The following is a 71258-nucleotide window of genomic DNA, read 5'->3' as shown; positions in this document are numbered from 1 at the left end:
AAGCAACAAGTAAGCCAACAAAATAATCATATTAGCTAACAAAATGAAACATATAAGTCAACAATTAAAATATACATATCAGCTAACAAAATAAATATATCAGCCAACTAAAGAAATAAATAAGCCAAATTATGTCTGATATTAGCCAACAAAAAAAATATATAAGCCAACTCAAAAACCATATCAGCCAAGAAATGAAACATATCAACCAACACATGAAACATATAAGCCAACGAGTAAAATATATCAGCCAAGCCTCCCGCACCAAACAGTTCATGCGTCCGTATGCACGCAATACCTTCTCTTAGAAGAATATCACAGTCCCCTCCTTAGACTTATATACAAAGTAAGAGAGACGAAGTCTTCCATCACGAGCATCAACGAAGATTCAAACATGAAACTATTCGATTCAGACTCGATTTTTAGAAGGTGAAAATAATTGCTTAAGCTTGTTTATTATGTAGTATGAAACAACTCATTTGCACCCCTAGCAATATTCCTCCAATGATCTAGGCAAGTTATTTCATGTAACTGAAAATTTCAAGTGACAACTAACAAACAAAATTGCACAATTAATTAGGGTTCTTTAACGAGTCCATAGAATATTTAAAGTGTAAAAATCTTTTCATGATGTACTGGAAAAGAAATGAGAATATACAAGTGCTAAAGTGTGGTTTAAGATGTATGAGTAAAGGACTTTTCTTAGAAATGTTTAAAGCTCTTAAAGATAATGAAAGAATAGAATAATATATGAAAGTTGCCCATCATATAATTCATATATGCCTCGAAATCTCGAATGCCTCATTTCACTGTGAACCTTGAGAGTAGTTACAGTGTATACAACTTAATATACTTACATGGTTTAATAGATGTGACATGAATGCCTCTATTGTTCCGGGTGTTACCCGATACAGATAATCTTCGTGGGTTGGTAAAGGTTTACCGTCCAATTACGCACCTGCACAGTCAACACAGGTAAGCTAACCCGGGGGTTATCCGGGAATAACCTCTCCGATGCTAAAGTTAGCAATCCGATAAGAAGAAAGAGTGAAGAGAGAGAGAGAAAGTGTTTTAGATGTGTAGAGAGAGAGAAAAAGATTGTACCTTTGGGTGAACATTTGCTTGGATATATATAAGGAAATAACCAAGCTGGTGCCACCTATAACGATAGGTGGCAAACCGACCTTGTAGGCAACAGGTGCCTACGTGGTCTCAAGCAGCTCTCCACGTGGCCGTTTAGAAAGGCTGTTATGGATATTTGAGCTTTCTTACTAATCAGTTGTTTTATTAGTATTAGAAGACATTACCGGCTAATTAGATGTTACTACCGGTATTATCCCGTACAACTAGCCCCCCAAGTGAGGATGGTGGTAAAACCGGCATTCTCACTTGTAATTATGAGAGGAAGTTAAGGAAGGAAAGCTCGTTCTGGAATTTGAAAATCTCTCATTTGCCCCCCAAGTGAGCAATGTACCGCTAGCGATTTGGTCACTTAAAAATTAACTGAGATTTAAAAATCTCCGATTTGCCCCCCAAGTGAGCAAAGTACCGATAGTGCTTTGATCACTTAAAAATTAACTGATATTTAAAAATCTCCGATTTGCCCCCCAAGTGAGCAAAGTACCGATAGTGCTTTGATCACTTAAAAATTAACTGAGATTTAAAAATCTCCGATTTGCCCCCCAAGTGAGCAAAGTACCGATAGTGCTTTGATCACTTAAAAATTAACTGAGATTTAAAAATCTCCGATTTGCCCCCCAAGTGAGCAAAGTACCGATAGTGCTTTTAGGCATTATTATTTTTGATGAAAAAATTTAAAATTTTCAAAATTGGCCTGGGCGGGAAAACTTAAAAATTGAGTGGGGCACGTGTCGTTCATCCTGCGTCTCAGTTCATGAAAAGGCGTTTTTCCCCAGCCGTTGGATTGCATGCACAAACTGTCACTTCAACTACCACTGTTCATGGGGGTATTTAAGCCTCGAAAAAGAGGGATTTTCCTCATTTGCTCTTGATTTCCAAAAAATTTCTTCGAAGTATTTTTCTGTGAACACACTTAGGGTTTCGTCGATCAATTCGCATCATCAAGGGGAGAATAATTCCAGTTGCTTAGCTGAAGATATAACTTTCTCGACTTTCTCACTTCAGTGTTATTGTTAGTTCTGTTCTGCGAAGTTCAATCGATTCAACGAGGTAAAAAGCCCTAACTTTTCATTTATTTTGGTAATTTAGAGTGTCAATTGCCTGTTTCGCCTTAGTGTCGTGTCTGTGGTTGTGTTTGTTAAGTTTATGTCTGAATTTGTTCACAACTCGACTTCGGGTAAGGCCGGCGAGGCTGACCCGTTTTCACCCTTGTCCCCAGCTCCAGTGAAAGAAGTTAAAAACTCTTATCAGCCTACCTGGTCTAATATTTTAGAAGACGTTGAGATCACCTCAGTCTCCCCAATAAGCATTTGTCCTCAGTTGGAGTCTACTTTCGAGATTATTCAATACGGGTCAAACTTAGGCAAGATAGGTCGTAAAACAAGGGCGATGCCGAGAACCAAAAGAATTAGTTACCAACCCGGGGAGGGTGAAACCTCTGAACGCCGTGCCGGTAAAGAACCTATGATTGAGGAAACCTCTGATGTCGGTGAAGAGCATGTACAGTCTGTAGAGAGATCCTTGGAGGACATGGGTGAGGAGAGTGTGGGCAACAGCCAAGATGAGGGCGTAGATGGGAGTGGTGGTGAGGAATCTGGTGAAGCCGATAGTGAAGGTGGCATTCGGGATACCGAGGTGAGTGAGCAGGCGGTAAGAGTGAGGGAGGGTGAGGCTGCCGAGAGAAGTGATGCCGTTTTGAAAGAAGAAAGTGTTGATGAAGGGTATGATTCTGAGAATGACGACCCAAAGTACCGAGAACCCCTTGTATTAAAGCCCGAGTACAAAGTTGTGTCAACAAAAGTTGACCCTGAATGGCTCTAGAAAGCTATCGATAAAGAGTACTGCCGCATTGGTGCTCACTTTTACAACCTTCCTGACGGCTATGATCTCAAATTGCCTAAAGAGGATCAGACTGCTCTTGATTTCCCTGACGGCCATATTGTAGTTTATGCGAAGCATCGTGAGTATGGTTTACGGTTTTCGCTGCACCCTTTTATCGATAAAATTTTCAGAGCATGGAATGTTTGCGTGGCGCAGTTAACACCCATAGCTATTCGGAACCTTATCTCATTGGTGTGGGTCATGATATTCATGGATTTCCCTCTTACACTGAACCTGTTTCGCACTCTTAACTGGTTAAAGAGAGACAGTCAGTCACCGGGGTACTGGTCGTTGTTCACGGCCCCGGGTAAATGTACAGTATGGCCGAAATTGACCAGTTGCAAAGGCTGGATGGAGAATTTCTACTTTCTTAGCGTTCCTGAGGACTACAAAGTTCGCAGATGTTTCTATCCCCCCCATAGTATGTTTGATACCATTAGGCGTAGAAGATTAGGTGATATAGAGAAGTATGCTTGTAAGTTTTTTGACTATACATATGTAAAGGCTGGTAGTAAGAACAAAGCTGTACCGGGGGTGTGGCTACCCAACTGTAATTATATCTTGGGTAACGCCCCTTTGTCTCATGTCGGTCTCTGCTGGACTGACGAATTTGGTATGGTTCTACTCCAATTAACAGCTTTGTTTCATTCTTCACTCTTTCTCTTTTCTCTCTCTTTTTTTTTTTTTTTTTTTTTTTTGAACTATGGATTTAAAGATTTGGCATGCCCAGAATCAGTCACTTTAAAACCATGGACTACCGGCATTTTTACATTCAGAGTACTTAACATTCCTCATTCTCGTTATTTGTATTTATTCCTTGCACGTTTGTTGCCTTGCAGGTATTAACAAGTTAGATTTTGCCAATTTGGGTTTACATCCTGACGGTAGGGTGAAATTTCAGTGCCCTCCAAACCCAAAGCACGGTTACGATACATTACCCGTCTACTGCACACGTGCTCTTAAGGGGAAGAAAAGAAGACGACAAGATATGACTTCCAACGAGCAACGCAAGACCAGAATTCCACGCACTCTTCCGGTCAGAAGAGGTGGAGCAAATTCCCAGAAAAGATCCAGCGACCTTTCAAGCCGTGAGCAGAACAAAAAGCATAAACAAGACGAGGCCGCTAAAAATCAGCAGAAGCCTATTGAGAATGTGAACGTCGTGAATTTGGAGGACGACGCTCCACAAGAATCTATTCTGAGGGACCGACAAAATCGGTTGTCGGGCAAGTCTGCTAGCAGCAAGAACGCCTTTATACCTGTGATGACAGGGGACTATATCGAGGTTCCCCATGTGAAGGTTCCTACCGAGGTTGCTGAGGAGTTCTTGGTTCCTAGCGGCAGTGCTGGCGAGCCGTGGCATCCGCGCATCAACGTGAATCGGGGAGAGTCTATTATCTGTGACGATCCCAACACCGGAGGCAGCATGGGATGGAGAATGCTGAAAGATTTAGCCACGCCAGCAGACCGACCCGTCGACAAGCTGATAGCTCCTTGTGGTCAGATGATGAATGATATGCTCCCGGTAAGACAAAACTGCTGTCATGACCCTTGTCTATTATTATCATTTTTTTTTTGTTATGTGTATTTGATGCTTACCTGTTCTTCTTTTCTGTTCTCTTTGTTTTATATGTAGACTGTTAATTCGGCGGTCGAGGTGGTACATATGTACCGTTATTACCAGCCCTGTCATGATCAGGCCGAAACGAAATTCAAAAAATGTGATGACGCCCGACAAGCTGCTGTTAACGAGAAGGAGAAACACAAGGCCACTATCAAGACCATGGAGAACAACATGGTTGTTCTAAACACAAAGCTGGCCAATCAGGAATCTATGCAGAGAAGGATCACCAGCCTTGAGCAGGAGCTGAAAAGAGAGAAGGAGGCTAAGGCAAAGTTGGAGGGAGCTTTGAAAAAAGCTGAGGAGGAGAAGCCCGGTATCAGGCGCCGAGCAGTCAACCGGTTCCTGCAGTCCGACCACTACCGGAATTTGCTGGTGGACCGATATACTGGTGGGTGGGTAGCTGCTCACCATTGTGTCTGCAAAGCCGAGAACTGGGATGCGGAGAAATGGCAGGCAGCTGAGGCTGCTTACAGTGAAGACATGCATCTCTCTCCTACCAGCTACGAAGGAGATTACTTTGACAACCCCCCTCCAATCGAAGTGCTGAAGAATCTGGATCCGCGCGATTTGCCGGAAGAGGAGTTTGCTGATGACCTAATTGCTAGTCCTGTCAAAGTGGACAATGTTGTCGGCACCTCTGAACCTGCCCCCCAAAAGGAGCCTGAATCAAAGAAAGATTAATGGGGCGGGCAGTCATCACCGGAATCATGCGGGTCCTCCTTGTCTGTAATTTCTAAGGCTCACTGTTGAGCAACATATGTTTGTTTTTGTTGAAGAATTTTTTTTTTTTTAAAGCTTGTATTTTGGCCGATCTGACCCTTGTCTTTTTTGGGTGATGGCTGTCGATTTCACATGTGTATGCTATAACAATTTTTATTTTCTGTTGACTTAACCACGTATCTGCAATATTTGAACTTGGGAACCTGTATATTTGAACTGCACTGAACTAAACGGTTTCTCCGTTGTACTTGAATTTCGAATGATTTTGCCGTTGATTTTGTTTCAAAGAAACTTACACGTTTTCTTTACTGTGTTCATTCTAATGCCGTAAATACTACTATGCTTGTCTGCGATTTTTATAACCGTATTATAAGTGGGTTGTAATTGTATTATAATTGCATATTCGTTTGTTTATTTGCGCGCAAAATTTTATAGCGTTCTGCTACTTAAACTAATTCTAGTTCCAACAAATTATCCATAGAAATTGATTCCAACACATTAGCACCTTAGGCATATGCCCCCGAGTTCTGCAATTAATTTCCGTAGAAATTGATTTCGGAATTCCTTATCATTCTGTTATTGCCGGTATTTTCCCGTGTATGCAGCCTTTAGCAGGCCAAGTATTTGACAGTGGATCAGACCGTCAATTTCAACTTGCCTTGAGGCGCAATAGTTATCCAACCTTCCTCCTTACTTGAATGAAAGAGACAGCTAGCTAGGCTGTTTGTCAGATCATATCGAAAGTAGGGGATGGCTCCATATGTTATAGTACATACTTTTCTTATTCACGGCCTAGGCCTAAATCGTCAAAACAAACTACAGGCATGGAGCTTGCCTACAAAATAAGAACTTAACAAGAAAAAGCTAAACCATGACCACATGTCATGCCGGTACTACACATGAGAAATTAAAACACATTCTAAACGTAGTATTTCTTGAGGACACTCGTATTCCAAACATTTTTTAATGGTACTCCTTCTAGAGTCATCAACCGATACGATCCCTGGCGAACCGTTTCATACACTTGATAGGGGCCTTCCCAATTAGCGGTGAGCTTTCCATCTGCGTTCCCTCTACTAGTTGCGGCTGTTCGACGAAGGACCAAGTCTCCATCTTCCATAAGCCGATAATTGACTCTCTTGTTATATGCTTGACTCATACGACTTTTATATGCTGCTGACCTAATGGCAGCCGTAAGCCGAGTTCCAGGTAAGAAGTCTAATTGTTGTCTTAGGAGCAAGTCATTCTGATCCTCACAGAAATGTTGAACACGAAATGTAGGGAGTCCTACTTCAGCCGGAATAACGGCTTCTGAGCCGAAAGAAAGGTTGAATGGTGATTCCCCAGTAGTTTCCCTTGTTGTTTTTCTATTCGCCCATAGAATTTCCGGGATTAGATCTGCCCACAAACCCTTCGCATCTTCTACCTTCTTTTTCAGTGCCGTCAGTATCTGCTTATTTGCGGCCTCCACCTGGCCGTTTGACTGGGGATGACAGACTGCCGCATACGCGAATTTTACTTTGTATATGCTGAGGAAGTTCTTAACTGGGTGGCAATCAAATTGGGAGCCGTGATCAAACACCATTGCAACCGGTAGGCCAAATCGGGTGAATATACTCTTCCAGATGAACTTCTTAACCTCACTCGCTGTTATTTTTGCTACCGGTTCAGCCTCTATCCACTTGGTGAAGTAGTCAATCCCTACTATCAGGAATTTTCTGCTCCCTGTTGCTGATGTAAAAGGTTCAATAATGTCCATTCCCCATTGTGCGAATGGTATCGGATTTAAAATTGGTGTCAGATCGTTTGGCGGCTGGTTGATTGCCGGCCCAAATTTTTGACATTTATCGCACTTTTTCGCGTACGCTAAAGTATCAGCATTCATTGTCGGCCAGTAATACCCTCTTTTCATTGCTTCCAAGGACATTGACCGGCCTCCGGCATGATTTCCGCAATCCCCCTCATGGATTTCCTCTATCAGCCTAGCTGACTCATAGGCCGATATACACTTTCGCAACGGTAGCGAGAATCCCCTTTTATACAGCATTCCCTTGAACATGACAAACCAGATGCTATCCTTCTTTATCTTCTGTGCTTCTGTTTTGTTTGTCGGTAAGACGTTATGCACCTTGTAGGCTAGCACGCCATCATACCATTCTTGGCCATCAATCACGCAATTCACTTCTTTTGGAGTGTTGTCGGGGTCAATACTTTTGCGTTCCAGAAGTTCCACCATTACAGTACGTTCCAGATCATTGAAGCTTGAACTTGCCAATTTTGCCAAGGCGTCTGCCTGTGTGTTTTTTGCTCTCGGCACTAATTGTATTTCAAACGTTTCCAAGTTAGCGGTTATTGCTTTCAACTTGGCCAGGTAGGCCATCATCGTCTGTTCTTTTGCCTCATAAGTGCCGTCAAACTGACTTGCTACCAATTATGAGTCAATCGTGAGTTCTATCCGCTTTGCCTCAGCCGCAATGCATAACTGCACTCCTGCAAGTGCTGCCTCATACTCAGCTTCGTTGTTTGAGGCTTTGAACTTGAATTTGATAGCATACTCGAATATGTCCCCTTGCGGTGACATTATGACAATGCTGGCTCCGGAGCCTGTTGATGCTGAGGAGCCGTCAACAGAAACCTTCCACACCCCATTGACCTCTTCTTCCTCGGTGTAGGACGTTTCCACAATGAAATCAGATAATGCCTGAGCCTTTATCGACACTCGTGGCTTGTAAATTATAACATACTCCGACAACTCTACCGCCCATTTGAGCAATCTACCTGACGTCTCCATTTTCTGCAGAGACTTCTCTAACGGCTGATTTGTCAACACTTCAATGGTATGTGCATCAAAATATGGCCGAAGTTTTCTTGCCGCTATAACCACTGCATATGCCATCTTCTCTATCAGAGGGTATCTTCTTTCTGCCGCGTTCAGGACATGGCTCACAAAATAAATTGGCATCTGTGCTTTCTTTCGTTCTATCAGCACCGCCGCAACCGTCTTTGGAGATGCCGAGATGTATAATTGCAGGCTCTCTCCCTGTTCCGGTCGTGCTGTGGTCGGAAGGGACCTTAGATGGTTTTTGACCACCTCTAATGCCTTTGCTTGCTCTTCCCCCCAAACGAATGTTTTATTCTGCCGGAGGACTACAAAGAATGGCAAGGCCTTATCAGCCGATTTGCTAATAAACCTCGTCAGCGCTGCCATGCGTCCAGTAAGCTTCTGTATGTCTTTTATTGACTTGGGCTGCGGCAGGCTAAGTATAGCTTCTATTTTGTCGGGATTTGCATCTATCCCCCTTTCACTAACCATAAACCACAAGAATTTCCCCGAACGAACTCCAAAGACGCATTTTTCCAGATTGAGCTTCATTTGGTACTGACGCAAAGTTTCAAATGTCTCCCTTAAATCTGCAACGTGGTCAGTGGCTAACCGGCTTTTTACGATGGAGTCGTCAACATATACTTCTACGTTTCTTCCTTTCTGATTTGCAAAGACTTTGTCTACCAGTTTCTGATATGTTGCCCCGGCGTTTCGTAACCCAAATGGCATTGCCTTGTAACAAAATACTCCGGCATCAGTAGTAAACGCCGCTTTCGTTCTATCTGGTGCATACAGGCTGACCTGATGATATCCCGAGAAAGCATCCATAAAACTGAGCAGAGCGTGGCCGGAAGTGGAGTCTACCAACCTATCTATTCGGGGCAGTGGATAGCAGTCCTTTGGGCAGGCTTTATTCAGGTTTGTAAAGTCCACGCACATCCTCCATTTTCCTGACGGTTTCCTTACCATGACCACATTTTCTAACCATTCAGGGTACGTGCAAGGCTCAATAAACCCCGCAGCTAGAAACTTGTTTACTTCTGCTTGTATTGCTTCTATCTTTTCTGTCGAGAAGTTTCGTTTTTTCTGCCTAACCGGCATGGCATTTCTATCCACATTCAGCTTATGTACTATAACATCTGGGTGAATCCCTGGCATTTCATCTGCCGAGAAAGCAAACACGTCAGCGTTCTCCCGTAAAAGTTCCACCAAATGACAACGGGTATCCATATCCATGTCGGACCCAACTCGTACGGTTCTTCCCGATACCCCAGGTTGCAACTCAATTTCTACCGTCTCCCCTCCCGGCGAAGGGCGGGGAACTGCTGCCGGGCGTGTATCGAAATTCTCCATTGCTAAGTCATGGGAGGATGCGGCTCGCCCCCTTTTCTGCGCTTCCTGATTAGCCTGGGGTTGTCGGTTAGGCTGTTTTAGAGCTGTCACATAGCACTCCCTGGCCGTTGTCTGGCCTCCTCTGACACGTTCTGTCTTCCCCAAATTTGAAACATATACCATCGTCAGATGATATGTCGAAACTACCCCCTGCACATCATGGATTAGGGGTCTACCGACAATAGCGTTTTACGCTGAGGGCACATCAATTATTAAAAATTCCGTCATAACATCTCTGGTCGCCATGCCTTTGCCAATTCTAACTTGCAAGGCTATGCTTCCTTCCGGCCTAACTGTGGATCCGTTGAAACCAATAACAGGATACGATACCGGAGTTAGGTACTTCCGGCCTATTCTCATTGCATCAAATGCATCTGCAAACAGGATGTTAGCGGAGCTCCCTCCATCGACCAACACTCGCTTGATGTTGGCTCCATTGACCGTCAGAATTAAAACCAATGGATCATCGTGAGGAAATACCAAACCCTTGGTGTTTGCCTCCGAGAAGGATACTGACGGCATAGACGCAGGCCTTGGTCGTTCATCCACACCCAGTGCATTCACTGTGTGCCGGTGCTCAGACAAACTCTTTTTCGCCCCACTAACTGATCCCCCATGCACCGGACCACCGGTAATAACCTCTATTGTAATCTTGTGACCTGCCGCACTGTTCCCTTGACGGTATTCTCCGCTGAAATTGCGCCGGTAGGTGTCGTCTTGCATGGACGAGTCACCCTGCCTTCGATATTCACTTTGCCTGGGTTGCGGGGCTTGCTGCCGGCTTGGCCCGTAGGCACCTGCTTGAGCTCGGTACTGGGACAGGTGGCCCTTTCTAATGAGGTCTTCAATATTCTCTTTAAGCTGAGTACATTCTTCTGTATAATGGCCAATATCCCTGTGAAACATGCAATATTTTTTCGTGTCTCGACCTTTGGTTATCATTGGTGCCGGTCGTGTCCATTCCTCTCTATGCTGATTTATTGAATATATTGCGGCCCTAGGTGTGTTCAGTTGCGTGTAACTGCTGTACCGGCCAAGACCTCTGGGTGGCCTACCGGTTCTTGGCTGGCTTGGTTGTTGTTGTTGTCTGTTCATTCCACCGGCATAAGTATTAGGCGCAATGCCATCATTCTGTCTTCGAGAGGGCTCTGATGCCGCTATCTGATTACTAGTTTTCAACAACTCCTCACTTTTTATGTATTCATAGGCCTTGCCAAAGGCCACGCCTAAATTTGGGAACGACTTCCTTGCCATGTATTTTTTGAAATCATTATCCCCCAGACCATTCATTAAAGCCATTACAGCTATTTCTTGCTGTAATTTTGGTATCGTATTAGCCTCACTGTTAAATCTTCTTATGAAATCCCTAAGGAACTAATCCCTTCTTTGTCTGACCGACATAAGCTCTCCAGAAGTTCTCTGCCTTGCTCTATTGCTAATATACTGACCGGTAAACAGTTCGACCAAGGTATCGAAGCAATCAATCGATCCATTCTCCAAATTAGAAAACCAATCCGAGGCTAGCCCCGTAAGCGTTGTCGGAAACACCTTGCACCACACCGCGTCGGTGTCGGTATAAAGCAACATATGGCTTTCAAACGCCGTTACGTATCGCTTGGGATCTCCTTTGCCATCAAAGGTACATGCTGGCATTTTTATCCTTTCCATTTGCTGATCCAGTACCTCCTGGGTGAAAGGTGATACTCTCGGCCTGACTATGGCTCTGGCTGTACGTCTTAGCGGCCCGTTATTGATCTCTTGCTGCCGGGACCCTGAATCCTCTATCTGCGTTCCATGAGTTGGCTGACACTCACTTGGAACAATTATTCCCCGATTTTGGGGCTGTGGCGGCGGTTGCTCGTCTGCCTGGTTGAACTGGCTCGCCAGATTCACAATCACGGGAATGGCCGGTGTATCAACTTGTCCCCTATTGGCTGCAGCTTCAGCCTCCTTTCTTTTCCGGGACATCGCTTTCATTACCCTTGCCGTTACCTCTAACTCCTCAGGGGTAAATTCCTCCAGGAGGTCCGGTATCCGTGCGGGACTTCGTTCAGGTGTTACCGGTGTGTTCACGGTATTCTTGTGGAGAAGATGAGTTTCATCCTCCACTTCAATCTCGGGTACTGCATTGACAGTTTTGTTCGCATTGACATTCAGAGTGTTACTATCATACTGACGGTTTTCAGCTTCTACTATCGGTGTTACGTGTTCCTGGTTTTCTTCCATGACTAGCGAAGGTTATTTGGACGATAGAAGTTATTACTATCCCCTCCTTCTAGCGCCAACTATTCCGGGTGTTACCCGATACAGATAATCTTCGTGGGTTGGTAAAGGTTTACCGTCCAATTACGCACCTGCACAGTCAACACAGGTAAGCTAACCCGGGGGTTATCCGGGAATAACCTCTCCGATGCTAAAGTTAGCAATCCGATAAGAAGAAAGAGTGAAGAGAGAGAGAAAGTGTTTTAGATGTGTAGAGAGAGAGAGAAAAAGATTGTACCTTTGGGTGAACATTTGCTTGGATATATATAAGGAAATAACCAAGCTGGTGCCACCTATAACGATAGGTGGCAAACCGACCTCGTAGGCAACAGGTGCCTACGTGGTCTCAAGCAGCTCTCCACGTGGCCGTTTAGAAAGGCCGTTATGGATATTTGAGCTTTCTTACTAATCAGTTGTTTTATTAGTATTAGAAGACATTACCGGCTAATTAGATGTTACTACCGGTATTATCCCGTACATCTATTTAAATTATTATATATAAAACCATTACGGATGACCCAAAATTGATCTTATTCTTAAATTGATCTAACTTATTGAAATCAAATATAGCAAATATTGATTTATCACAAAATAATCTTATCATCAATATAAGTTCGAGTATGACGTACTTCACTCAAATGACCACTTTATTAAATATGCATGCATGACTCTTACTCAAATGGACATGTATCCTAGTCGTCGTACCTGACCCGAAGGTATCCTCACTCCCCAGTCCTCAATCTCCTCACCCATGCATATATTCAAAAAAATGAAGTCATTCACGCCATACTTTGTATGAATGATCAGTTTACTACATCTACTATGCATGCTGGGAAACAATAATAGAAAATTTTTCTACTTTCAATTTTTTTTGAAGATAAGAAAAAGAGAAGGTATTGTGTCATTCCAATGCAGATTTTGATATCCTCAATTAGCTTGATGATATCCCCTATAGGCTCTATTGGCTGGATGATATCATATAACCAATATAGGATAACATCCAGCCATGATATCATATAGTTAATAGAGAATATCATCCAACCAATGAAAGATATCATAGACACAACCATAAATGATATCATATAGCCAATAGAGAATATCATCTAGCCAATAAAGGATATTATCCAGCTAGTAGAAATATCATCCAACTAATTGAGGATATTATATAGCCAATAAAGGATATTATCTAGCCAGTAGAGGATATCATTCAACCAATAGAGGATATCATATAGCCAATAGAGGATATATATGATGGATATCAAAATCCGCATTTCGTCAGTCCGAACTGACGCAATAGTTTGTGTAAGATAAAGAACTCTATTGAATCGGCACCTTTCATAGGTTAAGTCGGTAACGCAGGTCAGCGCTTGAAACTTGAAAGTAAAGAAATCCCCTACTTCCAAACAAATGTGCTTAGTGAGTATTAAATTAATGACCACAAAATCACAAGGTGAATCAAGCCCTGTATTTGCAATTGGAACAATAAATATTTTGAACTTACATCACATACACGAGTTGGTTTCTAATGTGTGATAGGCTAATAAGTTTCCAACTAGGTCTTTTTTTAAAAACTTTGCTCTTGGAACATATTTTTAGTTTTAGTATAATACGAAGTGTATTTTCTTATTCATGGTTGTTGGTATTGTGCTTAAAAAACACCTTTAAAAAAGGATAATAGACGAATGATATGGAAGCAAATAAATTTTCTCAACTGCTATTTGTCGCTCCCATTTTACCAGGTAACGCTCCCTTTTTGACTTGAATGGACCACTATGCCCTTTATGCAATTTGGGTTATAAAAAGGACCTTGTTCCCCATTTGGACACAATACATGAAACGGTCCCCTTACTTCACGACATTGTTGTCCCGAGCTTCCCAAAATCGGTCCCCACGACCATGCAACCAAATCGGTCCCCACGACCACCTAAATTTTCTATTTTCAAAAATCGTTAAATTTGCCGACGGGTCTTGGGTCATGGACGGCGAGTGGAACATACGTACGCCGGAGAATGCGTCGGATCATTCTGTAAGTTTTTTTTTTTTTTTTATTTTCGGTAATTAGGACATCCGCCTAAAATTTCCGGATGTCCTAGGTACATCCGCCTAAAATTTCCGGATGTACCAAGGAACATCCGGAAATTTCAAGCGGATGTACCTAGGGACATTCGGAAATTTTAGGCGGATGTCCCTATAATTTTTTTTTTTTTTTTATTAAGTTTTTTTTTATGTATTTTTTTTCGTGGTCTTGTGATTATTGTTGTGATTTAGTATTTGATAATTAATGTAATTTTGTTGTATTAATATGATTATTAGTAATATGTTTATTTTTTGTTTCATTATTATTATTATTATTATTATTATTATTATTATTATTATTATTATTATTATTATTATTAGTAATATGTTGATATTATTGTTGTTGTTGTAGTTGATATTATTATTGTTGTTGTTGCTGTTATTTTTATTGTTGTTGTTGTTGTTGATATTGTTATTATTAATTAGTAGAAATATAATTTTAATATTAATATTATTAATATTGTTATTATTAATTAGTAGAAATATAATTTTAATATTAATATTATTATTATTATTTTTATTATTATTATTGTTATTGTTATTATTATTATTATTTATTTATTAATTAACGTTATGGTCTTATAAATTGTTTTGTAGTTGTTGTTATAATTTTTTATTATCATTAATATTTTTATTGTTTTGTATTTGTTGTTATTATTATTAGTATTGTTATTAGTATTGTTATTATTATTATTATTATTATTATTATTATTATTATTATTATTATTAGTATTGTTTTTATTATTTTATTATTTTAATTATAATTATTATTATTATTATTATTGTTTTTATTATTATTATTTTGACATAAAGCATGTTTTGTTTAATTTGTATAGGATATGGAATCTGAGGAAGGCGGTGACGGTGTGAATTATAGTGGGAATTTTGTCACCGATACGTTTTTTCCTACATTTGACGATGCTGTTACATGGGTTGATGGTGTTTCCATAAAATTGGGATTTATATTGGTGAAATCGTCTTATAACAAAACCAGATATGGTCGGCCGTATCGGTATTTGCGATGTGATCGGTCACGAAGGAGCAAGCCGAGAGATTTGGAGAACGCGATACGGAAGGACACCAAAACCAAAGCTAATGGTTGTCCATTCTACATCAAGATATATTATGATGTCAGCACCGAATGTTGGAAGATCATTGCGAAAAATGATCACACCGGGACACATAACCACCCAATGATTGTGTACCCAGAGGGTCACCGTAAAGTGAGCGGATTGAGTCCGGGTGAAAAACAGGTTGTGCGGGACATGACAAAGTCCAAGGTTGCTCCCCGTAACATCATGTCCACTATTGCCGAGCAATTTCCTGATGATCATCCAAACATCCGACACATTTACAATTACCGAAATGACTTCAGGATGGAGATGTCCGAAGGAAGAGGAGTTGTTCAGCAATTTCTTCATCTGGCGAGAGAGAGTAAATACATTTACTGGTTCACGAATGATGATCACAACGTTTTGCAACATGCATTTATGGTGCACCCGATCATGGTCAACATACTCCGCACATACCCACATGTCATAGATATGGATTCTACTTACAAGACCAATCGATATAACATGCCTTTCTTTGAGATAGTAGGCGTGACACCGACAAACCAGAATTTTCTAGTTGGATATGTTTTCATGCGCGACGAGTGCACGGCTAGCTATCGGTGGGTGTTGCAGAATTAAGGGAGTTGATTGGGTTTGATAAAGAGCCATCTGTATTTATTTCAGACCGTGATCTTGGGCTATGTGCGGCTTTGAGAGAAGTCTTTCCAGGGACGTCACATTTACTCTGTCTATGGCACATCAACAGAGATGTGGAGGCTAAGGTGACGAAGATGTTTGGAAACAAGACGGTTGGTGTCAGTTTTAGAGCTGGGAGATGGTTCAAAATCGTGAATGCAACAACACAGGCGGAGTATGATCGTGCTCTAACTGCCATGCAAGTGAGGTGGGGAAAATATCCGGAAGTGATTCAGTATGTTCAGAGAACTTGGCTTTGTCATAAGGAGAAATTTGTGAAATTTTGGACGAACCAGGTTCTTCATTTTGGTAACACCACCAACTCCAGAGTTGAGAGCCAACATTCAGCAGTGAAAACTTGGTTAGAATCATCCACAGGTTAGTTGTATTATTTTATTAGTTGTTCTCATTGTTACGTAATTGTAATTGTATTAATTGTAATTGTATTTGAATTTACTAATTAGAATCATTGGCAGGTGCTTTGGATACCGTATGGGCCCGAGGCCATTGTCATATCGGTAATCGCATCATACAAATTCGTAATGACTTGGAGGTATCAAGGTCTAAAATGGGATCAAGCATATCAATTGAGAAGGGACATGTGGGATGCATTAGTTAGGTAGTTTGTAATGTACATTCACTAACTTTGAACATTTGTAAGAAAAATAGATTTATGAAATTAATTTTATATGTATTTGGTTTTAATCTAACATGATATGCAACAAAACATCAAATATAAAATAAAATAAGTGTCCAGTTTATACATTACATTTTTAAAAATAAAATACAAATAAGTTCATAACATAATAAAAATAAAACCATCACTAACAGAACATCTAATTAAAATAATCTAAAGTCCCATTTTTGACTTCCAATCAAATACAAGTTGCTCAGTCATTGTTCGAGTCTCACTCGACATTTCAGGATACTCAGCTAGTGCTCTTTGGTGAATCTCCATAGACCGACCCATCCACTGCAAATAAAACAATAACATATTATAACACAAAAATTAATAGAAGTCATTGTTAATATAATAATAAGCATTAATACTTACGTAATCAGTGTTAGTCCGCTCAGGCAGGTTGCTTGTAACTCCTGGACCTGGAGATACCCGCGGGTGAGAAAACCTGTACAGCCACTGCATGTAACCGGGCGCAACCGAAGGAGCTGCAGCACTAAGCCTGGGTAGGGCACCTAAAACAACACTCTGAGATACCCAAGGGACAAACCTGTTCCACATCACAGCTGTCATCTCAGTCGGGAAGTCTACCCGATACATCTTCAAGTTAGTCGGCCTCTTGGCCTTCTCTGGCCTGATGATCTCGCGGGGAATGCCTTGCACGAAACCAAGCTGGCGGACCACTCTATCAGGCATGTACGGCTCAATGATGTTACGGTACTGGATGCAGCCAATGAATAAAGTGGGGGGCACTCGTAATGCAGGATCAGCTCCGTACGGTAGCCAGTTCACCTCACGGTCAGTAAGCACATCAATCCTAGTACGAAAAGCTAACAGGCGCTCCAGGTTCTTGCTAGGACATCCCGCTCCTACATCCCAAGCAGACGCACGAGGCATTTGAAGGTCCCGGGTCAAGGTACCCTGTTGTGGCCGAAAGCACGGAAAGTACTCGTAAATCCACGCTTGCAGAAGCGTGAGACAACCAGCAATCGAATCAGCACCTTTCCGTGATGCCGTGCCCAGTTGCCGATACAAGTAGGCCAGTGCAGCTGTTCCCCAAGCATACTCGTTAATAGGGACATCCGTGTGACATAACTCGTGGAGGAAGGAAGGATGCGTACGGTTACCACTCTTGTCTACAAACAGTGTACCTCCAAGCACTAACCACAAGTATGCATCAAGCTGCTCACTAAAATCGCGGTCGACCGCCAATGTCGACTCAAAAATCTTATCAGTCAACACCCCACTACCCTGCCAAATGGTCTTTGTGCCGCAAACCTCAGACAGATCATCTGGAGTCATATCCATGGTAACCGAGCACTCGTCCCGTAACACGTCCGTCCTAGGAGTAGTGGACACCATATTGCCTGCAACCCGTAACCCAAGTATGTTGTACACGTCGTGCAGCAAGATCGTAATCTCCCCAAATGGCATGTGAAAGGTGTTCGTATCTGGCTGCCACCTCTCAACAAAAGCAGAAATCAACGGCCAATCAAGTCTCTTAAACATCAGGCCGGGCAAGTGAGACAACCAACTAGCATCAATCTCCGCAATGTCCTCCACAGATTGACGGCCTCGCCAAGTACACAAGTCAGAACATAACTTTGTCCTACTCAAACAGCGTAAAACACTACGCTCCTGCTCCATCCAGATATACCGTGCCACGTGACCGCCAAAACTAGGGATAACTGACCCATCCTCAGGCCCACCCGGCATCGGTTCCTGCACTAACCATGCCTCTGCAGAGCTGGAAGTAGGCTGACTCGACCCACTACCAACAAATCTCCCAAACTGACCCCTATATACCATATGGAAATCCTGAGGGTCCTGTTCTTCATCCCGGTCACCAGCATGACTAGCCGAACATTCGTCTTCCTCGTCAGATATGGGTGCTCCACTTGCAGAGTACAAGGGCCGACTACTACCAGACTGTTGGTCTCTCGACCAACCACTAGTAGACCCGTATTGCTGCTGCTCGGGCTGAACCGGTGAAGATCGAGATGTCTGTCTCCTAACAGACGCATTCAGACGTCGTGATATTGCATGTCGAGCACCAGAACCCTCGATCTACATAAAATTAAAAAATAATCCGATTTTAGTAATAACAATAACCATAATAACAATAACAACAATAATAATAACAACAACAAAAACAACAACAAATACAAATTAACAACAACAAATATAACCTTAACAACAACAATAACTAACAACAACAACAACAACAACAACAACAAATACAAATTAACAACAACAATAACCATAATAACAATAATAATAACACTAATATCAACAACTATAATACTAATCATGATTAAAAATATTAATAATAGTACTACTAATAACACTAATAATAATATTATTATAACAACAACAACAACAACAACAACAACAACAACAACAAAAATAAACAACAACAATAACCATAAAAACCCTAATATCAAATTAGTTTAATAATAATACTAATCGTATTTTTAAAAATAATAACACTAATAATAATTATAATAATAATAATAATAACAATAATAACAATAATAATAATAATAATAATAATAATAATAATAATAATAATAATAATAATAATATCAACAATAATAATAACAACAATAATAATAATACTAACCATAACACTTCAAAATAACAACAAAAATAACAAAATCCAAAAAAAAAAAAAAAAAAAAAATTAACAACAACAACAATAACCTTAACATTAATAATAAAAACCTAATATCAACAAAATAATAAAAATTATCATATTTTTTAAAATATAATAAGCACAATAATAACAACAACAATAATAATAATACCAACAATAATCACCATAACACTTCAAAATAACAAAAAAAAAAAAAACAAAATCCGAAAAAAAATAAAATAAAATTAACAATTTTATTAACGGGCCAAAAAAAAAAAATTGGAACTTCCGCCCAAAATTTCCGGAAGTTCCTTGGAGGATCCGCCTGGTATTTCCGGATCCTCCATGGAACATCCGGAAATTCTGGGCGGCTGTCACACTTCCGCCCAGAATTTCCGGATGTTCCATGGAGGATCCGGAAATTCCAGGCGGATCCTCCATGGAACTTCCGGAAATTTTGGGCGGAAGTTCCTGGGATCCGAAAATAAAAAAAAAAAATTACCTCGTCTCCACCATCGCCGCCGCCGCCTACGCCCCTGCCACCAGCGCTGCCGAAGGTCCTCCCTCCGAATCTCAGCCTAATCCGCCTCGAATCACCCATTTTCTTTTGTGTTTATGATGATTGTTGTTTTTTAAAAAATGAAGAACAATTTTGGAATTTTTTTAAAAAAAAAAAAAAATTGTTTTAGAGAGTTAGAGAGTAAGAGAGTTTGAGAGTAAGAGAGTTAGAGAGAGAAGTAAAGAAGTGAGAAATGTTGGTCGGGAAGGAAAAAACCGTATTTATATATTAGGGGTAAAATTGGAATTTCAAGAAAAAAGGGAGCGTTACCCGGTAAAATGGGAGCGACAAATAACAACACCCTAAATTTTCTTTGATGGTGTGTGGATGCGTGTAAAAGCAACATGTACATACAAAATGGAGATGTCATTCGTAAGAGCGATGATTACACAAGGTAGGGGATAAACATGGGCACGGGCCGTGCCGGCACACGGGCGGCACGGGCCTGGCACGACTCCAGCACGGCACGGGTGGCGGCACGGCACGGCGGCCCACCTGTGGGCCTTGCCGTGAACAATTTTCTGGATTTTGGCACGAGCACGGCACGTGGCACGGCGGGCGGCACGGTGGCCGGCACGTGGGCCGGCACGCTGGCACGACCCGCCGGCACGGCACGGCCCGTCATATAATAAAATAAGTTATTCTTCAATTTTTTGTGTTTTCGGATTATCGCACTCGTATTTTTTTTTTTTTTTTTATGCATTGTTGTTTTTTTGCTAAATTAATAAAATTGTTTTTATTTGTTTAAATAAACTTAAACATAATTATTAATTAGATAAATAATTTATATAACCTAAATTAAAATAAAGTTGTTCAAAAAATGAAAACAAAATATATTAACATTAACATAAACATAAATTAATCACATATATTAAGTTGTACTAAAAAAAATATATATCGTTTAATTCGTTTTTTTTTCATTTATTAAAAAAAAAAGGGTGGCACGGTTTGGCCCGCGGCCCGGCCCGGCACGGCCCGCAAGGCACGTGGGCCGTGCCGTGCCGTGGGCTGCGGTGTGCCAATTTCAGGCACGGCACGGCCCGCTGCGGAGCCGGCACGGCCCGGCCCGGGCCCGTGCCCATGTTTAGTAGGGGAGACGCTAACTAATTTAGTAGAGTTCTTGGGGTGCAATTATTAGAATCAAAATTTTTAATCATAATTCTTTCATTTTTTTTTAATTTGCAACACAATCTCATGACACGTATTTTATTGAAGAGATTAGATGATGGAAACGACAAATTTATCAATATAGTTTTTTCAACTACGTAGTACATTACCTTTCTCATTCCTTGAATTGTGTTGAATTTTTTTTGATAAAGTCATTGTTTACCAATCAGCCTTTAAAAGTCTATATATATCTTGAATTTATATGTATTATAGGCAAAAGAAAATAGAGAAAGTATGTTTCACTTCTAATATTCTTTTTTTGGTCTACTGATTTTTCATTTCTATATTTACATTTTTTTTAATTTTTTTTTTTTTTGAAAAAAAAAAAATTCTTATTGAATCAGCACCTCTCGATTATAGGGTTAGCCAGCTAAAAACTCAGCAACAATGGACATATTTGGCATTTCATATAATTTTTAAACTATTGGTATTAGTTGTATATTATTCTCAATTTCATATCCCAACACCTTAATAAATTTTGAAAATTCTATTGTGTTCGTTTGAAATATGACTACTATAATGAATGTTTTAATGATTATATAGTTCATACTTCACGTATTTTTCCCAAGTAATTAATTACATTACTTTATTTTTGCTATAAAATATTATTATCAACATTTTTTTAATTTATCAAATATTTAGTTTCAATTATGTAATTTTTATTCTTATTTATAGTGTCTCGAAATGTTTATTTTAGGTTGGATTAAAATTTTCAAAAATTATATTTGCATTGTAGGTATTAGAGTATTAATTGTGTCCAATTTATAGTGTGAAAAAATGGATTGCTCATATTGTTTATCATTAAAATAATATAATAGTCATATTTCAAACAACCGATGTAGAGCAATCAAACCATTGTATTCACTACTCCACGCCATTTAATTAATTAGTTATATTGATAAATCGATAGTTTCCCGTTGTATTTACTACTTCACCCCAATTATTATTTAGCTATTTATTCTTTACTAGGTTAAACTCTGTGCAATGCACGGATATTGAATATATATATATATATATAAAATAATGAATCAATTGACCAATAATCAAGTATTAAAACACCGCAAACATATCACATATGATAAAAAAATATTTAAATATGTAATAGTTATACCATGCAAGTTGATATTTTAGGAAGTTTTCGTTAGAATTATATAAAATAAAGGTCATAATCTAGATGTAACAATGATTTTTTCTTAGAAAGTAATTTTGGCGGGAATTTTTATTATAATATATTGTCAAGTGTTTCTTTAGATTCACTTTCAGTAATATGTAATTGATTTGTGCCAATCCCTAATCCCTATATACATACCCATGGTGGAAGGGAGGTTCAGCTCCAATCATTCCTCAACTCTACCGCCTCAAGTCATTTATGAAAAAAGAAACCGGATAAGGTGCAATTTATGAATCATGAGACCCTTGTTTCTTTATTTTTTAAGGAAAATGTTAATGTTGGTACCTTAGATAAAGAAATTGTATTTAAATAATGGCTGAATGGGCTAATGACATGAATCTCTTCTCACTTTGTAGAATTAAGAAAGTTGTAAGTGAGACAAACTTACAATAATTAATTATCATACAAAATTAATGGTTATTTCATTGGTTGTTCAAAGAAATTATACTCGTTTTAGATAAGTAATAATTTTACATACGAGCATATGAATTGAGACGATTTTCCTTATGGAGGGAAGTCAGGGAGCTTGTTAATTCGTTCATAAAACCACACATTTGTAATTGTACTTCGTAAAATCAAATTGAGGGAAAAAGATTGTCATATCTAAGGGATGAAAATAAAATAAAAGGTGTTTTTATGAAGAAAAAAAAAATAGAAATAAAAAGGTAATTTGGTTGCCCAATGTTGACTCAAGGCAAGTCTACGTTTTGTTGAATTTGATAGGAAGTTGTTCATATCTAGTCTAGGTCGAATAAAATAGGAGAAGCAAGTTGGCAATGAAAGCTACCCAATAATAATGAAAATGAAAATCATCTTTAAACAAAAAAATTAATAATAATAAATAAGATTCTTGCGTACCCAATAAAAAAGGCAACAATAATTAAAAAAAAAAACGTAATACGGAGTAATAATAGATTCCTACTTTTGATTTAATAATATGACACATTGACATTCTAAATTATTAGAGAGAGAAATGGAGGGTATTTTGGTCATTTATTCACTAAAAAACAGGCTAATTTCAGATAGCAGTACAACACCGGCACCTAAAACCCCACCAAAAGTCATTTTCATCTCAAAAAATTAAAATCAATAAAAAAAAATAGTTACAAAAGAAAGTGGGCCCAGAAATGAAGTGGCTGAGGCCCACAGTGGTTTCCAGTCATAATCAAGTAATTGAGCTCATCCGTCGAAAGAATGACACGTACAAAAAAGGGCCCACTTTCCAAAAATGCCCTTGAAGAGTATCCCTTTTGGTGTCAGATTCCGGGGGCAATTGTGGGCCAAGATTCTTTTTTTTTAAGTGGGTCCCTCTTTTTGAAGGTGGACAATTTTTTAATTTTTGTCCTTTGACAGGTGACATTTTATGAATCATTTGATCTCGATATTCGTGATTAACCTTTTAGGCTATGTTTCATTTATTTTTTACTTTAAATTAAATAAAATTTACTTTTTTTTAAGAAAAATTAAATAAATTTACTTCAAATAAAATAAACCATTATCATAACTTTTTTCCCCGCATTATTTTCATTCATGATGTTTATTTTTTGTTCATGCAATATTTTGACTCAGGGTGAGTTCATCCTCAATCTTTAAGGGTCTTGAGGAAAGTCTTTGACAAAAGTACAAAACTAATGCAATAAAGTGGGAGAAACTTGGACAATGTTTTAGGAGTTTGTTATTTTGTTTTTAACAAAAAAATAATTTATTGATAAAAAATCATCCGACATCTATAAATAAAATCTAAATAAACATATATATAAAATAGAATCGAATAATTTTTTTTTTATTTCATCAAAACTACGATCGTTGAAAACATCTTGCATTGTGGTACATCTCTCACGCACATCGCTGGTAAATACAACTTTTTTGGAGAGATGATCTAACGATTTGATATAGTTGTAAGGATGATTATTATATGATTCGCTTAAACGTATTAGAGAATTCGATAACCGTTGCGATCCCAAACAAATTTTTACCAACGAACTGATAATAGAGTAAAAGATGATTACTTTTTTTTATAAGTTTTGACACACATAAATCTATTAACAAAAACCAAACAACTAAATTAATAAAAACTAATGACTCCGCTATAGGGAAATGGACGATTATCTACATACTTGTGTAGATTTATTGGAATCTAAATTGTAACACTATAGAAAACAAGAAAAAGGGGTCGGCAATAGTCTAATATCCGTCCGGCCTATAAAATTATAAACCCTAGAAGAGAAGAGGAGAGAGGGGAGAAGAGGGGACACTATTTTTTATATTTATTTATTCATTTGAGGTTATGTTTTAAGTGTTTGTTTGTTCCATCTTAATTTAAGTTATTTAATCTTATTTCAAAAATAATAATTTTAGATATTATAAAATATGTTTGGACAAAATAAGTTTGTAAATTTAAATAAAATAAGTTCACACAAGAAAAGTTTATACCCGTAAAAAAAAATAACAATTTGTAAAATTTAACTAAAATAAGTCCATACAAAACAAAATAAAGAATTTTAGATATAGTAAAATAATGCAGTTAAAATAAAATTATTTTAGACAAAATCATACGAGTTAAATAAGGCCTAAGTTGGGTTTTGGAAATATAAACTGTGCTCAAAACTCTTAAGTGAGGAAAGTTAAAAGGGGTTCAGTTCCTTTTAAATGAAGAGAGTTTTGTGTGAGCCTGAATAAAAAAATAAAAAAATAAAAATAGTAAATGACTAAAAGTTACTACTTCAGTTTCTTTTTCATTTTTAAGGCTTTGAATTTTATTGTCTCTAATGTACGAGTTTGACCATGTATATACTCAACATGATAGGGTTTTGATGTTTATATAAGTGAATTTTTATGGTCAAAGATTTAAATAACCATAAAAATCATAATATAAAGAATAAAAAGAAATGAAGAAAGTAGCAAAAACCTGATTTGACAAAGTCTGAGGTAAAGAGTTAAGTCTGTGAGATGAAATTACCTTTAAATACAATCCACGTAATAATTTGACTAATTTGATTGAATTAATGAAATAGAAAGCGTGAACTGAAATGTATAGCAAGTGCAAAGAAACAACGGAAGTGAAACATTTATACTACTATTTTGAAACTATAAATCAAAATTAATCAAACAAGATCCTAAGTGATTTTTTTTTTCCTCCTTTGTATTTATCTAAGATTTTTCATAATTGAAAATCTCTTATGATTAAATTGAAGGTTTCACATGCGACAAACAAAAAGAAAAGAAGAGCATATAAGATCTGATATGATATGATCAGATTTTTTGTTCTAACCTCTATCTTCTATTTTAATTGAACTTTTATATGATATCTGCCCTTAATACAATAAATACATTATCATGTAGGATTTTGTTATTTGTAATATTCATCTAAATCTATATGATCTAGATTCATTCAATATCTAGAACCACATTTAATTGCATTCAAAAGTGTAATAAGCCTAAAAACAAAACATAGGGTGTAATAATTAGAAACATAATTTTATTAAGGATCTGTTCATTTGAAGTCCTTAAAATAGGATTGGAGATTAAATCTACTAGAAAATTGCCATGGTTAAATTGATAGAAGTAGTTTAAAATAGCACAAGTATAATATACCCAACATATATAATCAACAACTAAACAAAGTTTGGTGGAGTTGGTGGGTAACTTACCTGGTAACTTTGAGGTCACAAGTTTGAGCCCCGTCAATTACAAAATGTCTGGGAGTAGGGGGATTCCCTTACCTCCTCTCTCTACTCTCAAGCGATGACCAGCGGAGCCGAATTAGCTAAACTTGTGAGAGGTGCCGGCTCAATAGGGTTCTTCTTCTTAATTTATAATTAAAGTTCTAAAAAATTTCGGTGTTTCTTTCGGTATTGTAAAGAAAGACAACATATTCTCATTTCATTGGCTATTATAATTAGGTTCATTTTGTACATTTTATTTATCATCTTAATTTATATCTAGTCACTCCTTTTTCTTGATACTATTGGCTTAGATTTAATCAACTTATACATAAAACTTATAAAGCACTTGATTTTTGTATGTTAATTTACATTTAAAATAGTTTTATATGTAGATTACTAGATGTATGCTCCATTTCAATGACGAATGAAGTTAAAAAAAGTAAAAACAAAGTAAATAAAACAAGATCTTAATTTACATACATATAAAAACCCGAATAAAATAATTAGAATAGCGATGAAGTCGGTACTTTTTATTTAGCAAACAAATCATGAATATAGTAATAATGTAGTGGGACCCACAATTAAAAAAAAAACTTATACAAAAAAAATAATATAAAAAAGGGGAGTGGGCTAAGTCTAACCACTCAATCATACATAAATTGACAACCCTCTTCAAGTGCTTATTCGAGAGACCCATCTAAGAGGGGTGTACTACTTGTACTCCAACATCTCACTAGAAGAACAATTATATCATCCCACTCAAATTTCCCACCCACAATTCCATACTATAATCAATCAATATATATATATATATTTTTTTTCTAACTATTTCAATCAATTATGTTGGGCAAGCGATCCCGGCCAGCAATTAGTAAGCTTGCCGGAGTACTAAGGTCCGGGATCGTCAACACGATGACAAGTCCACGAGGTCCATTAGATTGTAGGTCGTTACAATCTCCAAGGGGTCTAAAGAATAACAATTATTACGATCAACATGGCGGGATCGGATTGGCTATCGTTGTAGCCCTCGACAACAAGTCTAATAGTTGTAACGTGGTATGTGGTGGTGAAATCCTAGCAAAATATGCTATTTGTAGCCAATTTTCGAGTCGTTCGAATCCGATCAACGTTACTCAATCTAGTAAGATCAAGAATAATGAGACGAACAGCCAGAACGGTATGTTTGGACTCGAGGAAGAGGAATTGATGGACGGATTAGAAGAGGAGTTTACATATGTTACATGTCGCAGACCTAACAAGTCCACGACTAGAGTTTACTATAGTGGTGATGAACGGTCCATGGGACCGAAAATTAGTAAGAAAATCGGTGTTTTTAACATATATTCGCCGGCTAGATTCTCTGATGATCGTCGTGATTCGGATTCGGATTCGGATTTTCTTAGTTCATGTCACTCTTGTAGGAAAGGTCTTCATGGCAAGGACATTTACATGTACAGGTAACATTTCATTACATGTATTTTCAGTTTACTAAATTAAATTAAATATCCTAATACCATCTCTGTTAATTATTATGTACAACAAAGGAATATTTTATGTTTCACAAATAATACCCACATAATTATTAACGGAGGTAGTATATTTTTTACCATATTGTAAGAATGTAACAATAGTAATAATACTAATATGTATGTTTATGTTATGCAAAAACAGGGGGGAAAAGGCATTTTGTAGTGCTGAATGCAGGCAAAGACATATAAGGATTGAAGAGAGGAAGGAAAAATGCAGGTCGGAAACACCGCGATCCGGCGAGCTTTCGACCTCGCCTTACGGTTGTTCGAGTAGAGGCCAGATCTTCTCAACTGGGATAGTAGCAGCTTAATATAAATACCATCATTAGGAATAAATTTTCTCTTATTATTTTCTCGGTAAAGATATATAATGTAGAATAATAATATAAGTTAGATTAAAAATAACAAAAAAAAAAAAAAAAAAAAAAAAAAAAAGGAAAAAAAAAACCCGGCAAATCTCCAAATCTGTGACTATACATATGTAAAAAAAAAAAAAAGAAGAGAATTTTGCTCAACTGTAATGAGAAGTCAGAGTTGAGTTGGGTTGAGCTTAGTTGTAACTGTAATGAGAATCATAAATTTTGATGTGAATTACAGAAAGTATTATTATAATATGTTTTACAAATTATTACTATATGCTGTTGATATTCTGATTAAATCTAGGAAAAGACATAATCTGTTGATATTGTTAGATGCTGAATGAAATATACAGAAATTTTGTAGCAACAACAAAATCAGTGTTAAAGTAGTTCAGAAATCTCCGCTACAGAAATCAGCTATTCTTAGTTTTTATTTTTTTTCTTATTATTATTATTATTATTATTATTATTATTATTATTATTATTATTTTATTTATTTATTTATTTATTTATTTATTATTTTTTGGAATGAATGAATAGAATACACTTTTCTTTGTGTTTAAGAATTTTGTTTTGTTGGACCACTTAATAAATTTTGATATGCAAGTCTCCATTTTACAAAGTACTCGCAAATTTACAATTTACCGCTTACCGCTTACATTAGTGTAAAACTAACCCATTCCCAATTACCTATTCCAAATTATTCTATTCAATTATTCACTATACATGATTTTGACGTGAAGCAAAATTGACCCACCGAAAAATTGATAGCTGGATTGATTAGAACATCATAATAAAGTAAATCACAATTAATAATGAACAAAACACTTCATTCGTTTCATAAATATTGTAACGGTTACCTTTATGAGAAGTTTTGATAAACATCTCAACATTTTTGTAAGGAATTAAAATCTACTCATAATTTATCTTTCACAAAAAAAAAAAAAAAAAAAAAAAAAAAAAAAAAAAAAAAAAAAAAAAAAAAATCCAGTATTTTTCCTATGTTTCTTTCTCACTTGAATATGATTCAAATTTACCCATTATAGAATCAATTTAGCATGACTAATATGAAAATTTTCTCACCTCAATATTATAACTTGCACTGAATTATGCGAGAAAAAGGTCAAATATAGATCTTATAAATTAGTCAGATGTAAGCATGTAACTTAGGGCTTGTTCTTTACAGTTGAACTATAAGGTGTTCTGATCTAATTTCAACAAAATATGAACTGATTTGATCTACTATAAAGTTATTTAGTCTAGTCTAATATACTAATTTGACTACATTATGACTATCGATAGAAATGCATGTGCATATATTTTGAGCTAAATGTGCAAATTTGGTATCCAACCTCCGATTATATTCAAGTTTATGAGATTGTGCACATAATGTACGGAAAATATGCACATTAAATTTAAGTCTTTTATTTTTTGGGGTATATAGTTAAAAACATATGCACATGCTCATTTGACCTTAAATTTTTTAAATATGGTTTGATCCTAACAAAATAAGTTTCTAAAATAAGATTTTTGTTTTGAGAAAAAAACAACTCAGAATATCAGTGTAAAAAAATTTAGCTTGTTCAGAAATGCCATATAATAATCTCTCTTTTTTTTTTCCCCCATATTTTTTTTAAAAAAATGGGATCTAATAATCTAATATTTTATTTCAAAGAAAGTATTGGTCATTCTCTGCTGATGCAAACAAGTTTGGAGCTTTCTAGTTTCCTAATGTTTGGTTAACATTTGGGACAACCAATTGGCTTTCTGAGAATTAGGCATCTGCCCACTTGAAAGCTTATTACCAGAAAAAATAATTGAAAACAGACAGAAGAGCCAAAAACCAGAAAGAGTAGCAGGAAACACAAATGAAAGAGAAAGCAATCCAACGTTTCTGGTAATCTTACTGTGTAAGGAATTTGTTGTAGTACATCAGACCTAAACTCAGAAAATGCGTAGAGAATCAAACTGCACATGCACATATCAGTGCTGAGCTCAAATCTAAAGCAACCTAAGGTTTAAGCATCCAAATATATTCGACTTTGAGAATAATATACTTCATCATTAGAGAAAACAAGGGGGGAACGAAAATCTGTCGCAAAGATCTCAATAAATTACATCTGTAATAGCAGGTTGTAAAACCGATAATACAAGCTCTGAAATATATGCAGGCAAGTGCACATATTTTGTAATATCAATACATCATTTCTACCGTTTCCATACTGTAAGTATATAAAGAAGGAAATCATAATACTATGACTTAAAAACGAAAGAAAAGGAAAATAGAGAGGGTAAAAGGCTAATATACCATTACATCCATCAGGAAGAAGAAAAGGTTATCAAATAGGAACACTTTAATGATAATACATTAGCTGTTGTGACGTAGCAAGATTCTGATATGCAGGGTCGTAGATTGGCTGGCTGGCACCAGGAGCACCCATTCCCATAGCAGCAGCTTTAAGCGGATGCTGACCCATGAGAGCCTGAACACCGCCCATTTTGGCTAGAGCAAGCTGCCGCTCATAGGCAGCCAGATCAGCGGCAGTGTAACCTGATGCCTGAACAGGTGGAGGAGGAAGTGGTGTAGAGCTTGCTCCAGGTGGAGTAGGCTTGCTGCCCCAAGAGCACTGCAAAACAAGATATGAATATCATTATACATACCAATCTCCTAGAATAAGTTATAAAGCATGTGCATCTCTCTGTATATGTCACAATCATAACAATAATTGGCCTATTGATACATGACTAAGATTAGATCCAAAGATTAAAACAGGACAAAACCAATTTGAAAAATATAATAACGGAAAGATTATACAAGTAGCCAGGCAATTACAAATAATCAAAATATTCACCTAGGATAATACTCTGAAAAGTCTGAATCCTTGAGAAACATAATTGAAAAAATAACACTCCAGAAAACAAGGAGCCAACTAATTTCTTTATTCTGTATATTTATTTAAAGCGTCATCAGTTTTATGACTCATCATTTATGTCACCATCTATTGTTCCAGTTCCTTCAATGCACATTCTGTCTTCTTTTGCATTGGTCTTGCCATGCCACCCCCACCCCACCCAAAAAACCTCCTCACCCACACGCCTTTTTGTTTATCATGATGATAAATTTGTATTTTCTCTACTTGGATCCTTCAGTCTAAACCTTCCTCATAGGTTTAGGCACATAATTTAAGGTTTCTATTTTCTAGTTAGCAGTAAGATGAGACTTCTTTGTATATAAGGGCCTACGGGAAAATTATAAATAAAAAATTGATCAAAATAGAGTTGGTGAGTTGGATGGCCCACGTCACAAGGGATATGGAAAGAGAAAAATAGAGATTAGGAGGAGGGGGTCCACGTCACATGTGTTGAGTAGGGTTAAGTTCCGATTTAAGATAACAAGAAGCTTTTTTGGTAGACGTTTCAAAAAGGAAACATAAAGTGATACTTAAGACGTTTAGTGGCAAAGGGGCTTTACTAGGCTAACAAACAAACAAGGCAAACAACTTACCATCACCACACCAATTCCATTTAATTTTCAAAATAAAGAAGAGAGCCAGGGTGATTTATTAGCACAGCAGAAGGAAAACATAAGAGCAGAATATTTGAACAAGTAATCAAAAAATTATCAGAGCTGGATAAAGCCATCTCTCCGGATAGACAAATGCCAGATAAACACCCTCCAGCCCAGAAAATTAAGCAGAAAAGGCAATTTAACATACTTGCAGTCACAAAACAAAGTCATCGAATTTTACAACCCAACTACCACATTAAGCCAAGATCAGCAATGTAGATTAAACACCTACCCACACAACCCTGAAAAGACATATCATATACACCTAGATGGTTACCTTTAAAGGTTTTCCACAGAGGACCCGTGCATTCCCAAGATGGATAGCTCGGGCAGCTTCTGCATGAGTGCTGTATCTCACAAAACCAAAACCTTTGTCTCGTTGTATCCGGACATCTTCGATAACACCAGCACCTAAAACGTGAAACTGACGATGAAGGTCAGCTGATGTAACCTGCAAATTGGCAAACATTAATTAACAGAAACAGAGAAAAATCTTCCGTGACACATTTTCATATATCTTCAATCATCTTATCTTACTAAAACAATCAATTATGTAGGTCCAGGTATAAAAACATTATTAAACTGTACTTGCTCTTAGCTTCTTAGACACTCCATAGCATGTCAAGCAGAAATAATTTCTAGGGGTAAATAATCCTTTCAACTAAATGCTTATTTAACAAAGATAGCCAGAAGGGCAGAAGGGGTGATGTCTGAATGAATGTACACTCATAATCCAAGTAAATCACAAATCCTATAGCCCTCAAACTCCAATGAATCCTTCTTCCCCCCCACCCCCACAAACACAACCGCACATAAATAAAGGTTGTGTTTGGAAATCTTAAAGCACGGGATGAGGCACGTGCATCATTCCAGTGGGGTGCAATTTTTGAACTGAAAGATGTATTTGAAAAAAAAAAAAAAAAACGCTGCAGACAATTGACAAGAAATTAATATAGCTGGTCAACTCTGGCAATTTTTGGTGTTAGAGAGCGACTAATATATTATATGCTGCAACAATAGATGGTCGCATACATAAGTTGAGTGCGAATGTGTGATCACAACCTAGAGGGTTAGCATCTCTATGGCATCAATACATATAATAGCATCTTTTCAATCAACTCAAAGATAACTTGCCTCAGAAGCTAGGTTGCCAACATAAACAGTAGTATACTGAGGGTTGTTCTCTGGAGCATCATCATTTGTCTTCTCTTGACCTTCTTCTGCACATCACAGTCAAAATAATATAAGTCCATCACGAACTGCAGATAAAAGCACTCAGACTCAGCTACCAGTGTGAAACATGACTACACGTCCAAGTGTCATACTTGGCCATTCTACGAAAAATCTGTATGCTTTTCGGTCCAAAACAAAATTTCAATAGTTTATAGCTGTATACCCATGTTATTGTATAAAGTAGCCTTCACAGTCTCAGTATATTTGCTAGAAAGGTCATCAACTCATTATTGAAGTCAAAACCTTTCCCTTGCTTCACAAAATTATCACTAATGTAGTGCGCAGATTCAAGTTTAATTGTGTCAGAGTTTGTATAATAATGTTAAAAGAGACTTTAAAAATCAAGTACATACTGTGAAAAAAACACCACAAAAGTAAACTTGCAGGTAACTTTTAGCAATTAAATGGAAAACTAGGAAAGTAAAATTACTTATTCCAACAGAGCTATTATTAACCACATGGGAAAAGTTAGCATGCCTTTGCCACATTAGTATAAAGTCCGTGGAAACATACTTCCTCCGTTTTTTTACAGTTGCAATAGTTTGACTTTTACACTATTCATGTGTTTCACTTTGACTAGCTTTGACGGTTTATACTTAAGTAAAAATATAATAATGTGGGATATTGTTACATTTGTCTCAATTATTACAATTTCAATATCAAATGTATATATTTTTACATATTGGTAATTAAAGATATTAACGATTGAAAACATGCATCAACAAGCGTGAAAAGAGAAGTGTTACAACTAAAAATAAAAAACAAAGGAAGTATAATACAAACAAGATTTGAACCAAATATTTCGACGGACTATCGACTATGTATGCTGTTCACTTCCCATATTTCTTAATTGTTACTCATTTGTTTTGTCAAGTAAGATAAACTAGAGTATAACTTTATTCACATCCAACTCTAGTAAACAAATTAAAGCTTGACAATTGCATTTCTTGGAAAATTGTACTCTACAGCAACCATCACCAGATCTAGCAGCACCTAAGCACCTCATAACCTAAGCACTAAAATCTCACATCCTTACCCATCTATATTGACAACCAAAATCAACAATGAGCCATCAAATCAGTCACAATTTTTAATCCTTGGATTATTTCATGCCCCAATGATCCAAAGCAAGACCCAGAAATTGCAAGAACCAAATGTCCTCAGGTCAGGTCATGGACCATCTATTCCATTAACTGTGTGGTACCCAATAATTAACACCCCTAATATACTTAAAATACATATTCAATTTTGTACTCATATAAAATATTAATAGATGTATTAGACGGTTAGGCAAACTTAAATAACGTTACATATTGCATATTATGACAGATCATTAATAGTTATAATGTTTAATGTTTCCAAACAACATTAAGTACATGTAGGCCCTAAAATTTTCATCATAAAAAATAAATTTGATAAAAAAAAAACAAGTGAGAATGATTATTAAACAAAATGTAAATACAATGAGTGAGAGAGAGACTTGTTAGTTACTACATTATGGTAGCAAAACTTCATACTTTAAATATTACTCGTAGCATAGATGTAGTTTATTGGCCATTTCCAACAACTAGGCAACTCATTCCATTGAGGTGTAATAGAAAAGCAAAAAGAACATTGATGCGGCAGAAATGTCTTTTACTAAGTAAAAATTGCCTCAGCTCTTGCTTCGACTTTATGAACAAATACCATTTCTGATAGTAGTTGGGAACAAGGAAAAAAAAAAAGAGAGAATTATAATATTTCCCATTTTTCTGATCAGTAACATAATTTTAAAATGAAAAAAGATCCATAGATACATTAAAAGAAATCGTATTTGAAAAGGAGTGAACCAAACAAACAATTCAAAACAGGACATGCTTTGGGGGAAAAAGAAGAGGGGGAGGGGGGGGGGGGGGGGGGTTCTCACCAGCTTTACTAGTCATCACATTATTCTAGTTCCCTACACAAACATAAAATTTGCAGAAAAAGTAAGTCTGACATTAACACTAACCAGATGATCCATTTGGGAGTTCCACAGCACTATTAGTATCTGAGATTGGCTTATCATCACCGCCTACAGCACCCTTAGAAGCCCAATTACAACGAATTTGTCTACTTCCAAGCCACTTTCCTGTAAACAATTGAAAGAATAAAGAAACAGAAAATCACAACATATACAAATACGACAATAAATTTTAAAGGGCTTCACAAAGTTTTTTTTTTCAAGGATCTTGCCAATGACCATCAATAAAAATAAGAAAAAGAAAGAGGAAATTGCCTAAGGAGCATAAAATCAATACAGGGCATACCATTTTGGTCATTGATTGCACTCTGGGCATCCTGTAAAGTAATTACACAGTTAAATAATGCATAAACTATGAAATCACACTTTATTATCATTCATAGCATAAAAAATTAAAAAAAAAATCAAAAAATAATAAATAAGAAACAGCAATATACCTGCTGGCTCCTAAAAGAAACAAAACCAAAACCCCTAGAACGTCCAGTCTTCTGATCCCACATTACTCGAGCATCTCTGCAATGAACAAGAGAAGTCAACTTTACAGTGCCCACCACCAGGAGGGATATGAACAAAGCTGGCAATATGGTAAGATCAAGGGACGAAAGCGGCTTACGAGCAGCTTTGGTAAGCAGAGAAGCAAGTGAACAATGTAGCATCAGTAACCTCAGGGCTCAAATCTCCAACAAATATGTTGTGATGATCTGAAATCAAGCAGGAACATGACCCATTAGACATCCAGATAGAATAAATGAAAAGGCCAGACTAAGTAAATCAACAGCACAAAAGTATACGTACTTGTAGTGTCCTCTCTTTGACTGCTCGCATATGCCCAATTAACTTTAATAGGTTGCCCAAATCTGAAATTTTAACGCATAACAGATGGTCAAATCAACTAAAAGCTAGACAATCAGAACAATTTAATGATACAATGCACTTCATACTTACAGATGACGCCCATTAAGGGAGACAATAGCGAGAGAAGCTGATCTACGGTCATAGTAATCCACAAAGCCATATGAGGACTGACAGCACAAGTAATGAGAGACGTATTATTATTTTCTTTTTTAAAAAAAGGAGGGCTCTTCAGGGTAGTCAAACAGATATAAATAATAACTGATAAACACAAGGTAACTAACCTTCTCCTTCCTAATTAGCTTGCATCCTTCAATAAGACCGGTGCTAGAGAAAACTTCTTGAAGAAGTGGATCAGTGACTTGGGGGTGAATGTTCCCAACATACCTACAATTATGCCTCCCTCATAAGACTACTGAAGAATGACAATAGCAGCGCAAGTAGAAATACCCTAAAGTCCTTTGCAGCACACATACTTAGCACTGACTCAAAGTTACAGGTTTATATTAAGCATCAAACTGACATCCTAAAAGGAGCTTAAATCTCTAGTAATACTCTAAAAAGAAGGCACCTCTTACAAGGAAGCTAAAAAAGGGTAGACATCTAATACTCTCGATAAGAGAGTCCCCTCCACCCCCAAGGTCAACAACATAGGATTATAGGAAGCAAAAGAAATCTCTAAAAATCATAGGAAGAAAGTTAAAAGAAAAAAAAAATGAAAAGAAAGAAAAAAAAAATCTAATAGGCACTCACACACTGCGGCAAGCACTTGAATCAAAGCCTGGTGGCAGATTTCCACTCAAGATAGGCTCTATCTGCAAAATAAAAATGTAAAAACAATAGGAAAAAAAAAAAGAAAAAAACCTACAAATTAAAAAAAAATCCTAATTCAATAAAATTTCAACTGTACAATCCTCATATGAAGATACCAAGGCAGAAATTATGCCATCTAGAAAAACATCTAATTCTACTAGCAAGCCAACCATAGTGAGCATTCAGAAAGCCGAGACGTACATTTAGAAATAGGATCCTCTGAACTTCCCTTCTTCCAATCATTATCCTCAAAAGAGAACACCTAAGCTCCCAAAAACTTCCATCCGACGGTCAATTAGAGAAACGAGCTACCTTCCTTAGACTCGTGGGAAAAGACGACGATCCCATTCCGGTAAAACAGCCCACATACCCGACTACCCAAAACATCTAAACAAAGTGCTCCATAATCCAACATCAACCATAATTTATCTTATAATACAGCACCACCCAAATTACTTAGCTGCAAACACTGAAGACTCAAAGAAAAGCTCATAATCTGTCCTTTTCAATTGAAAGTGATTTTCACATAAATTTAACCCTCCTACAATACACTAATAATCACATCAAATCATATCGAAGGAATTATCGGAACATTATAATCAATAAACATCACCAATTATTTAATTTCTTTCATTCTCTAGTGTATCCACATATAATAAACATAATTCAATCAATCATAATCCAAAACCAATCACCCCATCATTCAAATTCCCCTAAAATCCTCAACTTTCGAACCATTTTAAACCAATGCCGAAAAATTATATTTCCAGAAATAAATTTGATCACCAAATACGCATTCAACAAACCCAAAATACACAATAAAAACCAAGGATCATATTAATCGCAACTTAACCAATAAAAATCAAATCTGGACACTCGAACGTAACAAAATTCAATAATTAATCAAAATAAAAATTCAGGTGAATTCGCAAATATATATAAAATCGATAAAATCAAATAACCTGGGGAGGAGCAGCGAGAACACCGGGATGATAAAGAGAAGCTTGCTGCTGAAGGATCGATTGTTGCATCATCGCTTGTTGTTGTTGTTTCAATCTTTGTTGATGCATAATATTTTTTCCCGACGAAAATCGGATTTTTAGGGTTTATAAAAAAACGTCGAAATTGGGGGAAATTTTCCCAAAATTAGATAGATGAGCTAAAATCAAAATTGAAGAAGAAATTGAAAAATAATTGGAAAATTAAGAAGAATAGAATGAAAAAAAAAAAAAGAAAAAAAAAAAAAAAAAAAAAAAAAGGCCCTCGAAAGCGAGGGATAGAGGAGAAAAAAAGGGAGAGTAGGAGAGAGAAAATGATAGGAAGATGAGGAGAGAGAAAGTGATTTTGATGAAGAAGATGATTGTAAAAGGTGTGAGATTTCTTTGGTTTTTATTGTGTGTTTTGGTTGTATTTTAAGGAGTGTGAGATTGGTTTTTTGACCGTTGATTTGGGGTACTTTTATTTTTGTGGGATTTTTGTGATCGTTGGATTGTGTTTGGTTAATTTAACAAGTGAGGTACGAGGTCAAAAAAACAATGAAAAGGATTTATTAAGGATATAAACTATACAACCAAGATTCTTAAGAGTCTTGCCAAGATTCATGTGGGGAATCTTAGTAACATAAACTAATCTAATTTATCAAAAGGTATCCCTAACTCTATATGTGATAATACTAGTATTACCAATTGGTGAGGGGAATTAAAATGAGACAATCGACCACTTTTATTTGGTTCTTGAAATGGTTGATAGCTAAGGACTCTATAAAATGGCAATAAGAATTATACAATCTCATTTAATGGTATGTTTGGATTAAGGGATATAAGTATATTATTAGGGTAGTAAAGTCAAACTAAGCAAAATGAAAGTGAATATAGGGATGAAATAATGATGGTGTGATTGTAAGGAAAATTACGTAATAATGGTGTGGTATAAGGTGAAGAAAGAGGAACTATTACCCTCATTTTAATGGTAATAGTTACCCTTTTATTATATTAATCGAAGAACTAACCAAGATCGAAGAAAAAATTCTCTAGAAATTAGAGAGGTTGTGATACCATGTTGAAATAAAGAAATATTGGAGAAAACGGCTTAACCTTTGTATTAATAATAACCACATATATATACATTATACAAAACAAGACCTAACTTGCCTAAACTCCTAAAAAGATAAACTTGACAAATATACAATATTAACATATATAAACCAAATCAACTCTAATAATGATCAAGGGTTCCATTTCTCTCTTTTCCTCATGACATAACTACTTTTTTTCATTTATAATCACCTTATCTCCTACAACACTCGATCTAATTATTTATGTTTTTCAAGTTTGACTTTTATTACCCCCTTAATATATTGCTCTGAAGTGTATAAACTAGTAATGCTATACACACACACAAAAAAAAAAAAAAAAAAAAAACCCGAGTTATGGACTATTGTAAAAGACATTGTGTCACTGTAGGGAATAATTTCAAGCATCCCACATTTGAGCCCCATTGTGATCATACATTTAAGCATGGTGGCGTCCAAAGGGAAGAAAGCTAGAGCAAAAGAGTCGCCAACAAGTTTTAGGAACTTGTAAATCGTTCGTAGGGTGAATATTACACCCCTTCATGATCCATGAGATCGCTAACTCCATAGTGGTCTGGAACCATGACTGGATATTCGGGGATGAAGGTAGAAATTCGACCTAAAAGAGATTGAACCTGCCCTAAAAATATCCCTCTACTTTATTCTTCTCATATTCATGTGCGCTTTCTAACTAACATACAATCAATATATTAATCCTAAACCTGTTTAATCTATGTTGGTTGAATATTAATGCACAAATAATTCTATTATTGGTGACCACTTGAATTAGAATCATATTAGCCTAAACAAAATTATTAATTATCTTATTAAGCATGATTTCAAATACAAATTCCTTTTAATCCTATAAGAGAGGGCGTGATCAAGCAATAACAATAATATATCAAGGAACATGATAATAACAACAAATCATCATCATTAATCTCAATCTCATCAAAGCACAATAATCCTAGGCATGATACTAACAAGATTAATAACAAATCCTAGCATGTCACTAAACATTAAAGATCAAAACTTTATCCCTAACATGATAGAAGAAATAGGAAGCAACCTAAACATGATACTAGAAAGCAATAAATAACATCCTAACATGATATTAGGAATTAAAATAATCTAAACATGTTTTCTATAAAAATAAAGCAATAAAACAACTTAATTTGTTGCCTCGTATCTCTTTCTATCAAAATAATACACACGTTAGTAACTTCAAGGAAAATGTTAAATCAAACAATTAATTTAAATAATTGAAATAGGGATTTGGGACCAAACCCTCAGAAATTATAAACCTTTCACGTCTAGGGCGAAGGCAACTTCGAGCTTGGCTAGGTGTGTCTAGAACTCGTGAATGCGATATTGTATTTGTAAAGGCTAGGCTAGAAAGAGGGAGAAAGAACAAGCTTTAGCTCGATAGAGAGAAGAGATGATGATTGTTGATGATTGTGAATGAATAAAAACGGGGAAATACGACCCTATTTATAAGGAAAAAGGTCCCAAAACGATCAGAAAAAGATCGAATTCGATTCGAAGTAAAACTGCTTCCATCGCGGCGCAACAGGGTCCATCGTGACACGACAGCTTCATCGCGGCGCGATGGCGCTATTGTTTCGCGATGGTCCATGCATTACCTCAAGGCCGTACGGAGTCCTTAATCTAATTAAATTAGACTAATTAACGTCCGTACTTATCTTTTAAAATCATATTTAATCTTTCAAAACACTTGTTTTATTCCAAATAAAATTCCTTACTTTTGTAAAAGATATAATTACTAATCCTAATTCCACTAGAATTTAAAATAACCTTCTAGATTATTTTAGAAGATTAAAATCAATCTTAATGACTTTAGGAATAATAATTAATGGGCCCTCCAATTGATCATTGGGCCGTATAAAACCATTTTGAGCCCAATTTAGTATTTTAGCCATAACTTCCTCATTATTCATCGGAATTGGGCTTATAATATATCGTTGGAAAGCTCTATTCGAGCCCAATCCAACTACACTATTTTTGGACCCTTATCATGGACTAAACTAAATTGGACTAGATATAATCTATAAAAATAGAGTGAGAAAATAAATATTTTCGAAAACAGAAAGAAGTATTTTTATTAAAACGACCGCATCGCAAGACTATTCACGTTTCACCTTGTTCGATAATCAATGACGTGAAAGATATTCATCACTAGGTTTGGTTTTTGGGGAGACACAATCAGGTGTCTATAGAAGCCCCCACTTTGACTGATTTTGGAGAAACGTAAGTTTCAAAAACAAAAGTCAAAGTAGCGATAGGGACGGAGAATGATTCAGAACATTATGCGATCCTAAATCACTCTTGTAACCCCGATACCTGCAAACTAGCGTTAGTTTAACAGATAAAAGAGTTAGAAACGCGTATCTTGCACCGTTGAGCACACGTCTCTGGAGTAACCGAACTTTGTTGTTGTATTTGTTGTGACGACTTCCATAGTGCCTCGTGAACGCCATCTGAAGGTAACAGTGCCCTGCCATCTTCATTTGTTTTTGACAATCCTCCACAATGCCCTAGGAACATCGTTGAAGGTGACTGTGCCTCGTCATCTCCAGAGTTGTGGCAGTACCTCGCCGTTATTGATGCTCACTCATCTCTGAACAATGGAGCTTCGAATGATATGTCCACGCGTCTCTGAAAAGAGCTTTTGATAAGGGATGTTCACTCGTCTCTGAACAACGGAGCTTAAGGGAGAAGTCCACGTGTCTCTAAAAAAAGAGCTTTGATAGGATGCCCACGCATCTCTGAGCAAAAGAGCTTGATTGATAGGAATGTCCATGCGTCTCTGAATAAAAGAGCTTGATTGAAATGTCCACGCGTCTCTGAACAAAAGAGCTTGATTGAAATCTCCACGCGTCTATGAACAAAAGAGCTTGATATTTTGTTGAGATCGTTCGGTTGGCTGCGAACAGGAGCTTCAATGATTGGTTGTATCCTGTAAAATCAAAGACTGCCAAAAGACTTTGTTGGTGTTTTGTTAGGGTAGACCTATTTGGTGTGCTTGACATTATGATTGCTTTGACTTGAGGTTGACTTAATGTGATTGACTGACTTGAGGTTGACTCAATGTGTTTTGACACGTGTGTGTAGAATCAACTCGATGTGATATGTCACGTGTGTCCATTGTTTTGTAATGTGCAAAATGCTGAAAAGCAAAAATTTTCCATCATTTTTGTGGAGGGTACCGACTTTCTCCCGAAAAAGAAAGACGCTAAAAGGAAGAAGTGAAGTGTTTGAGGGTGCATGTTGAATGAGCTTAGTCAAATGTATGCGTTGATCGTTGTATCTCATGATGCAAGGATTGTAACATCCTAGGTTATCTCAATTGTTGACTTGATGAAGAAAGTATTTAGGTAACTTAGGCACGGAGGCTAAGTACTTCATACTTTGTGATGCAATGATGAGTGATTTTGATATGACAAGGTGTGCTTCATCGTTGTGTTGAGATTTCATGACAAAGGGTTCCTATGGGCAGGTTTATTTGGTCATTTATCTGTGATGTGTGTGAAAGTGACACTACAGTTTGGCCGCAAGGGCTAAGTGTGTGGAAAAATATTTTGAAAAGAGTCAAATAGTGGGGACTCTTAGGCTGGGTAGGCTAATGATGTGGGAATCAAGCCCCCAAGTCTAGCTCTAAATGAATAGGGATGAGCATTGGAGATCCCTTGATATGATCATGTATGAATATGAATGTGAATGAATGAATGAATGAATGAATGAATGAATGATTATTACGGTCGCACCCCAATTTGAAGTTGCCTACGTATTCGTTAGGAATCAGGCCGAATGTAACTCCAGTCGAACCTCACACAAGTATGTGTATACCTCAAAGAGGTCTTTTGATGGGTTGTAACATGGTTAGGCTAAAGTTTGAAGAAGAAGAGGACAGAGGCTCAAAACCCTAAATAAGCCCCCAAGGTGTGCAACCTTGCTTTTGAATCTTAGTATTTGTATGCTTGAGGTTTCCTCACTTTTGAACTCTCTTTTGTTTATATTTTTGCTCTTTTTTTTTTTTTTGCTTTTGCATTTTTTTATTATTTTTTTATTTGAATCTTTTTTGATAAGTGTGGACAATCCTGATCATGCGGTCTATCACTCACTTGGTATTCATGTTTCTCAGGCACGGTACCGAGCACTAGATAAGAGACGCAATCTGAGACGTGTTCTTATCAAAGACATGTTCTTATTAATGACATTGGAACACTTGTCCTTTTGCACACTTTATTGCTATTTTGCTATTTTAATCTTTAAAATTTTGTAAAATCTCTCAAGCTTTAGTATTTTTGAAGATTGCATAATTTGCACACCATCCCATCCCAAGGTTAGGAGATATGGGTTAAAAAAATGAAGGTCTATCGTTCGACGAGGCTAAAAGTGTTTTATCAAGAAATGATTGTATTTTTGAAAGGTGAAAGTGATACGATTTGGCTACAAGGGTGCCTCAAATCATTAGTATACCTTGTGCTTAGCCCAACGTGGATTTTTTTTTTTTTTAAAAAAAAAAATGCAATGCAATGATCATATGCAAAGAAATAAATGCTCATTTATTAGAAGGAAAAAAGGAAAAACCTACAAAATAAAATCTAAGGGAATTAAAAGGTGTCTATGCTAGACTTATTGGGGAAAGGAGAAATAAAAAAAAAAGAAGAAGAGGTCATGAAATCTCGTCGTTGAAGCCCGCCTCATGTCTTGTGCTTCATCACTCAGTCTTCTTGCCAGCTGGAGGGAATGAAAGTTTGTTTGCATCGATGAGGTCTTGAATGAGATTTTGAAAATTATAACATTGATTTATAGTATGACCGTTGCTTTGATAATACTTACAATAGGAGTATGGGTTTCACTCAGGTGTTCTCCTTTCAAGAGGAGGATCTTGCATAGGTCCAATTGGTGTGATGAGTCCCTTAGCAAGGAGTCGATCAAAGGCGATATTGTAGCTCATCCCAATAGGGGTGAACTTTCTTTCCTGTTCTTTTGCCTTTAAAGTCTTTTTATCGATGCAACTTCCATTCTGATAGGAAGAAACGAAAGAAGGATTGTCGTTCTTCCTGTTATTTCCATCATTATTATTGATTTTGACCTTCTTGTTGCTCGGAGAAATACGAAGGCAATTCGAATCAAGAAGGTCTTGAATTCGGTTTTTGAGGGTGAAGCATTCTTCAGTTGTGTGACCATGGCCTCTATGATATTTGCAATAAGATTTTGGATCCCAATTGGGAGATTGTTTCTCAGGTGGTGGGTCTTGACTTGGACTGATGGGATGAATAAGGTTTCGATCGTGAAAATAGTCAAAAGCTTCATTATAAGTCATTCCTATTGGTGTGTATTCTTCAATGGTCCATTTTGCCCGTGGCTTAAGAGCATTGAATTTTTCCTTAAATTCTTGATGGGAAGAAGAAGAAGGAAGAAACTTGTTCTTTCATTCTTATGGTCCTGGTGATGATAGCGTTATTCGATGACTGACATCCGATTTCCTAGGCCTTCCACCATATTCAAGAGCATGGCGATGATATCTTGTAGTTTTCGAACATCTTCTTTTAGACTTGTCGAGTTTTCCTTGGTATCATCTAAGAAAAGTCCTTCATCCTCCTCAATCATGATCACTTCATCGATAGAGGTTATATAGACTTCCTCGATCATGGGCTCACCTACAGGTGTGATAAGGAGCGAAGGATCGAAGGATATTTGATCTTATGCGATGGCTAGAATCTCGGAAGTTTTATTGTTATCTATCAGGTCTTGAATAGCTTCTTTGAGTTTCCAACACTCCTCAGTGTTGTGACCCCTTCCCTGGTGGTATTTGCAGTGCTTATTAGGATCCCACTTAGGTGGCGTGGCTTCTAGAACTGGGTCTTTGATGGGTCCTATGGGCATGACTAGTCCTTTGTAGTGTAGCTTTTCGAAAGTTGTCTCGTAACTCATACCAAGTGGAGTGAATACTCTTTTCGACCTTTGGATTCGTTGTTTAGAGGTGTTTGTAGCGTATATTTCATTAATGGGAGAGGAAGAAAAAGGATGGTCGTTCTTTTTTCCCTTCGCATTATCAACTTTCAAAAGGTCGTCTTCGATATCAATGCCTATGTCATAGACAGCCTTGAAAGTATTCAAGTTGTGTTGGTATTTTAAGTGCTTTGCATATTTTCCTTGAAGGTTATTGATGTACATCCTTACAGACTCTTTTTCAGTAGGGACTTCAACCATCTTAGCGGAAGTTTCCCTCCACTTACAGAAGAAAGAGGTGAACCCTTCGTTTTCTTTTTGCTTTAGCATCTCAAGTTGTCTATGGTCCGTGTCGACTTTGATGTTGCACTTGTATCTATCAATGAAAGCGTTTGTAATAGAATCCCAAGAAGAAATCTTCTCTTTGTCTAAGGAAAAGAACCATTCTTGACAAACGGTTTCTAAAGATAGTGAGAACAATGTAGGGAAAGCTTTTTTATCAATTCCCTTAATGTTCATTATTGTCTCGAAAGCTCTTAAATGAAAGTAAGGGTTGCCAGTTAGCTTGAACTTAAGGATGTCATTGGCATTGAACTTCTACGGAAGAAGTTTCTTGTCCACCGAGACCCTTTGTGAGCTAATCCCTTGAAACTTGTAGTCATTGGAGACTTTGCTCAAGCTTTCTTCCATGCGCTCAAGCTGTTGTTGTTTCGCAAGGTCATTGACTTGAAGAGCGATAGTTTTCATCATCTTAGTTAGACTAGCAAGGTTTTGCCTAAGTTCATTGACTTCTTCCTGATACGCCATTTTCTTCTTAGCTTTCCTTCTTTGTCGAATCGGTTTATCAAATAGTAGTACTTGAATGAAAGTATTGTCCTTGATTAAACGCCCTTCCCTCTTTGACCAAGTGTTGTGGAAAGGGAATTCATGGATGTTTATTATTAATTATTTGACTCAAACTCAATTCAACATGCAATGGATGGGAGGAGATCATAGAAGAAAGTAGAGAATGATATGTATGGAGAAAGCATGTAGGAAGAAGGTGATGTAGATGGAGAGATATGGAAAAATTAGGGATAGAGTGGACCCCCAACTCAAAGGACGGAAAGAGCGACTCATGCATGAACCTAAGACATGGTCATGGTGTGAAAAGAGTATGTACAAAGTGAGTGTAAGTGATACGTTCAAGACTCGTGTCATAACCATGCGACTAGACTATGTGACTAGACTCAAACAAGGAGTAAATACAGCTCTGCCATTAATAAAAAGGTTAATTAGACTCAACGTGAAGACTCAGGCAGAAAAATGGACCGTCACCGAAGCAACGACACTGTCGCGAAACGCCAGAGGCCATCGCGGCGCGTTAAGGTTATCGGGTTGTGATGGACACAATCATGTCGCGCCACAGGTCTGACCTTCGCGTCATTACTGATGCATCTGCCTGGGCTTCTTTCCAGTGTTCTACTTTAAAAGGACAAGCCTAAAGTCGTACTAAGTCAGTTTAACCAATTTATTAGACTTTAATCATTCATATTAACTAATTAATTAATTAATTAATTAATTAATTAATTAAGCAAAGTCCTTTAGTCCTTGGTTAGTTTGTTTAAGCATATTTATAATCACAAGTCAAAACAAACAGTTAGTGTAAATATGCACAAGCAAAGATGCACAAGTAGTCAAATAAGCACAATATGATGCAATGAGTTTGCAACCTAACCATGGCTCTAGTTCTCTAAAGTTCAAGGATTATGGTCAGTCAAAGAGGGTCCATGGTTATGAGTCCAGATGCATCCCGCGGAAGACTTACCTTTGAAAGGGTTGGCGCGTATGGATGGGAGCCCGCAAGTTAAACTTGCTTCCATGGTTTGGTGAATTCATAAAATCGGATGCATCCTTCGTTGCGATGAGCGTTCGATTGGGTAGATAGAGCGTGAATTCCCAGAGGGTTATGGCCATATGTAGAACACATATGGGTTCAGAAAGGTGAGATAAACTCAATCAGGAAGTAAAACCGTGCAAACAGTACTAGAACCCGTCGAAACAAGAACCAGATTTATGGCTCGGTATTGGAAGAACTTGGCGCGAGACAACAGGGACCATCTCGAGGCGATAGCCCTGTTGCGCCGCATCGCGGCACGACAGAGCCATCCCACTGCGATGGGCACTGTTTTCTCAGCGCCAGTTCCTACATGCCTCAGCAGCTATCTTTGCTTTTAGAATTTTCCAGTTTTCGCAACGTTTTTTCGATTCTAGTTGTGAAAGATATTTCCCAAATTTCCTACGTGTAAAAATCCTATGTTTTTGATGGATTACGGATGGTCTATCTAATGCAGACTTTTTTATGCTTATGCCAATAATGTTAATCAAAATTACGCACATAAATACTTAGAACTTTTCGAGTCTCATCCACTCATTCTAAATTATTGCCAAAATAAATTTTAGGAATTAAAATAGAAATCCTCCCTAGTGAAGTCGCCAAAAAACTGCAGGGAATAATTTCAAGCATCCCACACTTGAGCCCCATTGTGATTATACACTTAAGCATGGTGGCGTCCAAAGGGAAGAAAGCTAGAGCAAAAGAGTCGCCAACAAGTTTTAGGAACTTGTAAACCGTTCGCAGTGTGAAGGTTACACCCCTTCACGATCCATGAGATCGTTAACTCCATAGTGGTCTGGAACCATGACTGGATATTTGGGGATGAAAGTAGAAATTCGACCTAAAAGAGATTAAACCTGCCCTAAAAATAGCCCTCTACTTTATTCTTCTCATATTCATGTGCGCTTTCTACCTAACATACAATCAATATATTAATCCTAAACCTGTTGGTTGAATATTAATACACAAATAATTCTATTATTGGCGACCACTTGAATTAAAATCATATTGGCCTAAACAAAATTATTAATTATCTTATTAAGCGTGATTTCAAATAAAATTCCTTTTAATCCTACAAGAGAGGGCTTGATCAAGCAATAACAATAATATATCAAGGAACATGATAATAACAACAAATCATCATCATTAATCTCAATCTCATCAAAGCACAATAATTTTAGCAAGATCCTAGGCATGATACTAACAAGATTAATAACAAATCCTAGCATGTCACTAAACATTAAAGATCAAAACTTTATCCCTAACATGATAGAAGAAATAGGAAGCAACCTAAACATGATACTAGAAAGCAATAAATAACATCCTAACATGATACTAGGAATTAAAATAATTTAAACATGTTTTCTATAAAAATAAAGCAATAAAACAACTTAATTTGTTGCCTCGTATCTCTTTCTATCAAAATAATACACACGTTAGTAACTTCAAGGAAAATGTTAAATCAAACAATTAAATTAAATAATTGAAATAGGGATTTGGGACCAAACCCTCAGAAATTATAAACCTTTCACGTCTAGGGCGAAGGCAGCTTCGGGCTTGGCTAGGTGTGTTGAAATACGACCCTATTTATAAGGAAAAAGGTCCCAAAACGATCAGAAAAAGATTGAATTCGATTCGGAGTAAAACTGCTCCCATCGCGGCGCGACAGCTTCATCGCGGCGCGACAGCTTCATCGCGGCGCGATGGAGCTATTGTTTCGCGATGGTCCACGCATTACCTCAAGGCCGTACGAAGTCCTTAATCTAATTAAATTAGACTAATTAACGTCCGTACTTATCTTTTAAAATCAGATTTAATCTTTCAAAACACTTGTTTTATTCCAAATAAAATTCCTTACTTTTGTAAAAAATATAATTACTAATCCTAATTCCACTAGAATTTAAAATAACCTTCTAGATTATTTTAGAAGATTAAAATCAATCTTAATGACTTTAGGAATAATAATTAATGGGCCCTCCAATTGATCATTGGGCCGTATAAAACCATTTTGAGCCCAATTTAGTATTTTAGCCATAACTTCCTCATTATTCATCGGAATTGGGCTTATAATATATCGTTGGAAAGCTCTTTTCGAGCCTAATCCAACTATAATATTATTGGACCCTTATCATGAACTAAACTAAACTGGACTGGACATTTTCCATAAAAACAGAGTGAGAAAAGAAATATTTTCGGAAATAGAAAGAAGTATTTTTATTAAAACGACCGCATCACAATACTTTTCACGTTTCACCTTGTTCGATAATCAATGACGTGAAAGATATTTATCACTGGGTTTGGATTTTGGGGAGACACAATCAGGTGTCTACAGTCACAGTTCGTGATTTTGAACACCAGAACATGCGGCGCGCTCTAGCCTTTTGACGGCAAGAGTGCAAGCCTTAATACGAAAATGGGGCTTGTGATCACGAAGCAACACAAGCGATGAAGCGAGCAATTAAAATCTCAAGAGCACTCACATCTATTAGGCGACGAAGTACGAGTGGTCGGGGCTTGGGCAGTTAATACTTCAAAGCAAACACATGTGAATCCGAACCATGAGTTCTTAGTGCATCAAGTTAGTAGGGAGGAGAGCTATTACGCAAGTAAGACACGATATCTATAAAGGTATAACAACAAACAAGTATAAAAGCAAAGTAACACTTGGTATAAGGGTTATGATTTCATTCAATCATTCACCCTTTAAAGAGCTTTGAATAGTACATGTATGGAGTCCCTAGTGAGCACTGAGATGACAGTAACACTATAATGGGATCTAAGGCCTAGAAATTATAAAGTAAACTTTAGGAAAGCATTAAAAGGGTATCTCATACATGGACGAAGAGGGTTGGAATCTAACACATTGTCAATAGTATATAAAACACATAAGAGTTTTGAAGTTGTAAAAATGTGTCGTTTCATAAGAAATCCCATTGTTGGGGGCAAGAGTTTCACCCCGCACACATATAAGGATAAGATAATGTTTTAGGCAAAATATTATATGTTTCATAGAGATATAGTACAATTGGGATATGCAACTCAAATTGGACAAGAGACATAGTAGGTTTCACTCTCCAATAAGTTTCTAATTAAATAAAAGAACTATCAACCTTTGAACAAAATTTGCAATTGGAAGGAATAATTATTTCTCTACCACCTTTTTTTTAGTAACGTTTTATGTCACAATTTATCTGCTATCGCGTGTTAAATCAATTAAACTTTTTTTTTTTAGACTAGAGATAGATCTACAAATCAATCCAATAATTTCTCTAGCTACTAGTTATTTTACGTGACGTTTTATGTCGTAATTTGTTTCTTGTCGCATATTAATTAATTAAACTTTACTTTTTTCTAGAGATACATGAACAAACCAATTCTATCATTTCTTTGTTACTTTTTTTTGTAACGTTTTATGTCACAATTTATCTGTAATCGCGTGTTAAATCAAATAAACTTTACTCTTTTTTTTAGGGATAAATCAACAAATCAATCCAATTATTTGATTTATTCTCTACCACTTTTTTCGTAACGTTCTATGTCACGATTTACCTGTTTTCGCGTGTTACATAAATTCAACTTTACTTTTTTCTAGAGATAGATCAACGAATAAATCCAATTATTTCGCTACCACATTTTTCGTAACGTTTAATATCATGACTTGTCTGTTGTTGTTGAGGTAAATATTGCTCTTTACCAACAAGTTAAATAGTCTATCTTGTTCTAGAGTATTACGGGGCTGCCCCTCGAGTTATCGGTTTTAAAGATTGATAACCTTACTAATGTAAGAACAAAATAATAAGGAAGCTTTCCCAAAAGAATTAAAACATAAAAGTTAGATTATTCAAAAAAACAAGTAGATAAACATATGACGAAAGATATAAATGCACTCCATTAATTAAATGATAGAGTTAGGTCTACAATTGTACAAGTTGAAGGAGAGGTTACCTCCTTGATCATACAATTGAAAAAGACGAACGATCTTCAAAACATGCTACGTGATAAACTTAGCTACTAAGGCAAAGGGAACTACATACGAAAGCTAAGAAGAAAGCTTAAAAGAAATTAAATGCTTGTTGTTGATTGATATGTTGATATCTTCATTAGCTTTGATCCTTGCACTTCTATTTATAGGTGAAATGAAGTGGTTATGGCCGACTCTCATAACTGTTGTACGGTTATGCTTCTGCTTCTTGGCGCCAACATTTCTTCAAAAACTAAAAATATCCATTAGCCCCCTAAATCGGCCTTAATGTATTAGACCTTTATGTGATATCGGCCCATTTCCTTTTATGTTTGTACCAATCTATCCTTAAGACCTTTTACTGACTCTAAAACCTTTTATATTTGGTCAAAGTCAAGAAGGTCAAGCAAAAGTCAAAAATCTGATTATTGGGTGTAACAGCTGCCGAGTGTTAAATCAATTATTTTTCTTTTTCTAGAGATAGATCAATGAATCAATCCAATTATTTCTCTAGCTAGTAACTATTTTTTGTAAAGTTTTATGTCGCAATTTATCCGCTCTTGCGTATTAAATCAGTTAAATTTTACTTTTTTCTAGAGATAAATGAACAAATCAATTCAACTTTTTCTCTGCCACCTTTTTTTGGTAACGATTTATCTGCTATCACGTGTTAATCAATTAAAATTTAGCCTTTTTTTTTCATGCTACACATTAACGAATCAATCTAATTATTTCTTTACCACCTTTTTTTTGTAACGTTTTATCACCTTATGTCACGATTTATCTGTTGTTGTGTGTTAACTCAATTAAACTTTACTTTTTTCTACATGGAGACTGACGAATCAATCCAATTATTTCTCAACCACCTTTTTTGTAAGGTTTTATCACTTTATGTCACGATTTATCTGCTTTCGCGTGTTAAATCAATTAAACCTTACTTTTTTCTAGTGATAGATAGATCAACGAATCAATCCATTTCGCAACATTTTATGTCATGAAACATATGACGTTGTCGCGTGTTAAATCAAATAAACTTTACTTTTTTCTAGAGATAGACAATTATTTCTCTACCACTTTTTTTTCGTTACGTTTTACGTCACGAGTTATCTGTTGTTATGTGTTAAATCAATTAAACTTTACTACGAAGTATTTTATAGAGATAGATCCATGAATCAATCCAATTATTTCTCTACCACCTTTTCTGTAACGTTTTATGTCATGATTTATCTGTTATCGCGTGTTAAATTAATTAAACTTACTTTTCTAGAGATAGATTAACGAATAAATCCAATTATTACCACTTTTTTTTCGTGACGTTTAATGTCACGATTTATTTGCTATCATGCGTTAAATCAATTAATTTAAACTTTACATTTTTCTAGAGATAGATCAACGAATCAATCCAACTATTTCTCCACCTCCTTTTTCGTAATGTTTTATGTCACGATTTATCTGTTGTCGCGTGTTAAATCAATTAAATTTCTTTTTGTGAGATAGATCAACTAATCAACCAACATTTTTTTTTTATATCAATTTATTGGTAATGTCTTTATGTCACAATGTATCTGCTATCGCTTATTAAACTAATCTAAGTTTACCTTCGTCTAGTGACATATTGAGTAATGATATATTATAATTATGTATGCAGTTTAGTTTTGGTAATTGATACTATACATCACCAGATTATTAGATTCAGTTTGGTTGGAATTTTGCTCATGGGAGATGCTAATTTGAATATATGTTTCATGTACACAAGAAAGAGAAAAAAAAAACTTGGGGACTTAAAATTATAGGATAATAATCTTCCAAAACACGAGAATTTATGTTTCCCTCCTACCTCCCAACATCTATATAAAAGTTTCAGAGTTAATATTAACCTTGTACCAAAACTCAAACCCATAAATCTATCCACTTTTAAAAAATAATGGAGCCACTCCATTAACATCCATTAACAATCTAACTTCGCTATTCTCCAACAACTAATATTTTAACTTTTTCGGCAATAATATACTTCGTACATCATGCACTAACATGGATACATCCTAATTTTGAAATTTTACAAGCTCTTGACTATCAACCAAACATGAGATGTTCTCATGTAAACCAAACAATCGTTTGGAAAATGGTGGCCTCATCATTCAAGCATGAATTCTAATTGACTAGAAAACCCCCAAAAATTGCGGGTTACATATGCAACAATCTTGTAATGGTTCTCATTACATGGACCAATCTTATTTCGTCATTGGATTATGTCATTATATGTACTTATATGGGCTTTGGTATTAATGGACTACCTACCAATATGGGGTAGGGTCCTCCAATGTTTCTTTACAAGTGAGGATGAATATTGAAATTTACAAAAGCCATAAATGTGAGCTCACCATTTTCTAAAAGGTACATCTTCTGCCAAATACCACAAGGAAAAAGAGTCATCCAGCTAGTAAAGCTACCAAAACAAAAAGATTTGAGAAAAATATGATTGTGTTGATCCTTTTGTGTTTTCAGGATAGGGATGCAAACGACATGTTATCAAAGGTTTTTGATATTATTAATTACTCCGTAGTAGTAGTAATAATAATAATAATAATAATAATAATAATAATAATAATAATAAATTTTTGTTTAAATTTGTTAACCTTTTGAGTGTATAAATTCTTATATATAGTTAGTCACACCATTAGTTGATAGTGTGACTACTTCACATACAAGCAAGTTATCGAGTGATGATGGTTACAACAATGATCAAACGATGTTATATTAACGAATAATAAAAGAAAAACATTGAAAACTATGCTCTCATAGTAAGTGTGCCACAATTAATTTATGATGTGCCTAAATCAATTTTCGGACTCATTTTATTAATCCTTGTTCACAAGGGTATTTTCATTCCCCAATAAAAAAAAATAAAAAATAAATAAATCTAATAACAAAAGGATTAATTCTTAAAATAAACAATCAATCTAAACATAATTAATGATCTAAGTGTACGTTAGTGTCGTTAGACTAAACTTCATGATTTTGCTTAAAATAAAGCAAGATGAATTAATTGCAACAATAGTATAATATATAGACTGTGATATTCCTTTTTTTGTTTTCTCAACGACTCTAACACTCTTTATTTCCAACGTACAAAAAATTAGTTTCACCCTTTTTTCTTCCACTACTAACAAAATCATCTATATCACTATCTCTAACACACACAAAAGTCCCTACCTCAAAACTACAACAACCATGATTTTTATTCCTTCCTCCATTTCTTCAACTCTCCTCCCTCTTTTCCTTCTCCTCACCACCACCACCACCACCACCACCACGGCCGCAACCACGGCCGAGTCCACGTACCTAATCAACCAAACATGCATGAACTCATCAATCAATGACCCTAACATAAACTACACCTTTTGCACTAAAGCCTTTCGGACCGCCCCCTCGAGTCTCTACGCTAACCTAACCCGTCTAGGGCTAATATCCATCAATCTTGTTAGACATAACGTTACACGTACAACTTTTTCAATACAAACGTTACTAGAGAGCAACAAGATGGATAATTCTACGAAAGTAGGGTTGAAAGATTGCTTGGAAGTTTACTCGAACTCGGTCCCTACGTTAAGGGAATCGGCTAGGGATTATAGAGCAAGAAGATTTAATGGTGCTAATGTGAAAATAAGCTCGGTTATGGATGCTTCTACAACTTGTGAAGATGGTTTTGGAAATATTGGTGTTACTTCTCCTTTGACTAAGCAAAATAATGATACCTTTCAATTGTCTGCTATAGCTCTTAGTATTATGAGTATGCTTTAATATTTTTATTTTATTTATTATTTTTTTTTTACATGTATAATTTATTTATTTATTTTAATTTAACAATATATATTTAACCAAATATTTATTGTTTGGGTTATAAATGATCTTGTATTGTAGAATTACTATGGTATATTATTCATGCAACCTATATATAATTTCACTGTAATTCAATCAATTGGCTTGCTAATTGAAAGTGATTTACATTATAATCTTATCTTTGATACTACAAGTACAATTTTTTCCTTGTTATGTTGTACGTAATTTGTTACACTTGATAAAACAGATCTTATCAAAAATTTGTATCAAAATTATGCTACATAGATATATTCTTAGGACTCGACTCGATTTGATTTGAAAGACAGTAAGGTTAGAAGGAGGTAGAAGGGAAACCATAATTGTAAAGTAATCCAAAGGTTGATGATTATTGACGAGTATGATGATGACTTTTTTTGTTGGACTCTGTTTTTGATTTTTAGGCGTGAAATTTGATTTGACTTGTTCAAAGCTATGAGTATCTCTCGAACTATTGGATACCACGTCAAAAAAAAAGGAGCAGTAGTATTGTAATTGGGCTTTTATTCTGGGCCGTGAAAGAGGATACGGCCCTATGGGATCGCAACAAGGCTACAACTCTACGAGATTTCATATTTTTAACGGTGGTATACGCTTATACTACACCGTTATACAATCACGGACTACTCTCTCTATTCTATAATATAATGTCTATTTTCTAACTATCGTGGATGATTTTAGCCAATCATTTTGGGTTCACCTTGTGGCTGATAAAAGTAAAACCACTTCTATTTATGGAAGCTTTGTTAGCTTTGCTAAGAACAAATTCGGTAAACTTGTTAAAATCATTCAAAGTGACAATGAAGATGAGTTTACCTCCCTGAAACACTTTTTTTTTATTGACCATGGGATCATTCATATGGCTACATGTGTAGATAGTTCGCAACAAAATGGAAGAGTGGAATGAAATCATAGACATGTCTTGGAATAATGAAGTTGTAGCAAATCTTCCTATGGATTGAGTTCTGGGAAGAATGTATTCTTACCGTTGCATATATATGATAGATCGGACTACTTTTACTATTCTTGATGGTATGAGTCGTATGACTCCACGTGAGAAATTACTTGGCGTTGCTCCTAAATATTCTCAACTAAGGATTTGTTTTCTTCAGTTTAATTTCAGTTTAATTCAGTTCAATTTCTAATTTTCTACTCTCATAAAATATTCATTTCAGCTCCAATCAGTTCAGTTCAATTCATCTCAGTAAATCAAAACAGGCCCTAAGAGTCTTTGTGTGTTTGTGTTATGCTCATAATAAGGCGAAGCACAAATTTGCCTCCTTTTTTTTTTTGAGGTATCCATGTGGTAAAAAGGGTGGCGAGTTTATGATTTGGACACCAAAGAGGCATTTTATCTCTTGTAATGTTACATTTCATGAGAGTGTGTTGCAATGGAAATACTACGTATCATCTACTACTGATGAGTTGACAACAATTATTAGAAATTCTAATGTGAATTGAAGCATAAAGTTAGAGATTCTGCAAAAATTGCTAGTATGTATTCTACCTTTTAACAACTCCGTACCTTGTAAATTAACCTGCTAGCACATCACTAAGAAATCTGATTTCAAAGTTTTACACAGGACATTACAAATACTTTTCTTGTCATCATTTACTATGTTCAGACTTCAGAATTACATAGGCTTTTAGGAGCCATTTTTGTCTGAGATATCATACAGTAACTTTTTATGAGCCACTAAAATTCGTCCCCAAAAATTATTTCCATGTTAAGAGTTAATTAATTTAGTCAAGGTGTGAATGTCCACACTCCAATTTCTTCATTGCATTTAATGTAGTAGCCAACCCTAATTGCCACCCTCTAATGTTATAGCCCACAATGTAATAGTGGTTCTTACTACTATAAATAGTCATGCAATTTCACTTGTATGAGGCACAAAAATATTACCAAGAGTAATACATAAAAGTAGTAATACTTCTCTTATTACCTTCTTCTCTTAATCCTCCAATTTCTATATATTTCATAACACGTTATCAGCACCATCTTCAATCAGGTATACTTATACCGATTATCCAATTTTTACAAAAATTCAATTTCTTTCACAAAATATATTTTGAGGAGTATGCTCTATAGTTGCCCATATGGGATCCTCTATACCAGAAACTCACAATATATTTCTCCACAAAATTACTCTACATAATTAGCCATGTTGATAAAAATGAGGATATCAATACATACCTTATTTATGATACTTAGTTTGGTAACTCTCATGCATGGTTATAGAAAGTAATATATAATTACTTTTGCATGTAAAAATATTTGTTGTATGCATGTTAATAGAGTAAATTTCATGGTCACACAAATCATGTTCATACTTACTTACTTGTGCATAATTACTAAAATGAAAAAAAAATGATGCAGCCTTTATATTTATTTAATTTTTTAGATTACACACTTTTTATGTTTCTTTCAGTTTTCGAACCCTTGACCTCATGAATAGATTAGGGTTCTCGGACCACTACGGCTTGCATCCCAGTGTGATACTTATTTACGTTTGTAAATATTAATAGTTTGATTACGATTATTTTACCAGTCTACTAGAACATTGTATGATATTTTTACAGTTGTGTAAAGCTGAAACGGATAATTTACCCCCTATTAAAGGCGGATTACACCCCCCTTATTTCACCATACAAACCTTATCCCCTCCTTAAACTTTACCCAAATTATCTCCTCTTCTTCTTCCTCCATTTACTCCGGCCACACACCATGTTCCCCGTCAACAACCGACAACCACCACACCCCTTTACCTTTGAAGAAGATTTAAGGAAATTAAAACTATACTTAGTTTTAATTATGGCCCTAGTAGTTTTATTAATGGCAATGATGATTTTCATCATTTTACATAAGTAGTACTCGGTTTTTCGACAAAGGGAATTCATGTATGTAATCTCCGTAGTACTTCAAGTTTTTTTTGTCTTCTAGGTAGATTATAAGTGCATTTTGTTATAATAAATGTTCCTTTTGTCTTATCATTAATGTATGTCATTAATATTATTATTATTATTATTGTTGTTGTTGTTGTCGGTGATATAGTAATAGTAGTAGTATTTATTGTTATTGTTATTATTATCATTGTTATTGTTATATTTGTTGTTGTCGTTGTTTAACTAAAGTAATTATCATGTTTAATTTTAGCTTAACTTTATGTAAATCATAATAATAACCCAAGGGGGAGAAGCAAATATGTTTTAAATGGATTATTATTATGATTATAATTTGATTACTTTAATTATCACTTGCTTAATTGGCTTAATAATAATTACCTATTTGATTGTAGTTAAAATGGGAGACTTGATGAAAAGACAATTTGACGTATTAGACTTGTCCGGACATAATTATCTTGAATGGACAGTTGATGCCCAAATGAATTTGAAGGTTCAGGGATTGGAACATACAATCAAAGAAATTACCATCCCAGGAAACGAAAAAGATGCCCCTGCTCAAGTTAAAGTTCCAACTGATCAAGAGAAAGCAAAAGCTATAGTTCTCTTAAGGCATCATTTACATAACAGTTTAAAAACTGAGTATTTAATGGTGGAAAATCCCAAAGAACTATGGGATAGCCTGAAAGGAAGATATGACCACCATAAAAGGGTACTCCTTCCTTCAGCATAGTTTGAGTGGACAAACCTGAGATTTCAGGACTTTAAATCTGTCAGTGATTATAATTCATCACTATATAAAATCGTATCAATATTGAGATATTGTGATCAACCAGTCACTGAAGTGCAAATGATAGAGAAAACACTCTCTAGATTCCATGCTAACAACATTGTATTGCAACAGCAATACCGTGAAAGAGGCTTTGCAAAATATTCTGAGCTTATTTCTACATTATTGGTTGCTGAAAAGAATAATGATCTTCTGTTGAAGAATCACAACCTAAGACCAACTGGGTCTCAAGCATTCAATGAAACAAATGCTGTGGAAAGCTCAAATCCACCCGAGACAAATGTTGCTCATAGAGGTGGACGTGGAAAATATAATAACCGTGGAAAAGGTCGTGGAAACTTCCGCGGACGTGGCCGTGGACGTGGTTATGGCCGTGGTAGAGGCCAATTTCCCCCTAGAAACAACACTCAAAGGGGGCATCAACAAGGAAACAAAAATCAAGCCACCACAAAAGGAAAAGACACATGTTATAGATGTGGCATGACTGGACATTGGGGACGTACTTGTCGTACGGCCAAACATCTGGTAGAACTATACCAGGCTTCCATTAAAGGGAAAGAAAAACATGCCGAAGCAAATTATGTTAATGAAGAAAATGTCCCTGGAATTAGCCTTGATGTGTCTGATTTCCACATAGACAATGGTGAAGTTGGGGTGAATTTATCTTTGGAGAGAATAATCATGTTTAGATAATTCATCAATTACTATGATATGTATTATGTTTTCATTATGTACTTTTCTTATATGTTTTTTTTTTCATGTTCAAGTTATGTACTCTTAATTTTTCATCATTAATAAAGTAAGTCCAGTTTAATTATCTTAAACTAATCTTGTACTTATTATTTTATGAAGATATGGATCTGCCCGAAGTTGGTTCCAAATTTCAATGCCTTTTGGACAGTGGAACAACACACACTATTCTGAAGGATAGAAAATATTTTTTAAAGTTAAAATTATTTCAAGCAAATGTTAATACCATTTCTGGGTCAGCCAAGCTAATAGAAGGTTCTGGAAAAGCTTGCATAATACTCCCAAATGGAACAAAATTAATCATTAATGACGCTTTATATTCGAGTAAATCTCGAAGAAATCTTATAAGTTTTAAAGATGTGCGTCAAAATGGTTTTCATTTAGAAACAATGATAGTGGATCAAAAGGAATATTTATGCCTCACGACAGAAAAACATGGCAAGAAACATGTGTATGAGAAATTGCCAGCATATTCTTCAGGGTTATATCATATAGATATACGACCAGTTGAAATAAATTCGATATCTAATCAGAAGTTAGATAATAAGAATCTGCTAAATTTATGGCATGATCGTTTGGGTCATCCTGGTACAGGAATGATGCACAAGATTATAGCAAATTCAGTAGGACATTCAATTAGGAATGTTAAAATCCCTCGATCAGATGAATTAACATGCTCTGCATGTTCACTTGGCAAATTAATAATAAGGCCATCTATGAACAAAATTGCTACCGAATCTCCAACATTTTTAGAGAGGATTCAAGGAGACATTTGTGGACCAATTAATCCTGCATGTGGACCATTCCGATATTTTATGGTATTAATTGATGCCTCAACTCGATGGCCACATGTAAGTCTCTTATCCAGTAGAAATGTTGCTTTTGCAAAACTCCTTGCTCAAATTATTAAACTAAGAGCACAATTTCCAGACCATACAATAAAAAGAATAAGGCTTGACAATGCTGGGGAATTTACATCCCAAACATTTAATGATTATTGTATGTCGATTGGAATTGTTGTAGAACATCCAATAGCTCATGTTCATACACAAAATGGACTCGCTGAGTCATTAATTAAGAGACTACAATTGATTGCAAGGCCATTATTGATGAGATCAAAATTGCCTTCATCTGCTTGGGGTCATGCCATAATACATGCGGCAACTCTAATTAGATTGAGACCAACTGCTTATCATAAGTTCTCACCACTACAATCAGTTTTTGGTCGAGAACCTAATGTCTCACATCTAAAAATTTTTGGCTGTGCGGTGTATGTTCCTATTGCTCCACCCCAACGAACAAAGATGGGTCCACAAAGAAGGCTGGGAATTTATGTTGGGTTTGAATCACCCTCCATAATTAAATATCTTGAACCAATGACCGGTGATTTATTTACGGCCAGATTTGCCGACTGTCATTTCAATGAGACAGTATTCCCAGCCTTAGGGGGAGAGAAAGTGGACCCACGAAAGAAAGAAATAGAAATCATTTGGAATGCAACACAATTGTCAATGTTTGATCCACGAACAAATATGTGTGAACAAGAAGTTCAGAAAATTGTTCATTTACAAAGCACTGCAAATCAGCTGCCTGATGCATTTATAGATGCAAAGAAAGTGACAAAATCACATATACCAGCTGAAAATGCCCCTGCACGAATTAAAATTCCATCTGGTGATAAGATCATTGAAAATGAATCTCTAGCACGCCGAAAGCGTGGAAGACCACTTGGTTCAAAAGACTCTAAACCAAGAAAATTAAAAAGACCTGATGAGATCAACAACATTCCCCTTACGGAAGGTCAAGAAAGACAAAGTACAGATGAGAACAGAGAAAAAGATGATAATCCGAAAGGGGATGAACAAGATGACCACGACATTGATAACAATGAAACTTCAATAAACTTTGTTTCTACCAGGAATTATTGGAATAGAAATAATGTTATCGTAAATGAAATATTTGCATATTCCATTGCAATTGAAATGGCATCTGACGAAAATGATAGTGAACCAAGAACAGTGGAAGAATGTCGTTGCAGGCATGATTGGCCAAAATGGAAAGAGGCAATGCTGACAGAGTTAAAGTCACTCGAAAAACGAGAAGTGTTTGGAAAAATAACCCTTACACCAGAAGGTGTAAAGCCAGTTGGATACAAGTGGGTATTTGTGAGAAAACGAAATGAGAAAAATGAAATTGTTAGATACAAGGCAAGACTTGTAGCCCAAGGTTTTTCTCAAATTCCAGGGATTGATTATGAGGAGACATAGTCTCCCGTAGTTGATGCAACTACGTTAAGATTTCTGGTAAGCTTGACAGTCTCAGAAGGACTAAAGATGCGATTGATGGATGTAGTGACCGCATATTTATATGGGTCACTCGATACAGATATTTATATGAAAGTCCCAGATGGACTAAAATTACCAGAAAACCACAAGCCTAGACATTTACTTTCCATAAAATTAAAAAGGTCACTTTATGGATTGAAACAGTCTGGGAAGATGTGGTATAATCGTCTTAGTGAATACCTTATGAAAGAAGGGTTCAAGAATAATCAAATCAGTCCTTGTGTTTTCATTAAGAGATCACAATCCGGGTTTGCAATTGTTGCAGTTTATGTTGATGACTTGAATATCATTGGAACCCCAAATGAACTTGAAAGAACTGCAAAATACTTGATGAAAGAATTTGAGATGAAAGACCTTGGACAAACTAAATTTTGTCTTGGATTGCAAATTGAGCACTTAAACAATGGTATTTTTGTCCATCAGTCTAACTACACCGAAAGAGTGTTAAAACGTTTTTCATGGACAAAGCGACCCCAACAAACACCCCGATGATTGTTCGGTCTTTGACTATGAAATATGATCCATTTAGACCTCGAGAGGAAAATGAGGATGTCCTTGGTCCTGAAGTACCATATCTAAGTGCAATTGGGGCTCTAATGTATCTAGCTAACAATACTAGACTAGACATAGCTTTTTCTGTGAATTTGTTAGCCAGGTTTAGCAACGCACCAACGAAGAGACACTGGAAAGGAGTAAGACACTTACTACGAAATCTACGAGGAACGAAAGATCTTGGTTTGTTTTATCAATCAAGGCAAGATGCCACCCTCATCGGATATGCAGATGCTGGATATCTATCAGACCCACAAAACGCCAAGTCACAAACTGGATATCTGTTCACCTATGGTGGAACTGCAATTTCTTGGAAATCAACAAAGCAAACCTTAACTGCGACATCATCAAATCATGCTGAGTTGATTGCCCTTTATGAAGCAGGACGTGAGTGTGTATGGCTAAGGTCAATGATTGGCAATATCCAAGAAGAATGTGGGATGAAAGAAGTAACTGAAAGTCCAACCATCATTTACGAAGACAATACTGCATGTATCGCACAAGTAACTGAAGGATATATTAAAGGTGATAGGACTAAACATATATCCCCAAAACTGTTCTTTACACGCGATTTGCAGAAGGAAGGGAAGATAAATGTCCAACAGATCCAATCATCTGATAATCTTGCAGACTTATTTACAAAGTCCCTACCTTCGAAGAGTGTTGAGCGGTTGGTCCACAAGATTGGGATGCGTCGTCTTCATAAACTATGTTAAAATCAGGGGGAGCATTATATGCACTGCACTCTTTTTCCCTTCGATCAGGTTTTTATCCCAATGGGTTTTTCCTGACAAGGTTTTTAATGAGGCAGTACACTAAAGCATATAGTAATATGTTGTTGTACTCTTTTCCCTTGGCTATGGCTTTTATTCTAAAGGGTTTTACTTAGCAAGGTTTTAACGAGACAACATATACCCTATTTTGTATGGACATTCAAGGGGGAGTGTTAAGAGTTAATTAATTTAGTCAAGGTGTGAATGTCCACACTCCAATTTCTTCATTGCATTTAATTTAGTAGTCAACCCTAATTGCCACCCTCTAATGTTATAGCCCACAATGTAATAGTGGTTCTTACTACTATAAATAGCCATGCAATTTCACTTGTATGAGGCACAAAAATATTACCAAGAGTAATACATAAAAGTAGTAATACTTCTCTTATTACCTTCTTCTCTTAATCCTCCAATTTCTATATATTTCATAACATGCCATGCATAATGCATATGTAAAAAAGATGGGGGTGCAGTCTCTCAATTAAGACCTTTTACATTTGCTCGGTCTCATAATAATGTCACTCATACACCTTTTTTGGTACCAAGTTTCTTACAGAGTAATGTGGTGGGTTTGAGCACTAAAGTTGGGTTAGCAGATTGCTCGGACTTATACTCTCATAGTCTCATTCGAGCTCCATGATCAAGATGCAACAGCTAGAAGATTATATGGCAATGCAATTATGCAACCAATTGTGGAGATGGACTCCATGTCATTGAGTTGTTACACCTTTGATAAAACAAACTAAATTCGTATGCGTTAGTTAGTCCTCTACGTTATGAAATAAATCAAACTAAATTATAAAAAAAATTCGGAAGTTGTTTTCTTAGTGAAGTCTTGTACATAATAAAAGAGGTTAAGCTTTCTATTAATATTCTCTGTCAATTTACACTTGCTTTTGAACAATAACGCAATAAGCATCACCTATGTTGTTACTTTCTTATTGGTTTCGGTTCATGTTAACTTAATGCTTGATTTTGAATGAATTCATCGAGTTTTATTAATATTGGGTAAGTTTTATTTATTTAAGTAGTTTCACTTCATTTAAACACCAACCTAATCTAGCCATACATATCATATATTTATTGTATGATTCAATTCCGATAACCGGATACATATTAGTCTTGTCAGTTTCAATCTTAAACCGTTCCTTCTAATGAATTTATTTTGTAATCATGCCTCATAATAATCGTACACTTGTACAACCAATTCAATAATGTGGGCTTCCTAACTTCAATAGAGGCGCATTTATCACGCTACCAAAACAATTAAGCAACAAACCAAAAAGGGCCAATAGTTCTTATACCACCCTTTATAACACCCTTCTAACACACTTAAACGTAACAATAATAATAATAATAATATCATACAACTAACAAAGAAACACATTGTAATTTAATGAAAACCATGAATTCTCCCTACATTCTCTTCTTCACCCTTGTACTCCTCTTCAATGCTATCAAAGCTAGCAATCTAATCAACCAAACATGCAAAAACTCGTCGAAAGACGACCCAAACATCAATTACAAATTTTGTGTATACGCCCTCCAATCTGCCCCCGCTAGCCATTGTGCTAACACGACCCGTCTAGGCCTAATCTCCATCACATTGATCAAACACAACGTTACGGACACTCGATGTTCAATTAAACAACTCTTGCAGGACAAAAAGGTTAGTAAAAAATCCAAGGTTGTGTTGAAGGATTGCCAGGAACTTTACTCGGATGCACTCTCTACGTTAAGTGAGGCGGTATCGGATTTTCGAGCACAACGATTTGTGGATGCTAACGTGAAGGTGAGCTCCGTGATGGAGGCTTCAACAACTTGTGAAGATGGGTTTGAAGATGTTGGTGTGTCTCCTTTGACACAGGAAAATAATCTTATTTTTCAGTTGTCTGCTGTTGCACTCTCTATTATGAACATTTTACATTCTTCTGAAAAATAATATGGATATTGATTGTGGGAAAATTTGTCAAAAATAAGTCAACCTTTACTCGATTATCTCAAAATAAGCCAACCTTTTAATTATCTAAGAATAAGTCGACTTTTATAGGTTATTATCTTTGAATGAGTTATGACCTGTTGATAACCCGTTAAACAAGTTAATATGACACATGTTGTAATTTTATTGGTCTAACATTGTAATATTTTATTTAAACTATTTAAACTTTTTTTTTACTTCCTTTTTCCAAAAATTAAAAAAAAAAAAAAAAATCTCTCCTACTTCCACTGCACCCTTCTCTCTCTTCCACCAACCCCCCTCATGCCCTCACCACAGTTCTCTCTCTCCTCCCTAAAGCCATAATTAAAAAAGGAGGTACCCTTTACCAATGACTTCGTACATAACAACCCAACTATCATTAGAACTCTTTGATCATACTTCAATACTAATATTAAAGGCTTCCGCAACACATTATTAACCAAATGTCAATCAGTTATCCTACTTTAGGCTCGAATAATCACATACACATTTGATTCAATTACTAGATTAAGCGAAGATCCCTAAATTGAGTAAACTGTGAATTAAATTAACGATAAACCTGAGATTGTGAAATTGATATGCGACGATTACAAAAAGAAAAAACTTACTAACTTACCTCAGTTAGAACTTAGAAGCTTCTTCAATGGAGAATAGAAATTATCAGAAGGTGGCTCCTCAATGGAGAACAAGGAGTGCACTTTAATGAAGGACATCGATTTCCAGTGAGGTAAGGCGACAACCGGGGGTGATGCGATGATCTTCATGTTTTAAGGGTGGACATCTGCTACGTTTCATGGGTGACTAATGGTGGTTAAGTGGCTTGGTGGTGGGTGGTGGTGGCGGTGGTTAAGTGGCTTGGACGCTTGGTGGTGGTGGTGGCTGGAAGCCGTGGCAGGTGGTAGTTCATAGCCTCATTGGGGTGGAGGTTTTTTTTTTCCCAAAAAAATAAAAGAATTTGTTTTTTTAAAAAGAAAGTGACTTGTTGGACAGGTAAAAGGTCACTTGACTTAATTAAAGATAACATCTTATAAAATTCAACTTATTTTGAATTAATCAAAAGGTTGACTTATTTTAAGCTAATTAAGTAAAGGTTGACTTATTTTTGACAAATTTTCCTTGATTGTGGGGAAAAGGTTTTTTTTTTAGATACTAACTTAGATCATTAAATTATTGAAAGAGTTTAAGTATTATTTTTTAATTATAAAAGTAAAGATGTTACTCCGTAACTCTTTTCTATTGTTTCTCCTATACTTATCTTAGTCGATGGAAGTATCTAGTCATAATCAATTTAAAATTTGTCAATATACATGACTAACCATTTTCAGAATATATTATGATATCAAAAATCGAAAAGGCTTTGTTAAGGGAAATTTCCTGTTTCTCATATTAAGAAACGAAATTTGTTTTTCAAGGGGACATTTTCGTGAATAATTATTTGTTTTATAAGATAAAATAGTTTTCTTGAGGAAAACATTAAGGTTTTGAGGGGCTGCATCTTTTGAAAAGTGTGGAAAAGAGTGAAGTATAATAAAAGTAATTAACTAATTTAAGGGCATGATTTTTCATGTTTTTGTCTACTTTCCTTTGAGTTTAGTACTCTTGATTACTTAATTAATTGGTGTTTCAAACATCATGTGTCTAGGAGATTATGTTTGGTACTCACATGAAGCAAAGTATGAAACATACACCTAACAAAAGGGAAATAATGACAGTTAAATATCTAGTGTAGTACATCCTTGATTGAGTCCATCTATTAATCAATTTATATTCATGTGCTTAAACATTGTACTCCCTCCATCTCGTAAATTTCTATTTCTATTTGTATGGTTTCTAACGCGTAGTGTTCTAGAAATAATATTGTATAACTTAATAATAGATTGTATGACTATTTTTTGTACACTACCTCTGTTTCATAATAGATGCATCGTATTTCTTTTCCTTTTTAATAATAAATATATTTACATCAAACCAAACACACCCGTAAGGCCGTAGCACTTATAGACATTAACTCTTGCATTATATTATTGTGCTGTCTATTCTGGGCCATCACCCAGCTACTATAGAAACAAGTTTAAGCCCACTAAAATCATTGAAACTTTGCACCTAGCCCAAGTGAAAGTTCCTCAACTACTACCACTGAGTCTAGCTTATACTCGTCTTCATTTTCCTTAGTTTGATTTTTATTATCTCTCATCTAAGCACGCCTTAAATCAATCCATTAATGATAATTCCCCACAATTCCAACCCCCCTTCCCCCCAAACAATACTTTAAAAAAAGAGCACCTCACGTCTTTAATATTTGGAAATGGACATGTCTTGTATGCATAGACACATCTCCAAAGAAACACATAGATTATATTTAGAACATGTGGAACTTCTAATAAGTAACTCAACCCAGGTTAACGGACAAGGCTCTTTAAGAGTTTGAGGGTGAAAGAGTAAGAAAATCCCTAATCCTAAGTTACTCTTTATAGTGAGGATTATGAGATACATTTTTTACCACTAGATTAAATGTTATTTTGGTAAAATAAAAACATGACCATTTCTATTCTCTCCTGCACACGACGCTTCCACAAAAGTAACCAATTTGCTGCACTGCCTGCATACGTATACACAATCTTGTACAATAATAAGATCCTTCAAAATCCTTACACATATATAAGTACATAACATTATTTTTGACAAGAAGTACATAACATTATTAACGAAGATATTGTGTATCCTGTATTTATTTAGAATGGACCTTAACTGATTCTATGAAATAAGCATTTAACTAAAAAGGCCAAACAATGTTAAAGTGTTAAACTAAAAGGCTCCAAACTTCCAACATAAGGTCAAACAACACTTATTTGGGAAATTAAGACAAGCTCTTCACCTTCTGACTTATTTAAGGGGGAAAAATTCAAATAAGTTCGGACAAAAGAAAAAATAAGTTTATATATAGTCTGATAAAACAAAAGGGGTTGTGAAAGCTTAATTTATTGAGCTCAATTGTTTCAAACCCCCAATTACTAGTGTCCAAGGTTTTTAGTTCTAGAACTCAGTTTCTCTCTAACCACCCCCAAGTTCCTCATCGTTTCACCGGTAGAAATTCCTACGGCCTCCGTGGATTAATTCGGGCAGATACACTATTACTAGTTGGGTGTAGCTGGAAGGTGGGCAATGGATGTTCCATCCCCGCTAGTACCTATAATTGGGTTAATGGAGAGATTCCTGAATTCAAACAAGGAATTCCTTTGCAAACTTCTATGGCATGGACTGTTAATTACTTTCACTACTAAAATTCGGACAAATTGCGACCGTTTATCTACGACCGCCATAAAAACAGTCGCAAAAGCTGTAATATTGCTACGGTTTTTTTAAGCGGTTGCAGAATTGCGACCGTTTTTGGCCAAATTAACGGTCGCAAGAGTATTTCAACAATTTTTTACGAGAGTCGAACTCGCGACTCAATCACTCTTTTTTTTAAAACAAATACAAGTCTAAAATAATTGTAAAAGAAAAATAACCTATTACGACCGTTAAAAGCAGTCGCAAATTTCACAAATTGCGACCATTTTTAAAACGGTCGCAAAATTGCGACCATTTTTAAAACGGTCGCAAAATTGCGACCGCTTTTGAATGTCATAATGCCATTATTTTTTTTTAGAAAAAAAAAGGGTATATAAGGGTGTCCAATTCACAACCTTAACATTCATTCTCACGCCGCTATACTCCTCTTTCCTTTCTCTTTTCTGTTTTCTCACGCCACCCTTTCTCTTTTTTTCGTTCCTCTATTCTATCTCTTACCACCGGCGTCTACTTCACTCACACTTTCTTTGTTCCTTTTCGGATTTTGGTCCATGGGTTTGAGCAACGAACAAACAAATTTTGGTGTTCATGGTCGAATTCGACCACGAAAATTCCAAATCTGGAGTTTTCATGGTTGAATTTGACCATATAAACCCAAAGAGGATGAAATATTTGTAAAGGTATGTTGATTTTTCTGGAAATTTCGGGTTTTTTTTTTCGAATTTCCATTTTTAGTTTTTGTTTGATTTTCGTTAATTTTAATTATTATTCGTTTTTGTGATTTTTATTTCGCTTCTGTTTGAATCGGGAGTTTAGTATGCTTTTAGTTTGATTTTCGTTAATTTTTGTTTGATTTCTGATGTTTAAGTTTTGTTCATTTTGGGTTTGATGTTCATGATAAATTTGTTTAAAATTTTTGTGATTTTATTTCATTCGTTTTTTTGTTTGTTTAGTTCGCTAAATTTTTTTTATTATTTTATTTCATTATTTTGTTTTTTTTTTGTTTAATTTTTGTTTATTTTGGGTTTGATATTCATTTGAATTTTTGGTTTTACGTTTAATTTCACAATTTTGTTGGTTTAGTTTTGTGGGTTATTTTTTTTATAAATTTATTTTTCTGGGTTAAAGGTGAATTAGGCCCCGTTCTCTTCACCTTATTTTTGCTGAACTGAAATTATTTTTACTGAAACAAAATTATATTTGTTGAACTTAAATTATTTTTACTGAACTTAAATTAATTTTACTGAACTGAAATTATTTTTGCTGAACTGAAATATTTTTATAGATTTTCTATTATAATTCTTTTTTAAGAAAACTGAATTTTACTGAATTGAACTTATTTTTACTTAACTGAAATTAATTTTACTGAACTGAACTTATTTTTACTGAACTGAAATTATTTTTACTTAATATTATTTTTTTTAAGGTGAAGAGAACAAGGCCTTAGGGTGGCTGGTGGTGGTGGTGGGTGGAGATTGTTTAAGGTGTGCGGTGGTCGTGGTGGTGGTGGGTGGAGTTGGTTTGGGTGGGAATTTTCAGTGGGGGCTGGGTGAAGTATGCACACAGTGGGGATATGTAGGCTGGTCTTATTATTTTTATTTTTTTTTATTTTAGCGACCGCTAAAAGCCGTCGCTAAACTTAGTATTTGCGACCGGTTATAATTCGGTCGCAGTTAATACAAATTGCGACCGTTGTTTAACTGGTCGTTGAAAATCAGGGAAACAATCGCAAAAAAATTGCGACCAACAAACGGTCGTAATTTTGTTTTTTTTGCGACCAAGTAAATTACGACCATCAGGTTACAACCGTCGATAGTCATAAATATTTTCAGCAACTGTTTGCGACGGTCGCAAAAACCTTCATTTTTAGTAGTGTTTATCAATCAACATACTCAATCATGGGATGCTCACAAAGTTTCACAGTGTTTCCAATCTTAGGTGGCTTCTTCAATTCTTGCATTGGAAACACCAGATGTCTCTAAATCTGACTTTCGATATTGGAGTCGGACTACGTCGGGTCGATATTCGGTTAAAACTGGGTATGCTTTTTTACAGGCGCCGATGGACCAGCACAATTTGTCTCATACCAACCCCTTTTGGAAAAACCTTTGGTCCTTTGACATACAACCGAAGTGGAAACTATTCTTATGGAAATTGTTAAATAAAGGGTTAACACTTAAAAGTGAGCTTTCTCATCGATGGGTTCCAATTCCAAGTTTATTTTGCGATCTTTGTTCCACACAAGTTGAGGATTTTAATCATCTATTTCGACATTGTGATATTGCTAAGGAAGCCTGGCGGAGTGGAAGCCTTGGCATCCATTCAGAATTACATGGACACCTCTCTCTCTCTCATATATTGGATCCAAGATTATATCCGACTTTTATTAGTCAGGATAGGATTAAAATCCCCCATATTAGTATATTCATTGGCACTCTTTGTTGCCTTTGGTTATGTAGAAATAATAGGGTGTTTAGGCCAGACTCGCCTTTTACTAAGCCCATTACTTTACAGGTTTTGGATATACTCCAGACACATACTATGTTCACTGACGAAGAAACTGTCATTGGCAACCTCTATATTCTCCTCCAAACACCAGAGGTTTGCCCCCGCCTGGTTTTCATGCAGCTCAATTTGGGATACAGAAATCAGGGTCTGATCTGATTCAAATGCAAATTGATGGGTCATGGTTCAAAGAGTCTCTTAATGAGGGGAATGAGTTGGTGTCTTGATAATGAAGATCCTACAGATGATCGGATTATTAGTGGTGGCAATTTTGGGGTTTGTACTTCGGCTTTGCACGCTGAAGCTCTAACTTGCTTCTATGGATTACAGTGGGCTTTACACTCCAACATTAGGTCCGCTATGGTGTTTACAAATTCTCATAATTTGGTTTCTCTTCTTCATGATGACGGTCATGGTAACATCAGTTACATGTGGCTCATCCAACATATTCAGTTGCTTGGATCGAAGTTTTTGCACTGCAATGTGTACAAGGTAAGATAGACAGCGTGTTCACTGGGCTCACAATATTGCAGGAGAAGCGGCAATTCATTTTATTTGCTTTTCTAGTACTATGTAATTTGTTTTAATCCTTTGTTAAAAAAAAAATTACAAATAAAATGAGTTTTACTCCACAATAAATTTTCATAAGTTCATACTTCTTCCATTTCTTTTTAGTTGACACGTTTCTTTAGTCACGTTTGTCAATGCTCTTATTCAATCATTAATATCTTTAATAATCGATAAGCAAACATTATAAAAAGTTGATATTTTAAAAGTATATAATGTGACGAATCTAACAAGATCTCACATGATTATATTTTTCGTTACGTATAAAGTACAAAACACATTAAAAAACAGATGTATAAATAGTGATAAAGTCAAAACGTGTAAAAAAAAAAACAAAAGTAGTATAATATAAAATAAAATAAGTAATGTGAATAAACGCACCCAAAATTAATACTCCGTAGTTACTTTTTTAAACAAAATTTCAAAACCTCTTCATCTTTCATTTTTCTTGTTAAGGAGCCCTCTGCCCTCCTTTTTCAAGATTTATTATGGGCCACAATCTGCTCTTAGTACAAATAATAATCCTTCATTGGGTTAAACACTAGTTAAGCTCTCCTCCACTGTGGGTCATGTTTAGCTAATTTAGCCAAACAATATTCATCGTTTTTTTAAAAAAAAAAAATTGGATCATCAATAAAATGGACCTTTGTTATCTTTATTCTAAAATGAAAAGTAGAGCGAATTTCATTACAAAAAACATTAAATTGAAAGTACACATATTTCATGAAATTAGGAGACTAAATTAATTTCAAACGAGTAATTTAAGTTCATGAGTATAAGTTTAGATATCGAACAAAAATATTTAAGACTGATATACTCATACAGTCATACTTTGTACAAGTAGTAAAAAAAAAAAAGTGATACGCAAGTAATGTTTACATAGCGTTAATGTCTTGGTTTTTATTAATTTTAATTTCATGATAATAATGCTTGGTGTTTGGATCTAATAAATAATTTTATGTATTTGGACCATGCAACAATGGATTCACGTTTTCACACCAATAAGATTTATTTAACCATCATAAAGTTTAGTAGATATTTTGGTCCATAATCCATACATCTCAACATAGGCCATTTACAGATCTAATATCTAATAATTGACCCTTTTAGATTGAATTGTTCAACTAACAACATTAGCATG

The 71258-nt window shown here is 35.9% G+C and overlaps 4 protein-coding genes and 1 pseudogene across 4 annotated transcripts; 3 read left to right on the top strand and 2 right to left on the bottom strand.

Annotated features, from left to right (window-relative positions):
• Positions 1 to 9770: 9770 nt before the first annotated feature.
• Positions 9771 to 10880, bottom strand: LOC145577706 (uncharacterized). Its single transcript, XM_081635171.1, has one exon. It carries the CDS (start codon positions 10878 to 10880, stop codon positions 9771 to 9773), a length of 1110 nt encoding a protein of 369 aa, XP_081491297.1.
• A 15351-nt stretch (positions 10881 to 26231) lies between these two features.
• On the top strand, positions 26232 to 27684 carry LOC145580010 (FCS-Like Zinc finger 14-like). The gene is made up of 2 exons (XM_081637326.1): positions 26232 to 27000; positions 27215 to 27684. Exons 1-2 carry the CDS (start codon positions 26384 to 26386, stop codon positions 27381 to 27383), a joined length of 786 nt encoding a protein of 261 aa, XP_081493452.1. The 5' UTR covers positions 26232 to 26383; the 3' UTR covers positions 27384 to 27684.
• Positions 27685 to 29524: 1840 nt separating this feature from the next.
• LOC145580009 (oligouridylate-binding protein 1-like) lies at positions 29525 to 37151 on the bottom strand. The gene is made up of 12 exons (XM_081637325.1): positions 36862 to 37151; positions 35840 to 35901; positions 35371 to 35473; positions 35180 to 35256; positions 35030 to 35091; positions 34848 to 34935; positions 34672 to 34747; positions 34521 to 34551; positions 34223 to 34342; positions 32134 to 32219; positions 31277 to 31450; positions 29525 to 30058 (listed from the first exon to the last, which is right to left on the bottom strand). The coding sequence occupies exons 1-12, from the start codon at positions 36967 to 36969 to the stop codon at positions 29786 to 29788; spliced, it is 1260 nt and encodes a 419-aa protein (XP_081493451.1). The 5' UTR covers positions 36970 to 37151; the 3' UTR covers positions 29525 to 29785.
• Positions 37152 to 52920: 15769 nt separating this feature from the next.
• LOC145578805 (putative invertase inhibitor pseudogene) lies at positions 52921 to 53813 on the top strand (annotated as a pseudogene).
• A 9341-nt stretch (positions 53814 to 63154) lies between these two features.
• Positions 63155 to 63726, top strand: LOC145578804 (putative invertase inhibitor). Its single transcript, XM_081636105.1, has one exon. It carries the CDS (start codon positions 63173 to 63175, stop codon positions 63716 to 63718), a length of 546 nt encoding a protein of 181 aa, XP_081492231.1. The 5' UTR covers positions 63155 to 63172; the 3' UTR covers positions 63719 to 63726.
• Positions 63727 to 71258: the final 7532 nt, after the last annotated feature.

The sequence above is a fragment of the Chenopodium album genome, chromosome 14 (assembly GCF_948465745.1).
Source record: "Chenopodium album chromosome 14, dcCheAlbu1.1, whole genome shotgun sequence".
NCBI lineage: Eukaryota > Viridiplantae > Streptophyta > Magnoliopsida > Caryophyllales > Amaranthaceae > Chenopodium > Chenopodium album.
This window is presented reverse-complemented; position numbering and strand designations above follow the sequence as displayed.

Coding starts and splice junctions, on each gene's coding strand:
- LOC145577706 (XM_081635171.1), bottom strand. CDS start 10,880: ATGGCTTTAATGAATGGTCTGGGGGATAATGATTTCAAAAAATACATG.
- LOC145580010 (XM_081637326.1), top strand. CDS start 26,384: ATGTTGGGCAAGCGATCCCGGCCAGCAATTAGTAAGCTTGCCGGAGTA. Junction 27,001..27,214: donor AAGGACATTTACATGTACAG/GTAACATTTCAT, acceptor ATGCAAAAACAG/GGGGGAAAAGGCATTTTGTA.
- LOC145580009 (XM_081637325.1), bottom strand. CDS start 36,969: ATGCATCAACAAAGATTGAAACAACAACAACAAGCGATGATGCAACAA. Junction 35,902..36,861: donor TTCTCGCTGCTCCTCCCCAG/GTTATTTGATTT, acceptor TTTATTTTGCAG/ATAGAGCCTATCTTGAGTGG. Junction 35,092..35,179: donor TCCCTTAATGGGCGTCATCT/GTAAGTATGAAG, acceptor TTAAAATTTCAG/ATTTGGGCAACCTATTAAAG.
- LOC145578804 (XM_081636105.1), top strand. CDS start 63,173: ATGAAAACCATGAATTCTCCCTACATTCTCTTCTTCACCCTTGTACTC.